The 72,089-nt window shown below is 46.1% G+C and overlaps 2 protein-coding genes, 1 non-coding gene and 2 pseudogenes across 3 annotated transcripts; 1 reads left to right on the forward strand and 4 right to left on the reverse strand.

The window, feature by feature from the left end:
- Nucleotides 1-8,813: 8,813 nt before the first annotated feature.
- Nucleotides 8,814-8,915, forward strand: LOC129640448 (U6 spliceosomal RNA). Its single transcript, XR_008708818.1, has one exon. It is a non-coding gene; the product is annotated as a U6 spliceosomal RNA (small nuclear RNA).
- Nucleotides 8,916-30,245: 21,330 nt separating this feature from the next.
- On the reverse strand, nucleotides 30,246-38,580 carry LOC129640223 (PI-PLC X domain-containing protein 1-like; annotated as a pseudogene).
- A 21,235-nt stretch (nucleotides 38,581-59,815) lies between these two features.
- LOC129640224 (testis-specific Y-encoded protein 1-like) lies at nucleotides 59,816-61,279 on the reverse strand. The gene is given in 3 exon segments (XM_055565433.1): nucleotides 59,816-59,914; nucleotides 60,831-61,150; nucleotides 61,153-61,279. Coding segments are annotated over 3 exon segments (546 nt in total).
- A 2,832-nt stretch (nucleotides 61,280-64,111) lies between these two features.
- On the reverse strand, nucleotides 64,112-66,970 carry LOC129640225 (testis-specific Y-encoded protein 1-like; annotated as a pseudogene).
- Nucleotides 66,971-69,717: 2,747 nt separating this feature from the next.
- LOC129639527 (regulation of nuclear pre-mRNA domain-containing protein 1B-like) lies at nucleotides 69,718-70,819 on the reverse strand. Its single transcript, XM_055564662.1, has one exon. The coding sequence runs from the start codon at nucleotides 70,817-70,819 to the stop codon at nucleotides 69,839-69,841; it is 981 nt and encodes a 326-aa protein (XP_055420637.1). The 3' UTR covers nucleotides 69,718-69,838.
- Nucleotides 70,820-72,089: the final 1,270 nt, after the last annotated feature.

Consider the following 72,089-nt stretch of genomic DNA (forward strand, 5'->3'; position numbering starts at 1 on the left):
AGAAACCTTCATTTCAATTTTCCTTCATTTATGCTTCTTCTAATTCATTTTTTCATTGAAGGATAATTCCAGAATTTTGTTGTTTTCTGACAAACTTCAGCATGACACTCTTTCTTAACTCATAGTTTCTCTTCAATATTATCTTATCCTGTGTAAATAACTTCTTGTAACATTTCTTACAGACCAGATATCTGCTGATTATAAATTCATTAATTTTTTTTTCCTATGATAATATCTACTTCTCCTTTATTTTTCAAGGGTAATATCCCAGGACATAGAAGTTAAGTTCAGCAGTTTTTTTAAAAGCACTTTTTATTTATTGACATGTTGTCCATGTACCATGAATTTACCAGTTAAACTATATAATTAATTGATTTGTTATTTATTCATAGGTTGCATAACCATAATCACTGCCTCATTCTAGAATATTTTCATCATTCCAATGGGAAACACTGTCCAGTTGGTAGACATTTTCCATTTCCCCCTTCATCTGGGCCCTGGCATCCACTCCTCTATTTCCTGTCTTCAGAGAATTATCTAATCTGGGACAAATGCATTCACATGAATGGAATAATGCAACAGGCAGCGTTTTGTTCCTGGCTTCTTTTAATTAATGTAATCTTTTTGGAGCTATAGTATGTTATAGCATGTATAAGAACTCCACTCATTTGATGAGTGAACACTATTGCATCGCATGTTTTATTTATTCGATCACCAGTTGATGGACATTTGAGTCATTTCAACTTTTTCTTTTTTTTAGTTTATTTTTTATTTGTGTTTAATTTAATAATTTTAAAATTTTAAATGGCTTTCTCTGCATCTATTTAGTTTATTATATGAATTTTGTCTTTCATTTGGTGAATATGGTCTATCACATTGATTGATTTGCATATATTGAAGAATACTTGCATCTCTGGAATAAACCCAACTTGATCATGGTGTATGAGCTTTTTGATATGTTGTTGAGTTGTTTGCTAAAATTTTGTTGAGGATTTTTTGCATCTATGTTCATCAGTGATATTGACCTGTAGTTTTCTTTTTTCATGTTGTCCTTGTCTGGTTTTGGTATCAGGGTGATGGTAGCCTCGTAGAATAAATGTGGAAGTGTTCCTTCCTCTGCAATTCTTTGAACAAGTTTTAGAGGATAGGCATTTGCTCATCTGTAAATGTTCGGTAGAATTTACCTGTAAAGCCATCTGCTCTTGGTCTTTTGTCTTTGGGGAAATTTTTGATCACAGCTTCGATTTGGAACTTCTAATTGGATTGTGCCTGTTTTTTTTCTTCCTGGTTCAGTGATGGAAGATTGAGCTTTTTAAAGAATCTGTTCATTTCTTCCATGTTATCCAATTTATTGCCATAGAGTTGTTCATAATAGTCTCTTATAATCCTTTGTATTTCAGCTTTGTCTGTTGTAACCTCTCTTTTTTTATTTCTAAATTTGTTGATTTGATTCTTTCTTTTTTTTAATTTATATTTATTTTAATTGGAGGCTAATTACTTTACAATATTGTATTGGTTTTGCCATATATCAACATGAATCTGCCACGGGTGTACACGTGTTCCCCATCCTGAACCCCCTTCCCACCTCTCCCCGCCCCCACCCCCATACCATCCCTCTGGGTCATCCCAGTGCACCAGCCCCAAGTATCCTGTATCCTGCATCGAACCTGGACTGGTGATTCATTTCATATATGATATTATACATGTTTCAATGCCATTCTCCCAAATCATCCCACCCTCTCCCTCTCCCACAGAGTCCAAAAGACTGTTCTATACATCTGTGTCTCTTTTGCTGTCTCACATACAGGGTTATCGTTACCATCTTTCTAAATTCCATATATATGTGTTAATATACTGTATTGGTGTTTTTCTGACTTACTTCTCTCCATATAATAGGCTTCAGTTTCATCCACATGATTAGTACTGATTCAAATCTGTTCTTTTTAATAGCTGAGTAATATTCCATTGTGTATATGTACCAGGGCTTTCTCATCCATTTGTCTTCTGAAGGACATCTAAGTTGCTTCCAGGTCCTAGCTATTGTAAACAATGCTGCCATGAACATTTGCGTACACATGCCTCTTTCAATTCTGGTTTCCTCAGTGTGTATGCCAAGCAGTGGGATTGCTGGGTCATATGCCAGTTCCATTTCCAGTTTTTTAAGGAATCTCCACACTGTTCTCCATAGTGGCTGTACTAGTTTGCATTCCCACCAACAGTGTAAGATGGTTCCGTTTTCTCTGCAGCCTCTCCATTTATTGATTGTCGAATTTTTGATAGCAGCCAATCTGACTGGCATGAGATGGTACCTAATTGTGGTTTCGATTTTAATTTCTCTGATAATGAGTGATGTTGAGCATCTTTTCATGTGTTTGATAGCCACTTGTACATCTTCTTGGAGAAATGTCTGTTTAGATCTTTGGCCCATTCTTTGATTGGGTCATTTATTTTTCTGGTAGTGAGCTTCTTGTATATTTTTTAGATTAATTCTTTGTCAGTTGCTTCGTTTGCTATTATTTTCTCCCATTTTGAAGACTGTCTTTTCACCCTGCTTATAGCTTCCTTCGTTGTGCAAAAGCTTTTACATTGAATTACGTCCTGTTTGTTTATTTTTGCTTTTATTTTCATTATTCTGGGAGGTGGGTCATAGAGGATCCTGCTGTGATTTATATCAAAGAGTGTTTTGCCTATGATTTCCTCTAGAAATTTTGTAGCTTCTAGTCCTACATTTGGATCTGTAATCAATTTTGAGTTAATTTTTTGTATGGTGTTAGAAAGTGTTCTAGTTTCATTCTTTTATAAGCGATTGACCAGTTTTCCCAGCACCACTTGTTAAAGGGATTGTCTTTTCTCCACTGTATATTCTTGCATCCTTTGTCAAAGATAAGGTGTCCATTGGTGGGTGGATTTATCCCTGGGCTTTGTATTTTGTTCCATTGATCTATATTTCTGTCTTTGTGCCAATATCATACTGTCTTGATGGCTGTAGCTTTGTAGTTTAGTCTGAAGTCAAGCAGGTTGATTCCTCCAGTTCCATCTTCTTTCTCCAGATTGCTTTGGCTAGTCGAGGTTTTTTGTATTTCCATACACATTGTGAAATTATTTGCTCTAGTTCTCTGAAAAATACCATTGGTAGCTTCATAGGGCTTGCATTGAATCTATAAATTGCTTTGGGTAGTACACCCATTTTCACTACATTGATTCTTCAGGTCCGTAAACATGGTATACTTCTCCATATATTTGTGTCATCTTTTATTTCTTTCATCAGTGTTTTAAAGTTTTCTATACATAGGTCTTTTGTTTCTTAAGGTAGATTTATTACTAAATATTTTATTTTTTTCATTGCAATGGTTAAAGAGATTGTTTCCTTGATTTCTCTTTCTGTTTTCTCTGTTAGTGTATAGGAATGCAAGGGATTTCTGTGTGTTAATTTTATATCCTGCAGATTTACTATATTCATAGATTCAGTTCAGTTCAGTCGCTCAGTCATGTCCGACTCTTTATAACCCCACGCATTGCAGCATGCCAAGCCTCCCTGTCTATCACCAACTCCTGGAGTTCACTTAAACTCACGTCCATCAAGTCGGTGATGCCATCCAGCCATCTCATCCTCTGTCGTCCCCTTTTCCTCCTGCCCCCAATCCCTCCCAGCATCAGAGTCTTTTCCAATGAGTCAACTCTTCGCATGAGGTGGCCAAAGTACTAGAGTTTCAGCTTTAGCATCATTCCTTCCAAAGAACACCAAGGGCTGATCTCCTTCAGAATGGACTTGTTGGATCTCCTTGCAGTCCATGGGACTCTCAAGAGTCTTCTCCAACACCACAGTTCAAAAGCATCAATTCTTCGGTGCTCAGCTTTCTTCACAGTCCAACTCTCACATCCATACATGACTACTGGAAAAACCATAGCCTTGACTAGACGGGCCTTTGTTGGCAAAGTAATGTCTCTGCTTTTAAATATGCTAAAGATTAGCTTTAGTTATTTTCTGGTGGTGTCTTTGGGTTTTCTATGTAGAGGATCATGTCATCTGCAAACAATGATAGTTTTACTTCTTCTTTTCCGATCTAGATTCCGTTTAATTTATTTTTCTTCTCTGATTGCTGTGGCTAAAACTTCAAAAATTATGTTGAGTAGTATTAGAGACAGTGGGCACCCTTGTCTTGTTCCTGACTTTAGGGGAAATGCTTTCAAATTTTCGCCATTGAGGATAATGTTTGCTGTGGGTTTATCATATATGGCTTTTATTATGTTGAGGTATGTTCCTTCTATGTCTTCTTTCTGGAGGGCTTTTAACATAAATGGATGTTGACTTTTGTCAAAGGCTTTCTCTGAATCTATGGAGATAATCATATGGGTTTTATTTTTCCATTTGTTAAGTGGTGTATTACATTCATTGATTTGTGAATATTGAAGAATCCTTGCATCCCTGGGATAAAGCCCACTTGGTCATGATGTCTGATCTTTTTAATATGTTGTTGGATTCTGTTTGCTAGAATTTTGTTGAGGATTTTTCATCTAGGTTCATCAGTGATATTGGACTATAGTTTTCTTTTTCTACAGCATCTTTGGTTTGGGGATTATGGTGACGGAGGCCTCATATTATGAGTTTGGACGTTTACCCTCCTCTGAAATTTTCTGAAAGAGTGTGAGTAGGAGAGGTGTTAGCTCTTCTCTCAATTTTTGGTAGAATTCACCTGTGAAGCCATCTGGTCCTGGGCTTTTGTTTGTTGGGAGATTTTTTATTACAGTTTTGATTTCTGTGCTTCTGATGGATCTGTTAAGATTTTCTGTTTCTTCCTGGTTCAGTTTTGGAAGGTTATACTTTTCTGAGTGTTTGTCCATTTCCTCCAAGTTGTCCGTTTTATTGTCATATAACTGCTGATAGTAGTCTCTTATGATCCTTTGTATTTCTGAGTTGTCTGATGTTATTTCTCCCTTTTCATTTCTAACTTTGTTGATATGATTCTTCTCCCTTTTTTTCTTGATGAATCTGGCTAATGGTTTGTCTGTTTTATTTATCTTCTGAAAGAACCAGCTTTTAGTTTTGTTGATTTTTGCTATAGTGCCCTTTGCTTCTTTTTTATTTGTTTCTGCACTAATTTTTATGATTTCTTTCCTTCTACTAACCCAGGGGTTCTTAATTTCTTCTTTTTCTAGTTACTTTAAGTATAAAGTTATGTCATTTATTTGATTTTTCTCTTATTTCTTGATGTAAGCTTGTATTGCTATAAGCCTTCCCCTAAGCACTGATTTTACTGAATGCCGTAGGTTTTGGGTTGTCATGTTTTCATTTTCATTCGTTTCTATGTATATTTTCGTTTCTTTTGATTTCTTTTGTGATTTATTGGTTATTCAGAAGCATATTGTTTAGACTCCATATGTTTCTATTTTTAATCTTTTTTTCCTATTCAGTTCAGTTCAGTTGCTCAGTCGTGTCCGACTCTTTGCAACCCCATGAATCGCAGCACGCCAGGCCTCCCTGTCCATTGCCAACACCCAGAATTCACCCAAACTCATGTGCATCGAGTCAGTGATGCCATCCAGCCACATCATCCTCTGTTGTCCCCTTCTCCTCCTGCCCCCAATCCCTCCCAGCATCAGGGTCTTTTCCAATAAGTCAACACTTCTCATGAGGTGGCCAAAGTATTGGAGTTTCACCCTCAGCATCAGTCCTTCCAATGAACACCCAGGACTGATCTCCTAAAGGATGTACTGGTTGGATCACCTTCCAGTCCAAGGGACTCTCAAGAGTCTTCTCCAACACCACAGTTCAAAACCGTCAATTCTTCAGCACTCAGCTTTCTTTATAATCCAACTCTTACATCCATACATGACTACTGGAAAAACCATAGCCTTGACTAGACAGAACTTGTTGGCAAAGTAATGTCTCTGCTTTTTAATATGCTATCTAGGTTGGTCATAACTTTCCTTCCAAGGAGTAAGCGTCTTAATTTCATGGCTGCAATCACCATCTGCAATGATGTTGGAGCTCCAAAAAATAAAGTCTGACACTGTTTCCACTGTTTCCCCATCTATTTCCCATGAAGAGATGGGACCAGATGCCATGATCTTAGTTTTCTGAAAGTTGAGCTTTAAGCCAACTTTTTCACTCTCCTCTTTCACTTTCATAAAGAGGCTTTCTAGTTCCTCTTCACTTTCTGCCGTAAGGGTGGCATCATCTGCATATCTGAGGTTACTGATATTTCTCCCGGCAATCTTGATTCCAGCTTGTGCTTCTTCCAGCCCAGCGTTTCTCATTTCTCATGATGTACTCTGCCTATAAATTAAGTAAGCAGGTTGACAATATACAGCCTTGACGTACTCCTTTTCCTATTTGGAACCAGTCTGTTGTTCCATGTCCAGTTCTAACTGTTGCTTCCTGACCTGCCCATAGGTTTCTCAAGAGGCAGGTCAGGTGGTCTGGTACCCCCATCTCTTGAAGAATTTTCCACAGTTTGTGATCCACACAGTCAAACACTTTGGCATAGTCAATAAAGCAGAAATAGATGTTTTTCTGGAACTCTCTTGCTTTTTCTATGATCCAGCGGATGTTGGCAATTTGATCTCTGGTTCCTCTGCCTTTTCTAAAACGAGCATGAATATCTGGAAATTCACGGTTCACATATTGCTGAAGCCTGGCTTGGAGAATTTTGAGCATTACTTTACTAGTGTGTGAGATGAGTGCAATTGTGTGTAGTTTGAGCATTCTTTAGCATTGCCTTTCTTTGGGATTGGAATGAAAACTAATCTTACTGCATTGTGATCAGAAAAGATGCTTTTAAAATTTCGATTTTTTTGAATTTACCAAGGCTAGATTTATCGCCCAGGATGTGATCCATCCTGGAGAATGTTCTCTGTGCTCTTGAGAAAAAGGTGAAATTGAAATGTCCTATAGATATCGATTAGGTCTAACTACCCCATTGTATCATTTAAAGTTTGTGTTTCCTGGCTAATTTTCTGTTTGGTTGATCTATCCATAGGTGTCAGTGAGGTATTAAAGTCTCCCACTATTATTGTGTTACTGTTAATTTCCCCTTTCATACTTGTTAGCATTTGCCTTATGTATTGAGGTGCTCCTATGTTGGGTGCATATATATTTATAAATATTATATCTTCTTCTTGGATTGATCCTTTGATCATTATGTAGTGTCCTTCTTCGTCTCTTTTCACAGCCTTTATTTCAAAGTCTGTTTTATCTCATATGAGTATTAATACTCCTGCTTTCTTCTTGTCTCTATTTGCATGAAATACCTTTTTCCAACCCTTCACTTTCAGTCTGTATGTGCCCCTTAGTTTGAGGTGGGTCTCTTGTAGACAGCATATATAGGGGTCTGCTTTTGTAACCATTTTACAATACTTCCTTTGTCATCTATCTATCCAATTTCCCATCCCTCTATCCAATCATCAATCAATCTTTTTCCTTGGTGCATTTTGTGGTAAATTGCAGACATCAGTATGCATCTCCTTAAGTATTTCTGCAAGCCTGCCATTAAGTAGTGAGCCATGTTTTTTATAGCAGTTTTCTTTGGATATAAACTTTACATACAATGAAACATACCAATCTTTTTTTTCCCAGTGATGACACTTTTTAAGTGAAGCACAGCTGCTTTCCAATGTTCTGTTAATTTCCGCTTTACAGCAAAGTGATTCTATTATACACATGTATGTGTACATATACATTGTGTGTGTGTGTGTATGTATTTACACATTAATCTTTTTTTTTTTTTTTGGCTACATTGTCCAGCATGTGGGATTTGTCTTCTGACCAGGGACTGAACCTGCATCCCCTGCAGTGAAAGTGTGGAGTCTTAACCAATGGACTGCCAGAGAAGTCCATATATATTTTTTCCATTATGATTTATATTAGGATACTGAATATAGTTCTCTGTGCTCTACAGCAGGAGCTTGTCCATCCATTCCATATACTTTAGTTTGTATCTCTTAACCCCAATCTCCTACTCCATTGCTCCCCCAATTCTCTCTGCCTTGGAAGCCACAAGTCTGTTCTCTATGTCCATGAGTATATTTCTGTTTCATATCCATGTTCATTTGTACCATATTTTAGATTCCACATTTAAGTGATATCGTTTGGTATTTGTCTTTCTCTGTGTGCCTCACTTCACTTAGTTATCATCATTTCTCGGTCCATGCATGTTGCCTCAAATGGCTTTATTGTTGTAGATGTACAGATTCTTGTATACTTTTAACTATATATAGAATTATTCATCTGTGGTTATTTTCCCAGTTATATTATTAAAACGTATGTTGTACACAACTCTTGGGATAGTATGTCCATTTTGAGTCTGTCTTAGGATTTTATATGCATATGCCAGTCAGTTCAGTTCAGTTAGTCAGTTGTGTCTGACTCTTTGCGACCCCATGGATTATAGCATGCCAGGCTTCTCTGTCCATCAGCAACTCCTGGCACCTACTCAAACTCATGTCCATCGAGTCCGTGATGCCATCTAACCATCTCATCCTCTGTTGTGCCCTTCTCCCCCCACCTTCAATCTTTCCCAGCATCAGAGACTTTTCCAATGAGTCAGTTCTTCACATCAGGTTGCCAAAAATGTGTGGGTATGAATTAATATTTACTGTACTTTTGCTGCCCTCTCGTGAAGAAATAGAAGAATGGTAATGAATGTAATTCATAAAATCCAAATGTAATCTGTATATGAATAAATATATACTGTGCTTATGCTGCCCTCTAGTGGAGAAATAGAAGAATTCTTATGAATGGAATTTATAAAAATCCAGATGTATTCTTTACATGTTGAAAAATATACGGTATAACTTTATTAAGAATTAATACAGTGCTCGTTTTGGCAGCACATATACTAAAATTGGAACGATAGAGATTAGCATGGCCCCTGCGCAAGGGTGACACACAAATTTGTGAAACTTTCCATATTTTTAACAAAAGAAACTATAAACAAGGTGAAAAGATAGCCTTCAGAATGGGAGAAAATAATAGCAAATGAAGCAACTGATAAACAACTAATCTCAAAAATATGCAAGCAACTCCTGCAGCTCAATTCCAGAAAAATAAACGACCCAATCAAAAAATGGGCCAAAGAACTAGACATTTCTCCAAAGAAGACATACAGGTGGCTAACAAACACATGAAAAGATGCTCAACATCACTCATTATCAGAGAAATGCAAATCAAAACCACAATGAGGTACCATTTCACGCCAGTCAGAATGGCTGCGATCCAAAAGTCTACAAGCAATAAATGCTGGAGAGGATGTGGAGAAAAGGGAACCTCCTTACACTGTTGGTGGGAATGCGAACTAGTACAGCCACTATGGATAAGAGTGTGGAGATTCCTTATAAAACTGGAAATACAACTGCCATACGACCCAACAATCCCACCGCTGGGCATACACACTGAGGAAACCAGAATTGAAAGAGACACGTGTACCCCAATGTTCATCGCAGCACTGTTTATAATAGCCAGGACATGGAAGCAACCTGGATATCCACCAGCAGATGAATGGATAAGAAAGCTGTGGTACATATACACAATGAAGTATTACTCAGCCATTAAAAAGAATACATTTGAATCAGTTCTAATAAGGTGGATGAAACTGGAGCCGATTATACAGAGTGAAGTAAGCCAGAAAGAAAAACATCAATACAGTGTACTAATGCATATATATGGAATTTAGAAAGATGGTAATGATAACCCTGTATGCGAGACAGCAAAAGAGACACAGATGTATAGATCAGTCTTATGGACTCTGTGGGAGAGGGAGGGGGAGGGATGATTCGGGAGAATGGCATTGAAACATGTATAATATCATATAAGAAACGAATCGCCAGTCCAGGTTCAATGCAGGATACAGGAAGCTTGGGGCTGGTGCACTGGGATGACCCAGAGGGATGGTACAGGGAGGAAGGTGGGAGGGGGGTTCAGGATGGGGAACACATGTACACCCGTGGCGGGTTCATGTTGATGTATGGCAAATATGGCAAAACCAATACAATACTGTAAAGTAAAAAAAAAAAGAAAAGAAAGAAAGAATTAATACATGCTCATAAGAGAAAACGTAAAGTTGATACACAAATACAAAGAAAGAAAAAAATCACCCATGATCTCATTTACCATTGACCCAGAATTCTGAGTTCCTGGGATGGGGAGAAAAAAAGTTGAGGGTGCCCTAATTCTTTCAGTATAAAATCATCTTTTCTGCTCTTTGAATGTTAACATAGAACATGGTTCTGATAGGTGCTTATTGATTTGTTTACTTATCTTTAAGCCTCTACTTTTACAAATACCTAGTAATTTGACCCCTTGTTTAGAGACTGTTTACTTCAAGGTTTTCGTTTTGTTTTGTTTGTTTTTTAACTTTTGCTATGATTAAATAATGTTGCATGTCGTGGCTACGGTAAATAGTGCTGCAATGAACATTGGGGTGCATGCATCTTTTTGAATTAATGTTTTCTCCAGGAAAATGCCCAGGGTTAGGTCATATGGTGATTATATTTTTAGTTTTTTAAGAAGGTGCCATACAGTTCAACATAGTGGTGGTACTAATTTACATGCCCACTGACAGTCCAAGAGGGTCCCCTTTTCTCCACACCCTCTCCAAATTATTGTTTGTAGAGTTTTTGATGATGGCTATTTGGACTGGTGTGAAGTAATACCTCATTGTAGTTTTGAATTGCATTTCTCTAATAACTTGTGATGTTGAGCATCTTTTCAAATGTTTGTTGACTATCTGTATGCCTTCTTTGGAAAAATGTCTATTTAGATCTGCCCATTTATTCAGTTGAGTTCAGTTCAGTCGATCAGTCGTGTCTGACTCTTTGCGACCCCATGAACCACAGCATGCCAGGCCTCACTGTCCATAACAAACTCCCGGAGTTCACTCAGACTCACATCCATTGAGTCAGTGATGCCATCAAACCATCTCATCCTCTGTCATCACCTTCTCCTCCTGCTCTCAATCTTTTCCAGCATCAGGGTCTTTTCTTTCTTTTTTTTTTTTTTTTAAACTGGGAAAATATTTTTAATTTTATTTTATTTTTAAACTTTACAATATTGTATTAGTTTTGCCAAATATCGAAATGAATCCGCCACAGGTATACCTGTGTTCCCCATCCTGAACCTTCCTCCCTCCTCCCTCCCCATACCCTCCCTCTGGGTCGTCCCAGTGCACCAGCCCCAAGCATCCTGTATCATGCATCAAACCTGGACCAGCGACTCGTTTCATACATGATATTATACGTTTCAATGCCATTCTCCCAAATCTCCCCACCCTCTCCCTCTCCCACAGAGTCCATAAGACTGATCTATACATCAGTGTCTCTTTTGCTGTCTCGTACTCAGGGTTATTGTTACCATCTTTCTAAATTCCATATATATGCGTTAGTATACTGTATTGGTGTTTTTCTTTCTGGCTTACTTCACTCTGTATAATAGGCTCCAGTTTCATCCACCTCATTAGAACTGATTCAGATGTGTTCTTTTTAATGGCTGAGTAATACTCCATTGTGTATATGTACCAAAGCTTTCTTATCCATTCATCTGCTGATGGACATCTAGGTTGCTTCCATGTCCTGGCTATTATAAACAGTGCTGCGATGAACATTGGGGTACACGTGTCTCTTTCCCTTCTGGTTTCCTCAGTGTGTATGCCCAGCAGTGGGATTGCTGGATCATAAGGCGGTTCTATTTCCAGTTTTTTAAAGAATCTCCACACTGTTCTCCATAGTGGCTGTACTAGTTTGCATTCCCACCAACAGTGTAAGAGGGTTCCCTTTTCTCCATACCCTCTCCAGCATTTATTACTTGTAGACTTTTGGATCGCAGCCATTCTGACTGATGTAAAACGGTACCTCATAGTGGTTTTGATTTGCATTTCTCTGATAATGAGTGATGTTGAGCATCTTTTCATGTGTTTGTTAGCCACCTGTATGTCTTCTTTGGAGAAATGTCTATTTAGTTCTTTGGCCCATGTTTTGATTGGGTCATTTATTTTTCTGGAGTTGAGCTGTAGGAGTTGCCTGTATATTTTTGAGATTAGTTGTTTGTCAGTTGCTTCATTTGCTATTATTTTTTCCCATTCTGAAGGCTGTCATTTTCATATCACTGACAAAAAAACAAATGAGGCACATTTCCAGACGCATCTTTCTTCATTGAATTGCAGTTACCTGTTGATGTTTCCTTCCTGATTGTGTGGTTTGTTCTCGTTTTTATTTCGGTGTGCGAACCCTGGCCATTTTGTAAGGGTAGGTGTCATTTACTGCCTGGCCACCTCGTGAATAGGCAACGTCCATCAGCCCAAGGTTTAAGGTTGCCGTTCCCGAATACGGCCACAAGGTAGCAGCATTTCTTTGGATTCTCCTCTTGTTATCATGGGAATTGCATCTTTAGAGGTATTCGCCATTTCTGATTGTAAATGAGAGTAGAATGAGTTAGAGGAAGCCCCCGAAAGCTTGTGTCTCCTTCCTTCTCAGTTTTACTGCAGTTGATATTTCTTGTTTGTCAAAGCTGATGTACAGAATTGCCTTTGTTGTAGCTATACTGATTCTTGCTTCCTTACACTGGTACACAGAGGCATTCAGGAGCAGTTTATTTCCTCTGACTTGCTCTCAGAAAGTGTGTAGTACATCAGTCTTGCTAAGTTGGTCCCTGTGGATTATGTATTTGACAGGTATTTCTGGGAATCCATGATTTTCAGACTTCCAATGTAAGCCTTCCTCTCACCCATCCCCTTTGTTAAGCATCAGTGTGTTCCCAGCACTGGGTGTCCATTTCACTTTGGATAGAGAAAAATTCAGAGATCATCACACTGAGTGAAGGAGGGTCGATTCAAGTTACATCATGGGATGTAACGGAGAGGTGAGATACAAAAATCCACAGCAGTGAGCACCCAGACAAAGGTTAAATGGATATCCACCCTGGCAAGAAACTTATGGGAAGCAGAGGACCCTGGTGGATGGAGGGGGTATGTATGGAGCCTGGAGTTAATTTCTTCCCAAAGATACGTATAAAATATGGAATCCCCGTTAAACCTACTTCAACAAGAGGAGCAGTTGAAATACTTTCTAATCTCATGTAGGTGAAAACAAGCACAGCTGAATAGATCTGGTACTCTCAGTGCCATGGAACAAGAATCTGTACACATAAAACAAAAGCATCCTTGCCAGTCAACTTAAATAGAATAGAAACTTTAAGTTAAAATAAAATCCAAGAGTGAGGAGATACCAGGTTTGGTGGCATTCTCTGGCTCATTCTATTTTAATGTATAACAAGGCTTGACAAAAGCTCCAAGGTGGCAGAGGCCAACCTAAAAGAGGACAGAATAAGGAAACTTTGCAGCATGGAGGCTGTTCTCTGTAACCACAGCCTGAAACTTATCACTGATGGACATCTGATATTCACAAGGATGCTGGACTGGACATGACACCTATCCTTGAACATGTCAGGAGTCACACATCCAAAAGTGAATAAGTAAATAAAAACAAACAAAAACAAAAACAAAAACCGGAAACTCTCAGAAGAAAACACCAACAGGTAAATACAACTCAAAATGCTTTCCAAAAGCCAAAAGCCCATCAACAGTGCTCCATAGGATTTCTTATCAGAGATACAAAAGATAAACGGCCATGAGCCATCAACTCTTAGCACTGGAAAAGGCCACCATGGACAACACTCCAGACCAGAAATGGTAGGTTGACATTAGTCAGGGGGATCATTTTATAGTAGTGGGGGGAATATCAGTGGGAGGAACCAGTATAAGAATCACTGTCCAAGTGCCTTTATAGATAAAAAGAGAAAGAAAGTATGACATGGCCTCTCCATTCCAAAGACATCTCAGAAATACACAGATTTTTAAAACCACATGCCCCAGAACATGCACTGCAGGGGCATTCCCATTGCTAAGAGATGAAAGTAAAGAAAATACGCAGGGACAGAGAGATCAGTGGATCAAGAAATGGGACACAGGCTCACGATGGAATATGACTCAGGTATTGAAACAAGGAAATAATATCATTGTCAGAGGTACAGACAAGTGTAGTGATAATCAGAGTCAGTGAAGAAGGGCAGATTAGAGCTATGTCATAGGATTTACCTTTCAAACGGGAAAGACAATACTGCTGGCAGTGAGTACCCCGACAGAGGTGAGATGGACACCCAGTGCTGGGAACGCCCTGATGCTTAGCAAAGGGGATGGGTGAGAGGAAGGCTTACATAGGAAGGCTGAAATTCACGGATTCCCACAAATAGCTATCAAATACATAATCCACAGGGACTGACATAGCAAGAATGATGTACTACACACTTTCTGAGAGCAGGCCGGAGGAAATAAACACTGCTGAATGCCTCTGTGTATCCATGTAAGGGAGCAAGAATCGGTAGAGCTACAACAAAGGCAACTCTGTACATCAGCTTCGTCAAACAAGAAATATGAACTACAAAAAAACTGAGAAGAAAGTAGACTCAAGCTTCCATGGGCTTCCTCTAGCTCATTCTACTCTCATTTTCAAGCGGAAATGTCACATGCCTCTAAAGATGCAGTTACCATAGTAACAGGAGGAGAACCCAAAGAAGTGCTGCCGCCTGTTGGTCGCTCTCGGGAACAGCAATATTAAACCTTGGACTGATGGACACTGAAGATTCACAAGGCGGGCAGGCTCTAAATGACACCTACCTTTATAAAATGGCCAGGGGTCGTACACTGAAATAAAAACGAGAACAAACTACACGATCAGGAAGGAAACTTCCACAGGTAAATGCAATTAATGCTTAGAAAGAAAGCTCTGGAAATGTGACTCATTTACTTTCTTATCAGTGATATGAAATTTTAAACAGCAAGGCGATATCAATACTGAAACCAAAAAGGCCACTATCCAAAACTATACAGACAAGAAGGAGTAGGGCAGTATTAGTAAATGGGACCCTTATATTCTACTGGTGGGAGGTAAGCAGTCAGAGCCTTTATGAGCATGACTGTCAAAGGGCCTGGGAATCAAAAATGAGACAGATGATGTCATATGTCAGTTCTATTCCTAGATTATTTGAGAAATCAACAGATCATGGAAAACACAGGCCCACCCCCACAAACATGCACTGAAGCAGCATTCACATCGCCTAAGAGATGAAAGGAAAGAGAATTGTTGAGTGCAGACAAAAAGAGAAAGAAATGAGACAGAGATACCCAATGAAATGTGACTCCAACCTTATGAAAATGCAAAAAACTTCCATTTTTTCCTAAATGAAATTTAGACCGAAGTCCAGTAAGCAAAGAAGTGTGGATTAAAGAGATATCACATCATGTACCTTCCAGGGGGGATTTAAAAAAAAAAAATTGATGGCGATGAATACCTAAACAAAAGTGAAATGTACTTACACTCCTGGTAGGAAAATTACGGTTAGCAAAGGGAGTCTGTGGGTGAGAAGCCTAAAGGTGAAAGCTGGAATAAAGCTATACCCACAAATACCTGTGCAATTCATAATCCAGAGGACCTCCTGTATCAAGAGGCATGTGCTCAACAGATTTTGGAATCATTGCTGTGACAGTAACAACAGCTGAATACCTCCAGTTATGTGTGGAACGGAAGGAGAAACTGTCTCCCTGCAAAAACTACAACAGTGTAAATAGTCTTAAATAAAAAACAAAATATCATTTGTAGACTTAAGGAAGCAACCTAGATGTCCATTGGCAGACAACTGGATAAGAAAGCTGTGGTACATACACACAATGGAATATTACTCAGCTATTAAAAAGAATGCATTTGAAGCAGTTCTAATGAGGTGGATGAAACTGGAGCCTATTATACAGAGCAAAGTAAGTCAGAAAGAAAAACACCAATACAGTATATTAACGCATATATATGGAATTTAGAAAGATGGTAACGATGACCCTATGTGCGAGACTGCAAAAGAGACACAGATGTACAGAACAGTCTTTTGGACTCTGTGGGAGAAGGCGAGGGTGGGATGATCTGAGAGAATAGCATTGAAACATGTATATTATCATATGCAAAACAGACCACCAGTCCAGGTTACATGCATGAGACAGGGTGCTCAGGGCTGGTGCAGTGGGATGACTCTGAGGGATGGGATGGGGAGGGAGATGGGAGGGAGGGTCAAGATGGGGACACATGTACACCCGTGGCTGATTCATGTCAATGGATGGCAAAACCACTACAATATTGTAAAGTAATTCGCCTCCAATTAAAATAAATTTTAAAAAATAAAAGAATATAACAAATGAAGCAACTGACAAACAACTAATCTCGAGAATATACAAGCAACTCCTACAGCTCAACTCCAGAAAAATAAATGTCCCAATCAAAACATGGGCCAAAGAACTAAATAGACATTTCTCCAAAGAAGACATACAGATGGCTAACACATGAAAAGATGCTCAACATCACTCATTATCAGAGAAATGCAAATCAAAACCACTATGAGGTACCATTTGACACCAGTCAGAATGGCTGCGATCCAAAAGTCTACAAGTAATAAATGCTGGAGAGGGTATGGAGAAAAGGGAACCCTCTTACACTGTTGGTGGGAATGCCAACTAGTACAGCCACTATGGAGAACAGTGTGGAGATTCCCTAAAAAACTGGAAATAGAACTGCCTTATGATCCAGCAATCCCACTGCTGGGCATGCACACTGAGGAAACCAGAAGGGAAAGAGACACGTGTACCCCAATGTTCATCACAGCACTGTTTATAATAGCCAGGACATGGAAGCAACCTAGATGTCCATCAGCAGATGAGTGGATAAGAAAGCTTTGGTACATATACACAATGGAGTATTACTCAGCCATTAAAAAGAACACATCTGAATCAGTTCTAATGAGGTGGATGAAACTGGAGCCTATTATACAGAGTGAAGTAAGCCAGAAAGAAAAACACCAATACAGTATACTAACGCATATATATGAAATTTAGAAAGATGGTAACAATAACCCTGTGTATGAGACAGCAAAAGAGACACTGATGTATAGAACAGTCTTATGGACTCTGTGGGAGAGGGAAAGGGTGGGAAGATTTGGGAGAATGGCATTGAAACATGTAAAATATCATGTATGAAACGAGTTGCCAGTCCAGGTTCGATGCACGATACTGGATGCTTGGGGCTGGTGCACTGGGACAACCCAGAGGGATGGTATGGGGAGGGAGGAGGGAGGAGGATGCAGGATGGGGAACACATGTATACCTGTGGCGGATTCATTTTGATATTTGGCAAAACTAATACAATTATGTAAAGTTTAAAAATAAAATAAAATTTAAAAAAAAGAAATATATATAAAAAAAGAAAAGAATATATATCACTTAAAAAAAAACTTCAAAGAATACAGAGACAAAAGTTTTTGGCGACTTCTTGTGTCTCCTATTACTCTCATTTACAACCAGGCCCTGGATAACCACCCAGGTTGCTTTTACCATAGCCACAAGAGGAGGGAATGAAGAAATGCTGCTGCCCTGTGGACATTTTCTCTAACAGCAACATTAAAATGCCTGCTGATGGACACACTATTCAGAGAGGTGCTGTGAATAGTGTGAACCCTTAACGAATTGCCAGGGTTCATATAGGGGGAAAAAACTCAAGTAAACACAGGGGAAGCTAACAGGAAGAGGATATGAACAGGTAAACACAATTACGTGTTTCTTTAAAAAAAACACATGACAATTTACACATAGGGTGAATTCGAAGATACAAACATGCAAGCTGCAAGGACATTATCACCTCTGCCTGAGCATGAAAAAGGCCACTGTTGAAAGCTGGACCTGGCATCAATGGTAGAGTAACGTTAGTACAGTGGACGCATTAGGGTACTGATGGGATGGACCTGGTAAGAGCCACTATGAGCATGACGAGAAAAGTGCACTCCCATGAGAGATAAATAAATAAATAATTGAAGAGGTAGAGACAGTATGATAAATCAGGCCCTCTCCTGGAATATTTCAGAAATGAACAGATTTCAAACACCACACACCCCAAACCAGGTCCCACAGCAACGTTCAGAACATCAAAGAGATCAAAGTAAAGACAGCATACCTAGACAGAGGAATGAATATATAAATGTGATACAGGTCTAGAATGAATTATGAATCAAGGGCTGAAATATGAAAGTGGCAGTCTTCAGAGATAGAGATAAATGTACTGGTCATCATACTGAGTGAAGGAGGGTCAACTCAAGAAATATCATGGGATGCAACCAAGAGGTGGGATACAAAAAGCCACAGCAGTGAGCACCCACACAAAGGTGAAGTGGACATCCAACCTGGCAAGAAACTTATGGGTCGAAGAAGACCCTGATGGATGGGATGGAAGTATTGTAAAATAGTTACAGTAGAATCTAGGTGGGAAGTCTTTGTGTATTAGGTAGAAAACATGTTCAACCTCGTTGTATGTTTGGAAAATTTTATAATAAAGTGTTGGGGAATGTACAGAGCAAAGAACAATGAAAACCAAAATTCACATGAAGCATAATTTCATATTTAAAAATATGAGCTGAAAAAAGATGCCAAGGAGATAGGGTAAAATATTGTGTGCTCACTCAGTCATGTCTGATTTTTTTGCAACCCCATAGACTGTAGTCCACCAGGTTCCTATGTCCATGGGATACTCCAGGCAAGAATACTGGAGTGGGTTACCAATCCCTTCTCCAGGGGATCTTTCTGACCCAGGTTTCTAATTCCTGACCCCTGCATTGGCAGGCGGGTTCTTTACCAGTGAGCCACCAAGGAAGCCCCAAAATATGAACCGTAGTGAGATTAAACATGGTTTTTATTTACTTTTTCACACTCCATGCCCTGACCAAGTTCTTTTCCCAATATCCACAGACTACATTTTCAATAATAAAAGTAGCATCACTTTGCCTCTGGCCCAATGGTGACAGGCCTCCTGGGCAGCATCATTGCTCTGCTTGTGCTCCCCTCCTGGTGATTTTGGCTTTGAGCACCTGTTGGGGATCACAGGGTCCTCCAATCCCAGCTCTAGAGACATGTCCCCACTGGCTTCACAGGTCTGACCAAACCTATGGCTGACTCCTATGTTTGGGACACCAAGGTGCGGCCCCACCCGTCCTGGCTTCATCTTGGCCCATCATGGCGCTACCCACCTCCACTTCATTTTTTCTCTTTATATATATATATATATATGTGTGTGTGTGTGTGTGTGTGTGTGTGTGTGTGTGCGTGTGTGTTTCAGGGTAAAGCAAAAAGTACATATGGAAAGGCATACAGATAAACCCAGAGAGAGTTGTCCCACCTCCCTACAATCTTTCAACATACACCCTCTGGTTCCCTGGAGTTTTTCTCAGTTATTTAAATTTCTTAATTCAACTGATCTTTGTCCAATAGCTAAAAAGGGAAAATTAACACTTTGCAGAAAAATTCCTGCATGGGTAAATAATTAATAAACAAGGAATTATAAAATGGCAATTGAGAAATATTTGGAAGAGAGCTGACAAAGGGCACATTTACCTAATTTATGCAGAGTTCAAAAGGTAAAATAAGAAAAGATGAAAAACCCAATAGAAGACAAACACGAAGTAAACAAAGGGAAGAAAGAAATGCAAATTACTCAGAAGAAAAATTAAGATTACCAGAAAACAGGAGGAAATGTTGAACCTAATTGGTAATGAAATGCAAACCAAAACAATAATGGAATATGACTTCTCACCATGAAAACTGACAAAAGTTCAATGAAAGCACTGAGTAATACTAAATGTTTCCTCTAAATTGAGGATGAGAGGTTGGAAAATGAGTGCTCATGTGTTGTTTTGAAAGCATAAAGTGATGCAACTTTCTGAAGGACAATTTGACAGTATCTAGTAAATTTATCCGGAGAAGGCAATGGCACCCCACTCCAGTACTTTTGCCTAGACAATCCCATGGACGGAGGAGCCTGGTAGGCTGCAGTTCATGGGGTCGCTAGAGTCAGACACGACTGAGCGACTTCACTTTCACTTTTCACTTGCATGCATTGGAGAAGGAAATGGCGACCCACTCCAGAGTTCTTGCCTGGAGAATCCCAGGGACGGGGAAGCCTGGTGGGCTGCCGTCTATGGGGTCGCACAGTCAGACACGACTGAAGCGACTTAGCAGCAGCAGCAGCAGAAGCAGTAAATTTATCAACGCATGGAGCCAATTAGCAAGACCTTGTTTGGAATTTACATTGCAGAAGTATTTATGCAATTTCACGAAGATTATATATATGATGTTCACTGCAATATTTTTTCCCACCATCCTAGACAAACTCTTGGGCCCCTTCCCCACACTCCCCTTCCCCGATGCAACCCCTGTTCTCAGTTCTATCAGTAAACATTAGCTTTGCCTTATCTAGAACTTCCTGTAAATGGAGCCTACAGTATGTACACATGTAGTTGCTTTACAGTGTTGTGTTACTTACTGCTGTACATCAAAGTAAACCAGTTGCATGTATGTGTGTATTTGTATATATATGTATGCATCGTCCTTTTTCAGTTTCCTTCCCATTTAGGTCACCACATGGCACTGAGGACAGTTACCTGTGCTATACAGACAGTTCTCATTAGTTATCATGGCATTACTCTCCAAAATATACAAACAGCACATGTAGCCCAGGATTTAAAAAAAAAAAACGCTCAATAAATGGGCAGATCTAAATAGACATTTTTCCAAAGAAGACATACAGATGGCCAACAAACACTTGAAAAGATGCTCAACATCACTAGTTACCAGAGAAACGCAAATCAAAACTACAATGAGGTATTACTTCACACCAGTCCAAATAGCCCTCATCAAAAACTCTACAAACAATAATTTGGAGAGAGCGTTGAGAAGAGGGAACCCTCTTGCATTGTCAGAGGGCATGTAAATTGGTACCACCCCTATGGTGAACTCTATGGCAGCTCCTTAGAAAACAAAAAATACGATCACCATATGGCCTACTCCTGGGCATTTTCCTGGAGAAAACCTTAATTCAAAAAGATGCATGCACCCCCATGTTCACTGCATCACTATTTACCATAGCCATGACATGCAACATTTTTTTAATTATAGCAAAAATGGGAAAAACAAAACAACCTTGAAGCAAACAGTCTCTAAACAGGGAGTCAAATTACTAGGTCTTTGTAAAAGCAGAGACTTAAAGATAATAAACAAAGAATCACGTATCAAAACCAAGTTCTATGTTAACATTCTAATAGCAGAAAAGATGATTTCATAATAAAAGAACTAGCACACCCTCATCTTTTTATCTCCCTGTCCCAGGAACTCAGAATTCTGAGCCAATGTTAAATGAGATCATGGGTGATTTCGTTCTTTCTTTGTACTTTTCTACCAACTTTATATTTTCTGTTATGAGCATATATTAATTTTTAACAAAGTTATACAGTATCATTTTCAACATGTAAAGAATACATCTGAATTTTATAAATTCACAATCATTCTTCCATTTCTCCATGAGATGGCAGCATAAGCACAATAAATATTTATTCATACACAGAGACGGCAATGGCAACTCATTCCAGTACTCTTGCCTGGAAAATCCCATGGATGGAGGAGCCTGGTGGGCTGCAGTCCATGGGGTTGCGAAGAGTCAGACATGGCTGAGCGACTTCACTTTCATGCATTGGAGAAGAAAATGGCAACCGAGTCACTCCAGTGTTCTTGCCTGGAGAATCCCAGGGACGGGGGAGCCTGGTGGGCTGCCGCCTATGGGGTCACACAGAGTCGGACACGACTGAAGTGACACAGCAGCAACGGCAGCATACACACATATACATACGAGTGAATACATTTGGATTTTATAAATTATATTCATTAGCATATTTCTGTTTCTCCTCAAGAGGTCATCATGTGCAGAGTAAATATTTATTCATACCCACATATACATATGAGCTACTTCAAATCCTGAAAGATGATGCCGCAAAAGTGCTGCACTCAATATGCCAGCAAATTTGGAAAACTCAGCAGTGGCCACAGGACTGGAAAAGGTCAGTTTTCATTCCAATCCCAAAGAAAGGCAATGCCAAAGAATGCTCAAACTACCGCACAATTGCACTCATCTCACATGCTAGTAAAGTTATGCTCAAAATTCTCCAAGCCAGATTTCAGCAATACAGGAACCATGAACTTCTTGATGTTCAAGCCGGTTTTAGAAAAGGCAGAGGAACCAGAGATCAAATTGCTAACATCCGCTGGATCATGGAAAAAACAAGAGAGTTCGAGAAAAACATCTATTTCTGCTTTATTGACTATGCCAAAGCCTTTGACTGTGTGGATCACAATAAACTGTGGAAAATTCTGAGAGATGGGAATACCAGACCACCTGACCTGCCTATTGAGAAACCTGTATGCAGGTCAGGAAGCAACAGTTAGAACTGGACATGGAACAACAGACTGGTTCCAAAGAGGAAAAGGAGTACGTCAAGGCTGTATACCGTCACCCTGCTTATTTAACTTATATGCAGAGTACATCATGAGAAATGCTGGACTGGAAGAAGCAGAAGCTGGAATCAAGATTGCAGGGAGAAATATCAATAACCTCAGATATGCAGATGACACAACCCTTATGGCAGAAAGTGAAGAGGAACTCAAAAGCCTCTTGATGAAAGTGAAAGTGGAGAGTGAAAAAGTTGGCTTAAAGCTCAACATTCAGAAAACGAAGATCATGCCATCCAGGCCCATCACTTCATGGGAAATAGATGGGGAAACAGTAGAAACAGTGTCAGACTTTACTTTTTTGGGCTCCAAAATCACTGCAGATGGTGACTGCAGCTATGAATTTAAAAGATGCTTACTCCTTGGAAGGAAAGTTATGACCAACCTAGATAGCGTATTCAAAAGCAGAGACATTACGTTGCCAACAAAGGTCCATCTAGTCAAGGCTATGATTTTTCCTGTAGTCATGTATGGATGTGAGAGTTGGACTGTGAAGAAGGCTGAGCACCGAAGAATTGATGCTTTTGAACTGTGGTGTTGGAGAAGACTCTTGAGAGTCCCTTGGACTGCAAGGAGATCCAACCAGTCCATTCTGAAGGAGATCAGCCCTGGGATTTCTTTGGAAGGAATGATGCTAAAGCTGAAACTCCAGTACATGGCCACCTCATGGGAAGAGTTGACTCATTGGAAAAGACTCTGATGCTGGGAGGAATTGGGGGCAGGAGGAGAAGGGGACGACAGAGGATGAGATGGCTGGATGGCATCACTGACTCAATGGACATGAGTCTGAGTGAACTCTGGGAGTTGGTGATGGACAGGGAGGCCTGGCGTGCTGCAATTCATGGGGTCGCAGAGTCAAACACAACTGAGCGACTGAACTGAACTGATACATATGGGAGAATACATTCAGATTTTATGAAGTAAATTCATAAGCATCCTTCTATTTCTCAATGAGAGGGCAGCTAAAGTACAGTAAATATTTATTCATACCCACACACTTTCGCCACCTGATGTGAAGAACTGACTCATTGGAAAAGTCCCTGATGCTGGGAAAGATTGAACACCGGAGGAGAAGGGGATGACAGATGATGAGGTGGTTGGATGCCATCATGGACTCGATGGACATGAGTTTGAGTAAGCTCCGGGAGTTGGTGATGGACAGGGAAGCCTGGTGTGCTGCAGTCCATGGGGTCACAAAGAGACAGACACGACTGAGCAACTAACATATACATATGAACTGACATATACATATGAGAGAACACATCTGGATTTTATAAATTATATTCATAAGCATTCTTCACAAAAGGGCAGCATAAACACCATAAATATTTATTCATACACACATATACATATGAGAGAATACATCTGGATTTTATAAGTTACATTCATTAGCATTCTTCTATTTCTCCATGAAAGGGCAGCATAAGCACAACAAATATTGATTCATACACATACATACTCTGCAGAGTCCCTTGATCCGCAAGGAAATCAAACCAGTCAATCCTAAGGGAAATCAGTCCTGAATATACATTGGAAGGATTGATGCTGAAGCTGAAAATCCAATGCCTTGGCCACCTGATGCAAAGAACTGACTAGTTCTTTGACTGAATGCAAACTAGTACAGCCACTCCAGAGAACAGTGTGGAGATTCCTAAAAAAAAAACTGGAAATAGAATTGCCATACGACATAAACACCGAGGAAACTAGAATTGAAACAGACATGTGTACCTCATTGTTAATCGAAGCACTGTTTACAATAGTCAGGACATGGAAGCAACCTAGATGTCCTTTGGCAAACAAATGGATAAGAAAGCTGAGGTAAATATACACAATAAAATATTACTCAGCAATTAAAAAGAATGCATTTGAATTAGTTCTAATGAGGTGGATGAAACTGGAGCCTATTTTACAGAGTGAAGTAAGTCAGAAAGAAAAACACCAATAGAGTATATTAACGCATATATAAGGGAAAGATGGTAACGATGACCATATATGCGAGACAACAAAACAGACACATAGAAACAGACTTTTGGACTCTGTGGGAGAAGGCCAGGGTGAGATGACTTGAGAGACTAGCACTGAAACATGTATATTACGATATGTGAAATAGATCACCCATCCAACTTTGATGCATGACATAGGGCACTCAAAGCCAGTGCACTGGGAAAACCCTGAGGGATGGGATGGGGAGAGAAGTAGCTGGGGTTTCAGGATGGGGAAGATATGAACACCCATGGCTGATTCAACTCAATATATGGCAAAACCCACCACAATGCTGCAAAGTAAATAGCCTCCAATTAAAATAAATACATTAATTTAAAAGAAAAAGACCCATGTACATGCTGTCTACAAGAAACCCACTTCAGACCTAAAGACACACACAGATTGAAAGTGACAGGATGGAAAAATATATGCCATGCAAATGGGAATCAAAAGAAAGATGGAATAGCAATCCTCATATCGTACCTTAAACTAAAGAAGATTACAATAGTTAAAGGACAGTACATCGTGATGAAGGGATCAATACAAGATGAAGACATAACAATTGGAAACATCTATGCCCCCGACACAGGAGCACCTCAATACATAAGACAAAAACTAACAGACATTAAAAGAGAAACTGACAGTAAAACAATCACAGTCGACTTTAACACCCCACTCACACCAATGGACAGGTTATCAAAACAGAAAATGAATACAGAAACACATCTCTTAAATGACACATGAGATGAGATGAATCTCATTGATATCTTGAGGACATGCTATCCAAATGGAGAAGAATACACCTTCTTCTCAAGTGCACATGGAACATTCTCCAGGATAGACCACATTTTGGGTCCCAAATCAAACCTCAGTAAAATTAACAAAATTGAACTTGTATCAAGCATCTTCTCTGACCACAACACTATGAGACTAGATATCAAGTAGAAGAAAAAAAAACTGTAAGACACACAAACACATGGAGATTAAACAACATGTTTCTAAATAACCAACAGTTTACTGAAGAAATAAAAATGGAAATCAAAAACTTTCTAGGAAGAAATGACAATGAAAACACAACAACTCAAAACCTATGGGATGCAGGAAAAGCAGTTCTAAGAGGGAAGTTTGTAGCAATACGACCCTAACTCAAGAAACAAGAAAAGCATCGAATAGACAACCTCAGTTGACTCCTAAAACAACCGATAAAGAAGAACAACAAAAAAATAGCCAAAATTAGTACATGGAAAGAAATCATAAAGATCTGAACAGAAATAAATGAAAAATAAATGAAAGAATAGCTAAGATTAATAAACTAAAAGCTGGTTCTTTGAGAAGATAAACAAAATTGATAAACCTTTAGCCAGACTCATCAAGAACAAGAGAGAGATGAATCAAATCAACAAACTTAGGAATGAAAAAGGAGAGGTTACAACAGAAAATGCAGAAATACAAAGGATTATAAGAGACTATTATGAACAACTCTACGGCAATAAAATGGATAACCTGGAAGAAATGGACAGATGTTTAGAAAAGCTCAATCTTCCAAGACTGAACCAGGAAGAAATAGAAATTATGAACCACCCAATTACAAGCTCCAAATCGAAGCTGTGATCGAAAAATTCCCCAAAGCCAAAAGCCCAGGACCAGGTGGCTTCACAGGTGAATTCTATCAAACATTCAGAGATGAGCAAATGCCTATCCTTCTAAAACTCTTTCAAAAAACTGCAGAGAAAGGAACACTTCCAAACTCATTCTGCAAGGCGACCATCACCCTGATATGAAAACCAGACAAAGACAAGACCAATTAAGAAAACTACAGACCAATATCCCTGATGAACATGGATGCAAAAATCCTCAGCAAAATTTTAGCAAATAGAATTCAACAACACATCAAAAACCACGATCAAGTTGGGTTTATTCCAGGGATGCAAGGATTCTTCAAAATTTGCAAATCAATCAATGTGACAGACCATATTAACCAGAGGAAAGCTAAAAATCATATGATAACTTAAATAGATGCAGAAAAAGCCATCAAATTTAAAATTTTTAAATTATTAAATTAAAAATAAAGTTTAAAAAGAAATAAACTAAAAAAAGTTTAAAAAGTTGAAATAACTCATATGTCCATCAACTGGTGATCGAATAAATAAAACATGCAATGCAAAATTATTTGGCCATCAAATGATTGGAGTTCTTATACAAGCTATTACATGCTAGCTCTCTGAAATGATTATGTTAATTAAAAGAAGCCAGGAACAAAAGGCTGTGTATTGCATTATACTGTTCATGTGAATGCATATGTCCCAGATTAGGTAATGCTCTAAAGACCGAAAACAGAGGAGTGAATGAAAGGGCCCAGATGAAGGGGCAAATGGAAAATGTCTGCCAACTGGAAAGTGTTTCCCATTGGAGTGATGAAAATATTCTAGAATGAGGCTGTGGTTATGGTTATTCAACTTATGAATAAGTTACAAATCAATGAATTACACAGCTTAACTAGTAAATCCATGGTACAGGTACAACATGTCAATAAATAAAATGCTTTTTTTAAAAAACTACTGAAATTAACTTCTATGTCCAGAAATATTATCCTTCACAAACAAAGGAGAAGGAGATATTCTCATATCAACAAAAAATTGGGGAATTCATTCTCAGCAGATACCTTGTCTGTAAGAAATGTTAAAAGAAGTTATTGACACAGGATAAGATGATATTAAAGAGAAACTATGAGTTAAGAAAGACTGTTATGCTGAAGTTTGACAGAAAACAACAAAATTCTGGAAAGCAATCATCCTTCAATGAAAAGTTAATTGAAAAAATAAAGGAAGGCAAATTGGAATGAAGGGGCTTTTTCTTATTATTAATTGGTAAAAGATGAATGCTTGTTTGGCCTTCTCCATCTTTGCTTTTCACCAATCATGAGTCTTCATAATTAAAGTGGGTTTCACGTATACATGATCTATTTTCACTTAGTGGTAAAGAATCCGCCTGCAATGCAGGAGCCATAGCAGGGGTGAATTCCATCTCTGGGTCAGGAAGATCCCCTGAAGGACAGCATGGCAACCCACTCCAGTATTCTTGCCTGGAGAATCCCCGTGAACAGAAGAGACTGGTGGGCTTACAGTCCATGGGGTGGCAAAGAGTTGGGACACGACTGTGCAAGGAAACAACAGCAGACGTATGCCTAACAGAGACTCTGAAGATACTAAAAATACATGAGAAAATTCTCAGCCTAAACAAAGCAAAACAAACAAACAAAAAAACCTAGATCGTAGAGCTGAATTATGAAAGGTTTTAGGCAATAAAATGTCTCCCAACAGTAGGGTAAACAGTGTGTTCCACACAGGAGGAGTAATTTTTAATACTCACTTAATAGAAAAACATTCTAGTTACATTCATAAATTAAAAGAAATGAAAATGTTCAGAAAACAAACATAGTATAAAATCTACTGATCATTTTATGTCTAATTAAGACTGTAAAACTGTAAGGGAGTTTTTAAGAAAAAAAATCTGTGAAAGTTTAAGCAGCCCCCAATGAAAAGAGTTGGACACAACTGAGCGACTGAACTGAACTGAAGCAGCCCCAATGAACGTAATTTTATTTTCTTTTTTCCCATAGTCTCAAAATAATTGACAATTAAAGAATTTCACTTTAAAACATATTTTTCAATTTCAGCAGGATATTTCATATTCAAACATAAGATTTTTCATGATAAAAAAGTTTGTACCTTGCAGTGAATATTTTGTTTCACTGATTTAGACATAAATAAAATCACATTGTGTGTCTTTGCCTTGACCATCTTTATGGCATCACTGTGCATTTAGAATCAACGGTTTGAATGTGTGTCTTGTATACAGGGTTTATTGTTACCATCTTTCTAAATTCCATATATACACATTAGTACACTGTATTGGTGTTTTTCTTTCTGGCTTACTTCACTCTGTATAATAGGCTCCAGTTTCATCCACCTCATTAGAACTGATTCAAATGTATTCTTTTTAATGGCTGAGTAATATTCCATTGTGTATATGTACCACAGCTTTCTTATCCATTCATCTGCTGATGGACATCTAGGTTGCTTATTTTGATATATGGCAAAAACCAATCCAATATTGTAAAGTTAAAAAATAAAATAAAATTTAAAAAAAAGAATGTGTGGACTGTGAAGTTCTCAGGTCATATACTATTGAAGCCTAGCTTGAAAGATTTTGAGCATTACCTTCCTAGCATGTGAAATGAGTGCAGTTGTGTGGTAGTTTGAATATTGTCTGGCATTGCCCTTCTTTGGGATTGAAATGAAAACTGACCTTTTCCAGTCCTGTGGCCACTGCCAAGTTTTCCAAACTGGCTGGCATATTGAGTGCAGCACTTTAACAGTACCACCGTTTAGGATTTGAAAGAGCTCAGCTACAATTTAATCACCTCCACTAGCTTTGCTTGTACTGCTGCTTCCTAAGGCCCACGTGTCTGCACTACAGGATGTCTGGCTCTAGGTGAGTGATCACACCATTGTGGTTATCCAGGTTATTAAGATTTTTTAACAGTTTTTCTGTGTATTCTTGCTACCTCTTCTTAATCTCTTCTGCTTTAGTTAGGCCCATAAGGTTTCTGTCCTTTATTGTGCCTGTCTTTGCATGAAATGTTCCCTTGGCATTTCTCATTTTCTTGAAGAGGTCTCTAGTCTTTCCCACTGTATTGTTTTCCTCTGTTTCTTTGCTTTATTCAAATCCCTTGTGAGTATACTTTGGAAGTGACAAATAGATTCAAGGGTTAGATCTGGCACACAGAGTACCAGAGGACCTATGGATGGAGGTTCCTAACATTGTACAGGAGGTGGTGATCAAAACCATCCACGAGAAAAAGAAATGCAAAAAGGCAAAGTGGGTGTCTGAGGAGGCCTTACAAATAGATGAGAAGAGAAAAGCAAAGGAGACACAGAAAGATACAGCCACCTGAATGCAGAGTCCCAAAGACTAGCAAGGAGAGATAAGAAGGCCTTCTTAAGTGAGCCACCAGGGAAGCCCCTTATCTAATAAAAGGGATTTGTCAGTGGGATCGCTATGCGCTCAGTCCCCTCCTATGGACACTATGTCATAGCGCCTCCTCCCCTCCCCAGCTGGGGGTCACCATCTTCTAGTCTCAGTGCCCGGGGAGAGGGGGCACCCCAGCCTCTCCCATGGGGAAGCCACAGACCCGAGAACCAACAAACCCGTGGGCCCAGATGAATTCGCCTGCGATGGTGTTGGTTCCGCCGGTGGCCGACCCCGGGCACTGGCCCCGCACCCATGCGCAAAGGTAGGGGAGCCCCCACTGGGTCAGCTTCTCCAGGGACCAGGCCGGGTGGACACGGACAAACTCCAGGTTCTCTGAGTGCACTCACCTTTAATCATCACCTCACACCCTGAAGTCACCGAGAGACACACGGAGGACCGAGGAGACCATGGACCCTGCCACCTGGCCCCACCTCGGCAGTTACCCACATTCAGTGGACGCACGGACGGATGACAAGCCCCACAGGACAGGGCTGAGAATAGCCTCCGCAACGCCCAGCTCCTCAACGTGCCAACCGGCAGTCCTGAGGCGGCTTCTGGTTCAGGCCGGTGACGTCACAGGACGTGACTGAGATGCAGCCTCCATGATACCCAGCTCCACCCATGCGCCGTCCCTCAGCCCCAAGCAGCTTCCGGTTCAGCCCAGTGACGTCACAGGATATGAACGAGGAGCTGCCTCCGCAAGGCCCAGCTCCTCAGTGCGCCGTCCCTCAGCCCCGAGGCGGCTTCCGGTTAAGGCCGGTAACATCGCAGGACGTGACTGAGACGCAGCCTCTGTGATGCCCAGCTCCACACACGCGCCGTCTGTCAGCCCTGAAGCAGCTTCCAGTTCAACCTGATGACGTCGCCAACAAACCCATCGGCCCAGATGAATTCGCCTGCAACGGTGTTGGTACGGCCAGTGGCCAACCCCGGGCACTGGCCCTGCACCCATGCGCAAAGGTAGGGGAGCCCCCACTGGGTCAGCTTCTCCAGCGACCAGGCCGGGTGGACGCAGACAAACTCCAGGTTCTCTGAGAGGTTGATGCCAGCCACCAACAGCCTGCCTGGGACAAGAGAGGGGCTGCTGTTCATGGTGCCGGCTGTGGGGTCAGCCGCCCACATGTGCGGCCACTAACCCACGGAGTCATGTGGCCAACCAAACCGTGTGGGCACCGACTCACGTGGTCACCCACCCACGGGGTCACTACCCCATGCAGTGATCCCTCCACTGGCCACCAACCCCCGTGGGCACCCACCCATGGGGTCACTAACCTGTGAGGTCATGCACTCATCTAACCACATGATGACCCACTCACACCGTCACCCGCCCATGTGGTCACCCACTCACCGGGTCAGCAACTCACATGGTAACCCACCCTGCACTCGGCAACTCAAACCGGTCACTCACCCACACAGTCACCCACCCAAGTGATCTCCAACCAACATGGTCTCCCACCCATGTGACCAGTGGGGTCACCCACCCACACAGTCACCCACCCATGCGACCCCTAACCCATGGGGTCACCTGCCCACGCAGTCACCAAGCTGTGCCATCACTCACCCAGACTCTGGCCTCCATAGAGGTCAGAGATTCAGATGTCTGACAGAGACCAAAGTTCAGACAGCAGGGGCTCACAGGGGTGTTGACTCATGAATATCTCCTGTTACAGAGGGCAGGCGGGCTGGACAGTGACCCCAAAGATGTCCATGTCCTGGCCCCGTGTGGTGGACACAATAATGTTCACACAGATGTCCACATCCTGTCTACATCCTGACCCCCTGTGGTGGATACAGTAACATCCCCAAGGATGTCCACGCCCTGGTCCCCATGTGCTGAACAGAATAATGTCCCCTAATACATCCTGTTCCATTTCTCCACTTGAACCCAAAGCCAGCCCCATGCACTAGGACATTCATGTGGCCAGGTGTCCTGGTTTGAAGGCAGCACTCCCCTGGGTGGCTGCAGCTCTTCATGAGCTCCAGGTAGTGAACAAGGTCTCGGGGCTTCACCTGGTTCCCCCACCAGTAGGGGATACCAGGCCACAGTTCTGCATGCTGACTCATGGATGCCTCGTCCTTGTACGACAGGATGACCTGCTGGCCGTGGGACCACAGCTGGTGCAGAGTCAGCACCTCCTAGGGGGAGAATTACCCGGGTGCCCATGAGACATGTGCACAGGGGTTATTAGGGTGCCTTGTGACACAATGTGTCAGTTATCGGGGGTGTCCGAGAAACTACAGTGATGTGTGGATTATTAGGGTGTCTATGAGCAGTGATGGGCTGATTATTGGGTTCTCTGTGAGAAGTACAGTCATGGGTGGGTTATTGGCATGTCTGAGTAGAGTCACTAGTGGGTCGATTACTAGGGTGTCTGAGTGGAGACGGTGATGGGTGGGTTATTGGGGTGTCTTGAGCAGTGATTGGTAGATTTTGGGGGTGTTTGAGTGGAGACAGTGGTGGGTGGATTACTGGGGTTCCATGAGCAGCATCACCTGGTGCCTGAATCAGCCTCACACAGCGAGCAAATAGTCTGATTACAGTGAGGCCTAGTACTCCCACCAACCCCGCTGCCAAGAGCATGGGGAGCCTGTGGCCCCTGCTCACACCCCATGGGGACACAGCATGTCCCCAAAGATGTTCTTGATGCAGCCCATCAGGTACTCGTGCAGGTCCTCTATCACGCCCTCGAAGTTCCTGCATGCCAGGATAACCACTTCCTGGGCGTGGTTCTCCAGCCACTCAGATCTCCGTGAGCATGTCCTGGGTGGGGGTGGGGTGAAGGGCCTTGTAGTGAGAAACAGAGGGTCATGGGTGGGGAATTCCCCCAGGAAAGCCACTCTACAGACAGGTTGGGGTGTCCTGACACACAAAGACATAAAGCATGGCGCCTGCTCCCAAGGGACCCAGCCTCTCTTGGGTGGCAGTGGGGAGCCGTGGCATTGCTCTGGTGTGCTGGTGTGTGTGTGTGTGTGTGTGTGTGTGTGTATGTACACACTCCAGTAGGTACAGGTGCACACACAGGTGTGCATGTGTTCAGGGTCTGTGTGTGCACAGATATGCATGTGTGTGTGCAGGCACAGCAGCAGAGAGCATTGCTTATAATATTGTGTGAAGTCTGTACTCCAGGGAGCATGCGAGGCCAGCAGGGTACATACACACTGAGGCCCAGGACAGAACCTCCAGACCCCAAGGGTCTTTAGGTTCTGTGGCGGGGGCACTGGGGTCCGAGGCCAGAGTGAGACATTAAGTGACTTGGCCAGCAGCCGAGAGAATGGACTGGACACCCCAAAACTAGACACAGGAAAAGACATGTCAGGGACCTGGTATAGCCAAATTCTGGGAGACACCCCAGAGGCCAGGGGTGCAGGTGTAAGTTTAGAAACGCACGTTGGTCGGGAATTCTGAGTGACTGATGCCAGAGGTCAGCCCTTTCATGCCTGGAGTGGACGTCTGTCTGTCCCATTAGAGGTCAGTGTCTTCTAATGGGAGTGGACCTGTGTTGTCCCCTTAGAGGTCAGCCTCTCCTGCCTGGAGTGACTGTGTGTCCATCTGAGTGGACGTGTGTCCGTCTGAGTGGATGTGTGTCCGTCCCCTTAGAGGTCAGCATCTTCTAACTGGAGTGGACCTGTGTTGTCCCCTTAGAGGTCAGTGTCTTCTTACTGGAGTAGACCTGTGTTGTCCCCTTAGAGGTCAGCCTCTCATGCCTGGAGTGACCATATGTCCACCTGAGTGGACGTGTGCCCATCCCCTCAGAGGCCCTCCCCCTCCTGCCTGGACCAGACATGGGTGTCCCTGGCTGGCAGACCACACCGTCCGTACCCCTGCCCCCACCCCCATCTCCATGAGGGCCATCATGTACACCATGTGGCCAGAGTGCAGGTTCCTCTTGGTGCCCTCTTCCATGTGCGCCATCTGCAGGTCCTCACACCAGCATCCAGGTGTTTTGTGATGCTCAGCACCTGCACACAGAGGTCAGTCATCTGTGCTGGGCACAGAAGGAAGCCCCCCACTGAGGGGCTGGGCATGCACTGAGGATGCCCAACTGAGGGCCACATTGGCCACTGTGAAATCAACCATGTTGGTGCTGCTGGGGTTGAGGCACTGCCTCTGGGAACAGGGTCCCCAGGGTCACTGGTCATGTGGAGCACAGAGCCCGGGTCGAGATTGTGGTCTTGGGAGGGTGTTCCTGCAGAGTCCAGCCTCAGGCTCCTTCAGGCAGTCCCTGGGTGGAAGCTCCCTGTGGGTTCAACACCAAGGTTCCATGACACCCAAGCTGGACCCTTGGACATGAGGACACACTAGACCCACAGAGGTCTGTGCCCACCCCCACAAACAGCACTAGGAAAGGCAAGAAGGAATCAAGGGAAGAGAACGAAAGGACGAAACATCTGTCCACCACACAAATAAGACAGGAAAAAGCAAAAAATAACTTTAACGTACATTGAAAAGTGAAAGTTGCTCAGTTGTTTCCAACTCATTTCGATCCAGTGGACTGTAGCCCACCAGACCCCTCTGTGCATGGAATTATCCAGGCAAGATTACTGGAGTGGGTTGCCTTTCCCTTCTCCAGATCTTCCCAACCCAGGATCGAACCCACATCACCCTCATTGCAAGCACATTTCTTTACCAACTAGCCACCAAGGAAGCCCTAATATAAATTCGTAACAGAAAATGTACTGTGTTCTCTACAAGGAGTCATAATGGAAAAAAACATAAGGATAAAAAAGTGGGGAAGAAAATAATGGATTCTCTCTATCCAAAATAAAAGAAAAAGCAAAAAACTAATATTAACATAAACTAGTAGCAGAAAATGGTACTGTGTTCTCTACACAGAGTCATAATGGAAAAAGAATAAGATATAAGGATAAAACAATGGGAAAGGATGTCACAGCCCCCCCTCTCCGCAATCCAAATTAAAAGAAAAAACAAAGACTCATATGAATATTGTCAGCTACTGTCAGGCACTTGCCATCCACCTCTACAAGGATTAAATGAAGTGCTGCTGCAGCCGCTGATCTTAAACACCCCCTGAAAGACCACCACCTGTGCCCCACCCCACCCCGCACACACCCAGGTCTCTTTGGCAGCCATACCACGAGACCACGGCACCGAGGTCCCCCAGTATGGAGGGGACCCTGCCCTGGAGGGATGCAGAACAGAGGGACCCCACACCAAGGGACCCCCTGAGCAGAGGGACCCCAGTCCTGCAGGACTCCCGGGCTCTGGTGGACCCCCTGCTGCTCACTCCCTCCTCTGGGTGTGAGCTCTTAAGGCCAGGCTGTAGGCACCTGATGCAAGCAAGAATGTAGTTGTTCCCATTCCAGCCCTGGCTCCCTGCCAATCAGACCCCCTGAGGAGGATTCCAGCAACCAGGGACCTCCCAGGAGGAAGCAATTACACAGGTAAGAGCTGTGCTTGACAGCCTCTTGTCCTCTTGGGAGGACCAGCCCAGGAGCAGAAAAACCAGGAATATGAGTGCCTCTCAAGCGCGGGTACAGGAAGGCAGGGGCCATCTGTCCCACCCAGGTGGGCCCCTGCTCCTGCGGGCACCTGGGCCCAGATGGGTTTTCTACCCCATCCTGCATCCACCCCCTGGGTAATGTGTGTGCCAGTGACAGGACCACTGTCAATTGGGTGCCCCCTCCCCACAGACAGGGCCCCCGCCATTGACTCCTCTCCATCCTCCACAATGACTGCATCCCACTCTGGCTTCTCTGTACCCCATAAAAACCCCGATCCACCCTGGAGAAGCACTACAGGGGAGGGGTGTGAGTGCGTGCCTGTGTTCTCAGTCGCTTCAGTCATCTCGACTCTCTGTGACCCCATGGAATCTAGCCTTCCAGGCTCCTCTGTCCATGGGACTTCCCATGTGAGAATACTACAGTGGGGTGCCATTTTCTCCTCCATGGGATCTTCCCGAACCATCTAGCCCAGGTCCCACACATTGCAGGCTGATTCTTTACCATCTGCACCACCAAGAAAGTCTCCCTGGAGGGGGTCCTGGGGTGCAAACGTAAACCCACCTCAGAGGACATGGGAACTCAGCTATTGCTTATCTGGGACCAGGAAGGAGCACTGGTGTCAGCTCAGCTACACAAAGGGCGGGACCCAGCCTCCCCCTTCCCCTCCCAGCTCCCCCGGCCTCTGTGACTTCAGACGGTGATGCTGTTAGTCCATGGGTCCCCGTTCTGGCTTCAGGCTGGTTCCACAGTAAAGCTGTGTCCTTTCCTACCTTTCTGGGAGGCTCTCTGGGTGGGGAAGATCTCCTGGAGGAGGGCATGGAAACCCACTCCAGTATTCTTGCCTGTAGAATCCCATGGACAGAGGAGCCTGGCAGACCACAGTCCATGGGGTCGCAATGAGTCAGACATGACTGAGTGACTAAACAGCAATTCTGCTTTACAGCAGGTTTGTTCTCAATCCCGTTTCCCCAAGAGGGATAAGGACACCGCCCCCTGTGGGTGACACTAGCGGCTGGAGCTGGGTCCAGGGCCCGGGCATGCCCGCAGACCCTCACCTGGTGGTGGACCTCTTGAGCACCATGGGCAGGGTGTCACATGGCAGCACTTTGCCCAGAAGCTGCAGCAGCCTCGACTCCTTGTGAGAGATGGGTGACTTCTTGTTCAGGCAGTAGGTCATCGTGCTGTGGCTCCCTGCAGGCACACCAGGCAGGGGACACGTCACTCCCTGAGCCTGTCCTCTGTGCCCCCAAGCCACCCTAAGGATGCACAGCTATAGCACAGTGGGATATGGGGGAGTCCCGAAAGTCATATCCACTGAGTCCTGGAAACTGAATCTTGTCTTGAAATGGGGTCTCTGCAGATGTGAGAAAGTGAAAGTCAATGTATTTAAGGAATCCCGTTTTGGACAGGGAACGCTTAAGATGGCTTTTTTTTTTATGGTTTGTTGTTTCCCAGGTGGTGCTCATGGGAAAGAGCCCGCTTGCCAAAGCAGGAGGCATAAAAGATGCAGGGGTGATCCCTGGGTTGGGAAGATCCCCTGAGAAGGGAATGACAACCTACTCCATTGTTCTTGCCTGGAGAATCCCATAGACAGAGGAGCCTGGTGGGTACAGTCCATGGGGCTGCAAAGAGTCAGACACAACTGAGCACAGACAGACCCTCTCTAGTTACAAGTACTTTGAAGTTATTCATAGTATTTTCAGGCTCTTTATGACACCAATGTTGTGGTCACTTAAGTGTGGTTTCACTTATTCTTTTCCCTTTTAAATCTGTGTGATCTGTTTCAGAGACAGTGTGGAGAGGTTCACACTTTAGCAGTCACCTGGGGACAATCCAGAAATCTTTCCCTTCTGTCTCTGAACATAGGTTTGGACTAGCTTTATTTCTTTCTCGTTTTTTCTTTTCTTATTTATTCTCAGGGTCAAGGGATGGGAAGGAGGATTTACAAGTTCATAATATAACTTGATTTGATGATGTTATGGAAGAGTGGATGGATGGGTGGATAGATAAGTGGATGGATGGATGAATGGATGGTGAGTGGGTGGATGGATCGATCGGTGGATGGATGGATGATGGATTGGTTGGTGGATGGATGGATGGATGGATGGATGATGGATGGGTGGATTTATGGATGGATGGGTGGGTGGATGGGTGGGTGGTTGGATGGATGAGTGGATGGATAGGTGAGTGGGTGGATGGACAGATAGATGAGTGGATGGGTGGGTGTGTGGGTGGATGGATGGATGGGTGGGTCAGCAGCATGTGGTCCATGCACACAGTGGTGTATGAGTCACCATGAAAAGGAGTGAAGGTCTGACACAGGCTACATCGTGGATGGACCTTGGACCATCGTGTGATGGTCAGTGAGAGAAGCAGACACAGAAGGACACATTTTACCTGTCCATTTATAAGAGATGTCCAGAACAGGCAAATTTACCAAGACAGAAGCAGATGAGTGGTGCCTGGGCTTGGGGGAGAGGCATCAGAAGTTATTTTGTAAGGGGTACAGGAAGGAGAGCGGCCAAGGGCCCCTCTGTGGTCCTGGAGACTCGGAAGCCTCCTCCTTGTGGGGCCCCCACAGCTTTCCCCACGGGGAAGCACCCGGAAGGGCTGAGAGACTGGGTCCACAGTTCCCTGTCTGCTCCACACTCTCAAGGGAAGAGCCGTGTGGGGGCCCCTCCTCCCAGGCAGGGTGGGGTGGCCGGCATAGAACCCCACAGCTGTCGAGAGGGTGAGAAAGAGTCTAAAGCTGCCTTCCATAGAAAACATCACTTCCTGTTTGTCCAACTGTTCATGTGGGCTCCCAGCGGGCAGTGCCCAGGGTCACAGAGCCAGGGCACAGCCCAGTGTCTGCACGGCCAGAGGAGTGCCGGTGGAGAATGGGGCACGTTTGCACCTTGAGGAGGTGAGCAGGGTGCTGTCTGGCAGGGATCCTCCCCTCCCAGGCCACGGTGTCTGGTGGCCACCCCTCAGATGGCCTAAGCACAGCAGTGTCACCCTGGAAGTGCCCGCCTGCCTGGTCACCACTGGCCATCCCCAAGTCCAGATGCCCGCCCATAGCTGAGCTTTGCAGCACTTTTTGCAACCAAACTGGCTGGAGTCAGAGGTTCCTCATTTTAATTAGATAGTTCTGGTACCACTTATCGAGTTGTTTTGGGGGCGGGTGGCCCCCTTAAACTTTGGGCCCTCCAGGCTCAAGTGCAGAAGGTGCTGCACAAGCTCTGATGGAAAACGTGGGTGGAAAGGTGAGGGGTCCCCAGGAGTAGGACAGAGTGGCTGAGAAAACACAACCCTGCCCCCCAGGGAGGCCGGCATGTGTCCTGAAGGCAGACTCTCGGGGGTTCTCGTACCTTCCGGGTTGAATGGGATAAAGTGGACAGACAAGGGAAGGTGCTGGTGTGTGTATGTATGTGTGTGCAGTATGTGTGCATGTGTGTTTGGTGTGTGTGTGTGCATGCGTGTGTGTGTTCAGTGTTCCTGTGTGTGCCTGCATGTGTGCATGTTTGGCTCTGAGGCTTCCCACACTTGGACCCGTCTCGCAGCCGCAGCCCCGCTGAGCCGAGCCTGCGGGGCCTCACCTGGGATGGAGAGGTGGTGCGGGGGCATGTCCCAGAGCTGAGAACTCAGCGCCGACATCCAGCTGGCGTTCACCTTGGTGGCTCAGGAAGGATCCGGGCAAGCTCACCTGCCAGCCCATCGGAGGCCAAGCCTGGGCGATCTGGGGGAGGAAATGGGGTGTTGCATAATGAAAACAGGACATACAGAAGACCTGGTGCTGACGGCATGGAGGCGTGGCTCTGAGAAACCGGTACCTGTGGACTTCTCTCCAAGAGAAAGGAGGATGGGGTGGTGGAGAGGGGAGAAGTGCTCTAGAGACAGAGAAACAGACACAGAGAGAAATGGACAGAGACAGGAAGAGAGACAGACAGGAGGGCGAGGGGGCAGAGAGACACAGGAGGTTAAGTGGGGGTTTGAGGAGGAGCAAGGGAGCAGGGAGACAGGGACCAACAGACAGACCCCAGCAGCTCAAGTCTGCTCTCCCTGAGGCTAGAGCTGGCGACCTCCTCCAGAGGGTCCCCCTTCCTCGCACTGTGCACCAGCCCCCTCCTCTTGGGGCTGAGAGGGACCCAGTCGAGCCTGTGGGCTCCAGGTATGGGGGCTTCCATCCTAGGGGCGGTGGAGCCCAGGCACAAGGTCACACGCCCTTCACTCCCCGGAGGCGGTCTCTCCATCTGGTGGGTGTTGCTGCAGTAAAAGTGACTGGACAGGCTCCCAGGATGAAGCACCCACCTGAGCAGCTAAGAAGCTGGGAATGCCTCCAGTCAGGGTCTGAGTGTCCCCTGTCTCCTGTTATGGGTGGGTGTCCTGGTGGTCTGCATGCCATCAGGACTCCTTTCATGGCAAACACATGCCTGGACCTTTATTTTTGTTTACTGCTCTCCATGGACAGGGGTTGTCTCTATTCTTAAGGCCCCCTCTCTATAGTAATAGTACCCTTCTGTTGTCATGGTCTCCCCTCTACAGTAATACTCCCCTTCTATTGTCATACTCTCCCCTGTACAGTGATAGTTCCCCTTCTATAGTAACAGCCCCCTCTAATATCATAGTTGGAGAAAGGCATGGCAACCCACTCCAGTATTCTTAGCTGGAGAATCCATGGACAGAGGAGCTTGGTGGGCTCCATGCGGTCAGTCCATGGAGTTGCAAAGAGTCAGACACGACTGAACGACCAACACTAATGTCATAGTGTTTAGAGTAATAGCCCTCTATTCTGAAAACTTCACTTGTACAGTAACTGTGCTCTGCTACTGTTGTAGTCGCCCCTCTGTAATAATAGTCCCCCTTCATCGTATTACTCCTCTTCTATTGTCATAGCCCCCCTACAGTAATGGTTCCTCTTCTACAGTGTTAGCTCCTCTCTATTGTCATAGTAACAGTTCCCCCTATAGGGTAACAGTTCTCTATTAGAGATCTAATAGAGTAATGAACGTGAAAGAGAAGTTGCTCAGTTGTGTCCGACTCTTTGCGACCCCATGGATTGTAACCTACCATGGGATTCTCCAGGCAAGAGTACTGGAGTGGGTTGCCACTTCCTTCTCCAGGGGATCTTCCCAACCCAGGGATCGAACCCGGGTCTCCCGCATTGTAGGCAGACGCTTCTTTGCCTGAGCCACCGAGGAAGGCAAGAGTAATAGGGTAGTAGTTCTCCTTTACTGTCATAGTCCTCCACCCCATACACTAATAGTCCTGTCTCCATTGTCATACTTCACTTTCTGTTGTAATAGTCCCCCCTCTGCAGTAAAAGTCTCTCCTCTACTGAAATAGCCCCCCCTCTAATGTCATAGTCCTACTATATAGTGATAGTCCCCCCTCTATTGTCAAAGTTCCCCTTCTAGTACTGTCATAGTCCCCTCTCTGGAATAATAGTCCTCCTTGATTGTGGTAGTCCCCTTAAATTATAATAGTCTGCCTCTAATATCCCCCTTCTAGAGTAAAAGTCCTCCGTTGCTATAATCTCCCTCTACAGTAAATGACCCCTCTACTGTCATAGTCCACTCCCTATTGCAATAATTCTGTCTCTGTGGTAATAGTCTCTCATCTAGTAATCTCCCTCTGTTTTCAGTATTCCCCTTCCACAGTCAAGTCCCCCTTCTACTGTAACAGTCCTGCCTCTATTGTCATAGTTTCCCCTCTCCACTAATAGTCCCTTTCTGCTATCCCTAGTCTATATTAATAGTTCCTTTTCTATGTTAGTAGTCCCCACTCTATAGTAATAGTCTTCCTCAATTTCAGTAGTCCCTTTCTATTGTAATAGTCCCTGTCTGCAGTAATAGACCACCATTTATTATAATAGTCCCCCCTAAGGTAATAGTCCTCTTTCTGTTATAATAGTCCCTCTCTCTTTGTCATAGTTCCCTCTGTTCAGTAATAGCCCCCCCTCTACAATGATAGACCACCCTCTACTGTAATAGTCTAATATATGCTATAATAGTCCTCTCTCAACAGTGAGAGTCCTCCTCTATTGTAATAGCCTCCCTCTATGGTAAGAGTCTTCCCTCCATAAATAGTTTTGCCTTTTCTGTAATACATCAAAGCAGAGACATTACTTTGTCAACAAAGGTCTGTCTAGTCAAGGCTATGGTTTTTCCAGTGGTCATGTATGGATGTGAGAGTTGGACTATAAAGAAAGCTGAGTGCCGAAGAACTGATGCTTTTGAACTGTGGTGTTGGAGAAGACTCTTGAGGGTCCTTTGGACTGCAAGGAGATCCAACCACTCCATCCTAAAGGAGATCAGTCCTGGGTGTTCATTGGAAGGACTGATGCTAAAGCTGAAACTCCAATACTTTGGCCAGCTGGTGCGAAGAGCTGATTCATTTGAAAAGACCCTGATGTAGGGAAAGATTGAGGGCAGGAGGAGAAGGGGACGACAGAGGATGAGATGGTTGGGTGGCATCACCAACTCAATGAACATGGGTTTGAGTGGGCTCCAGGAGTTGGTAATGGACAGGGAGGCCTGGCATGCTGCGGTTCATGGGATGGCAAAGAGTCAGACACGACTGAGCGACTGAACTGAACTTCTGTAATTGTCCCCCTCTACAGAATGGTCCCCCTCTATTGTAATAGTTCCCTTTATTATGATAGTTCTCTGTATTGTCATAGCCCCTCCCCTGTGTAACAGCCCCCACAGTATCAGAGTCCCTCTATTATAAATTTTCCCCCTCCACAGTAATAGTCTCCCACTACAGTAAGGGTCCTCCTTTATTATGAGTCCCCTCTCCACAGTAGGGCTTCCCTGGTGGCTCAGCTGGTAAAGAATCTGCCTGCATTGTGGGAGACCTGGGTTCATTCCCTGGGTTAGGAAGATCCCCTGGAGAAGGTAAAGGCTACCCACTCCAGTATTCTGGCCTGGAGAATTCCATGGCCTGTATAGAATCAGATACGAATGAGTGACTTTCACTTTCTCTACAGTAACATCCCCCCTACATGGTCATAGCCCCATTTATTGTTGTATCTCCCCTCTATCATATTAGTCACCTCTCTACAGTAATATTGCCCCTACCTCTATGGAAGCATGCCCTCTCTAGAGTAGTAGTCCTCCCTGAAGGACTCTTATCCTCCTGTAATAGTCCCCTTTCCTCTTCACAATAACCCTTCAGAATAAAAGTCTCTTTCTAATCCAAGTATTCAATGAGATGCAAGTAGAACACGCAGCAAAACAGTATGTCAGAACCCCGAGCACAGCACCGTGGGGAGAACCTGTGGGTGTGTGTGCCCCGTCACATAGGGCTCCTTTAGTGCGTCTGTGTCACCATCCTGGGGACACCTGTGGGTGTGTGTCTGTCTTCCCCTCACAGAGGAGACCTCCCCATAATACAGGTCACCTGCCCACTGGGTGTCCTGTCCACAACTCTCCCCACAACGCAGGTCACCTGCCCACTCCTGAGCCCTCTTGTCTCCACATCCCTGGACCTCTGTTCCATCAGAATCCAGGTCAGAGTGTCACAAGCCCTTCATCTTCCCATTTGCGCTGGCCTGAGATGGTGTTGGGTTCACTGTGATGGGAGGAATAATGTCCCATCGCCTGTGGACACCAGTCCTGTACTTGCAAGACACTCTCCCTTCCCCCAGGTACATAGGTGTGGGTCACCCACCCTCTTTTCCTTGTCTGTGAACCCAGCTGCCTGGTTTCCAAGTGCAGATTCAGGAGTGCTCGGCAGGAGTGCCACCCAGCCTTGGGGCCTCGGACAGCACCCCAGGGAGCAAGCCAGATGCACCTGAACACCCCGGTGGCTTCCGCTCCGCGGGGCACTTCCTCCTGTGGGTCTGCCGTGCCCTCTGTGTTCTCAGTCCACTCAGGTGAGCAAGTGGGGCGCATGCCAGCGAGGTCAGGTTCTGCCCCTGTGGGTCTGCAGTCAGACACTGGAGGAGGTTCCATGTGACCTCGCACACATCTGTGGGTGGGGATGGGCACAGAGGCGCTCAGGGAATTGTTCTCAGGTGAACGAATGGATGGAGCCATGCAGGGCCGCTTCACGAACACCAGGCTCATATACCTTTGCTCAGGCCCCCAAACTCACCAGCCCCCTGAAATGCTCACTGGGTCCCCCAAACTTGCTGGCCCCCTGAAATGCTCACTGGGCCCCCCCAAACTCGCTGGCCCCCTGAAATGCTCACTGGGTCCCCCAGATACTCACTAGCCCCTGAAACACTTACTGGGTTCCCCGGACACTCACCAGCCCCCTGAAGCACTCATTAGGTCCCCCAAACTCGCCAGCCCCCTGAAACACTGGGTCCCTCAATCTCGCCAGCCCCCTGAAAGGCTCACTGGGTTCCCCTAACTCACCAGCCCCCTGAAACGCTCACTGGGTCCCCCAAGCACTTCCCAGGCTCCCAAAATGTCCATCCACTCCAACCAGCCCATGGTCCTACCCCCTCAATGTAAGGGCAGGACACAAGGCCTGGGTCATCAGGTGTCGTCCCCCAGTGGCACTGGCCAGCACAGGGTCAGCACCAGCTCAGGACTCGTGAGGTGCTTGTCACTGTGCCCCACGAGCCACAGTCCAGGGGCTCCCTCGGGCTCTGTGCTCTGACCCAGAGGGACTCAACTTCCACGTGGAGATGCTGGGTGGCCGCCTCCCTTCCCGCAGGTGGTCCCGGCCCTCCAGCCCCTCCTGTGCACAAACACACACACACACACATATATATGATGCTGATAAAGATTGAGGTCAGGAGGACAGGAGGGGGTGACAGAGGATGAGATGGTTGGATTGCATCACCGACTCCATGGACATGAGTTTGAGTAAACTCCAGGAGTCAGTGATAGACAGGGAGGCCTGGACTGCTGCAGTCCATGGGGTCGTGAAGAGTCAGACACGACTGAGCAACTGGACTGAACTGAACACAGCTTTTAGAGTTGCTGTTACAAAAAATGGCCACAAGGAGTCAGCATTGCTTTTGCTTCACACTCCACTTCTAAATTTTTTTTTATAAAATTAATTAATTTATTTTAATGGGAGGCTGATTACTTTACAATATTGTAGTGTTTTTTTTTGCCATACATTGACATGAATCAACCATGGGTGTTCATGTGTTCCCCATTCTGAGCCCCCTCCCACCTCCCTCCCCATCCCATCCCACAGGGTCATCCCAGTGCACCAGCCCTGAGCACCCTGTCTCATGCATCAAACCTGGACTGGCGATCTATTTCACATATGATAATATACATGTTTCAATGCTATTCTCTCAAATCATCCCACCCTTCCCTCCTCCCACATAGTCCAAAAGTCTCTTCTTTACATTTGTGTCTCTTTTGCTGTCTCACGTACAAGGGTCATCATTACCATCTTTCTAAATTCCATATATATGTGTTAGTATACTGTATTGGTGTTTTTTTCTCTGACTTACTTCACTCTGTATAATAGGCTCCAGTTTCATCTACCTCATTAGAACTGATTCAAATGCATTCTTTTTAATAGCTGAGTAATATTCCATTGAGTATATGTACCAGAGCTTTCTTATCCATTCATCTGCCGATGGACATCTCGGTTGCTTCCATGTCCTGGCGATTGTAAGCAGTGCTGCGATGAACATTGGGGTGCTCATGTCTCTTTCAATTCTGGTTTCCTCGGTGTGTATGCCCAGTGGGATTGCTGGGTCGTATGGCAATTCTATTTCCAGTTTTTTAAGGAATCTCCACCCTGTTCTCCGTAGTGGCCTTACTAGTTTGCATTCTCACCAACAGTGTAGGAGGGTTCCCTTTTCTCCGCACCCTCTCCAGCATTGATTGCTTGTAAACTTTTTGATAGCAGCTATCCTGAGTGGAGTGAGATGGTACCTCATTGTGGTTTTGATTTGCATTTCTCTGATAATGAGTGATGTTGAGCATCTTTTCATGTGTTTGTTTGCCATCTGTATGTCTTCTTTGGAGAAATGTCTGTTTAGATCTTTGGCCCATTTTTTGATTGTGTCGTTTATTTTCTGGAATTGAGCTGTAGGAGCTGCTTGTATATTTTTGAGATTAATTCTTTGTCAGTTGCTTCATTTGCTGTTTTTTTCTCCCATTCTGAAGGCTGTCTTTTCACCTTGCTTATACTTTTCTTCATTGTGCAAAAGCTTTTAAGTTTAATTAGGTCCCATTTTTTATTTTTGCTTTTATTTCTATGACTCTGGGGGGTGGGTCATAGAGGATCCTGATGTAAATTTCTTCTTCTGTGCATTCATTTTTGTTTTCTTTTGAGGTTGGGTTGATTTCCGATACTGTGTTTGTTTCAGGTATACAGGAGCTGGATTCAGTGATACACAGACATTTATCAATTCTTTCTTGGGTTCATTTTCCCCAGAGAGAGGAGTACAGTGTCTCCAGTAGGCTGCCCTTTGCTATTCAACACTGTTTTTCCTGATTATCTGTTTGATGTGTATTAACGCCTGTTTGTTCCTTGCAAACTCTTCATTTGTCCCACATCCCTACACTGTTGGTGAGAATGCAAACTAGTAAGGCCACTACGGAGAACAGGGTGGAGATTCCTTAAAAAACTGGAAATAGAATTGCCATACGACCCAGCAATCCCACTGGGCATACTTTTTTTTAATAATCATAAGTTGGTTTTCTAAGTTTGTGAGTCTCTACTGTGTAATAGCCTACATTTGCATTAATTTCAAGAAGATACCTGTCAGTGGTACCTTCTGATATTTGTCTTTCTCTGTCCGCCTTCCTTTTCTTAGTATGGTATCCACTCTATCCATCCACACTGTTGTCACTGGCATTATTCCATTGTGATTCAGGGCTGGGTAGCATTCCAGTGCAGAGGTGCACCACTCTGACTTCATTTTTCTGTCGATGAATAACTTCATTGAATTTGTTGCAGGGAGGGTTTCCCTGGTGGCCCAGCCAGTAGAGAATCCACCTGCCAGTGCAGGAGACATGGGTTCAGTCCCTGAGTGGGGAAGATCCCCTGGAGAAGGGCATGACAACCCACTCCAGTATTCTTGCCTGGAGAATCCCATGGACAAAGGAGCCTGGCGGGCTACAGTGCATGGGGTCACAAAGTGTTGGACATGACTGAAGCGACTGATAATACGTGCAAAGGAAAAAAAAAGAAATGAGTTTTTTATTCTTTCCCTTTTGTGAGAGCAAAGGAGATCAAGAAAACAGTGAGTAGGCCTGAACATTCCTAGTTTTTTTACTTTAACTGCTCATAACTCTGAATGTCTGTGACTGTTTGCTTTTCAGCCCCCTAACTCTGCAGGAGCCATGAGTAACATTTTTTCCTTGGACTCTATGCTAAATACATCACCTATCTGGTGGTTACTCTTACAACACCCTTCCCCTTGTACTTACATATCAGAAAGAAGGCCGTGGAGCCACCCCAACTGCCAGAGTCAGTTACTGGGTTATTGACTTCAGTCTAAGACTGTCTTTGAAAAATTGCACAAGGAGGAGATATAGATCCTACCCACTTTGTTCCTCATCACTGACACCTGACTGTGAGCCATTCCCTTATATAAGCCCCTAGGCTCTTCATGGGCAGGGGGTGGGAGACACAGTCCTTGAGGCATGATCCTACTGTGTTCCCCTCTCTGCTGGCTTGAGAATAAAAGCCACCTTCGTATCTCCTTCAAACTCTGTCTCGGTATTTTTTATTTGGCTTCACTGGGCAGAGAAAGCCAAGATTTTGGCCAGCAACAATTCTAGTTCTTGGCCATTGCCAATCGAGCTGCCCTGAAAACAAGGTGCATGGGTCACTGTGAATTCTGATTTTCTCTGGGTCTGAGCCCGGACAAGGGATTGCTGGGCCACGTGGTTTCTGGGTGTTTAGTTGAAAAAGAACCTCCTTGGTGGTTTTGATAGTTCCTGCACCCATTTACACCCCCACTGAGAGTGTAGGAGAATTCCCTTTTGCCTCCATCCTCTCAGCCCGTGTTCTCTGTAGATTTTTAGACAGTGGCCACTCTGACCTGTGGGAGGGGATTTTTCATGGGAGTTGTGATTTGCATGGATTTAATACATAGTGGCATGCTGCAGTCCATGGGATTGCAAAGAGTAGGACACAACTGAGCAACTGAACTGAGTACATAGTGAGCTGGACGAACTTTCCAGGTGCTTTTTGATACTGTACAGAGTGACTACAGTTTACCTCTTGATGTTGTTTTCTTGAAAGGTGGCCCTGTTTTGAATTCCTGTCTGATGATCTACCCTGGGACATGACTGGAAGGGAGGGGTCATTTACAGTCCCACAGGCCTTGTGAATATGAAGAGCCAAGCAGCATTAGGTTTAAAGTTGTTTTTCTGGAAGACGGTTCTAAGGAAACAGCGTTGCTTCCTGCCCCACTCTGGTCCTCAGTCATTGAGTCTCATGGAAAACTCTGTTCATTGATTGTCAGCTAGAGTGGAATGTGCCAAGGCTTGAGCCTCATTTCTCCTTCCCCCTTACCCAGGGTGCCCAGGACACATCCCAGTTTGTGGACACCACTCTGCAGAGGGTGCTGTCATCTGTAGGTGGGGTGACCCTAAGGATGGAGGCTGGAGGTAGGAACCCCAGCCTAGGGGACATAGAGTGGCCAGGGGACCTTGCAAACCTGTTCCAGCCTGGAGGCTCCACCAATTCTTGGGTGATATAGGCTTAGTTTCTCTGCAGGAGGTTCCACCTGCATCTGGAGATTGGGTGCTCATGCAGAGGGAAGGAGGCACCCCAGGTCCATTGTGGAGTCACATTTCCTGGCACATGCTCCCAGCTCCATCTGCACTGAGGCCCTCCAGTCATGGGACCAAAACTAGCTCAGGCTTCAGGGATGTGACACCATCCAGGTCACCATGTCCTGAGGGCAGTAGAGTCAGCCTTTCTGATTCCTTTTTGTATACTTTTATTCCCTATTTTGAATTGGTGGATAGAGTTGAAAGACAAGGTTGTCGGTGTTTTTTGTTTTTATTTGGATCGACAGCAATTTGATTCACTTGTACGTAGACGTGTATATCTTCTCTTCCAGGTTCTTTTCCGATATAGGATGTTACAGTGTTGAATAGAATTCCTGTTTACACAATGGTTCCTGGTGGATTGTTGTTGTTGTTTTTTAATAATATAAGCCTCCCTGTGTTAGATTGAATCAGTTCATTACTCCCTGTCCCACAGTTTGTTTGTTTTTTTTCTTTCTGGGGACCATTTACTATTTTCTGAGTCTGTGAGACTGTTTCTCTTTGGTAAAGAAGTTCATCTGTATCCATTTTTAGATCCCAGCTACAAGTGATATCTTATGCTAATATTGCTCCCTGTCTCCCTCACTTCACTTGCTATGATCACCTCTGCTTTATTCCCTGGGACCTCCCATGGCATTCTTTCCTCCTTGTTATGGCTGAGTGACAGTTCATCCTCTATGTACCCCATCTTCTTTATTCCTTATGGGCGTCTTTGGTTGCAAATATTTTTTCCCATTCTGAGGACTGCCTTTCTCTTTCACTTAGGGTTCCTTTGCTGTGCAAATGCTTTTAAGGTTAATCAGTCCTGTTTTCTTAGTTTTGGTTCATTTTTCATTCTTCTGGGCACACTTGGTGGAATTGATGTTGCAGCATGTCGCCCCCATATTGTCCTCAAAATTGTATAGTATCCGTCCGATATTTAGATCTTTATCTTCTTTGAAGTTTATATTTGTGTATGGTTTGAGGGATATTCTAATCTCATTCTCATTTTCATTATTGATGCACGTCCACGCTCTCCTCCATAGTGGCTTTCTCCTATTTTCATTTTAGCAATGGAGGTGGATGGTTCCCTTTTCTTCATAGCATCTGGCAGATTTAACCTTTGTAGAATGCTTGACAATCACCATTCTGATTGGTGTGAGGTGATACCTAACACCCTTTCCTAATATTTAGCAATTTTGACACCTTTTCATGAGATATTTTTAAAGTGTGAGTTAAAGGTACCTGTTAAAATTGGCTTTGTGATGGTCTACCCAGTTATGAATTCTTTTTTGATGACCACCCCTAGGAGACTCCAGGAGATCAGTTGTTGTTTACTTAGAAACGCTTGGACCTTATGAATATTAAATGCCCATTCAACAGGGCTTTCTGTTGATGGATGGGACTGTGGCCCTCCCTGTTGTTTTACCTGAGACCAAACTATGGTGGAGGTAATGAAGACAATGGCGACCTCCTTCAAAAGGTCCCAGTGCCCCCAACACTGCAGGAGGCCACAACTGACCCACGCCATGTCCGGAAGCCCCTGGGCACTCACGGGTGAGTCTGGGTCAGTCTCTTGTGTGGTCACTGCCACTTTCTCCTGGGTCCTGGTGTGCACAGGCTTTTGTTTGTGCCCTCCATGAGTCTGTTTCCCTAGTCCTGTGGAAGTTCTATAATCGAATCCCAATGTCCTCCAAAGTCTAACTCCTCAGAATTCTCAGTCCCTTTGCCAAGTCCCCAGGTTACGAAATCTGGAGGTGGGGTGGTCTGTGTACCGACCTGGAATGGATGGACCTGGGGTGGTCTCTGCACTGACCTGGCCTGGATGGAGCTGGGGTGGTCTGAGTGCTGACCTGACAGGGATGGATCTGGGGTGTCTCTGCACTGACCTGGCATTGATGGATCTGGGGTGGTCTGTGTACCGACCTGGAGTGGATGGAGCTGGGGTGGTCTGTGTGCTGACCTGGCATGGATGGATCTGGGGTGGTCTGAGTGCTGACCTGGAGTGGATGGAGGTGGGGTGGTCTGTGTGCTGACCTGGCATGGATGGATCTGGGGTGGTCTGTGTGCTGACCTGGAGTGGATGGATCTGGGGTGGTCTCTGCACTGACCTGGCATGGATGGATCTGGGGTGTCTCTGCACTGACCTGGCATGGATGGAGCTGGGATGGTCTGAGTGGTGACCTGGTGTGGATGGAGGTGGGGTGTCTCTGCACTGACCTGGCATTGATGAATATGGGGTGGTCTGTGTGCTGACCTGGCATGGATGGAGGTGCGGTGGTCTGTGAGGTGACCTACCATGGATGGAGGTGGGGTGGTCTATGTGCTGACCTGGCATGGATGGAGCTGGGGTGTCTCTGCACTGACCTTGCATGGATGGATCTGGGGTGGTCTGAGTGGTGACCTGACGTGGATGGAGGTGGGGTGGTCTGTGTGCAGACCTGGCATGGATGGAGGTGGGGTGGTCTGTGTGCTGACCTGGCATGGATGGAGCTGCTGTGGTCTGTGGACTGACTGGCATGGATGGAGGTGGGTTGGTCTGTGTGCTGAACTGGCATTGATGGATCTGGGGTGGTCTCTGCACTGACCTGGCAAGGATGGATTTGGGGTGGGGCCAATCTATGTGTTCCTAAGTGACAAGAGTTAAGCTGTGGCTGACTGATGGGTGGGAGAGCTTGTTTATGATCAGGCAGGGAGGAGGCATATACCTGGAGCTTTTAAGTTACCTAGGTCTGCTTTGTTTATTTTTGTTGTTCAGTCCTTTGGGTTTTCGCCATGTTCCTTCATCTGCTGGATGTTTCTCTGTCATTTCGTTTTGTTTAATTTACTGTGTTTGTAATACCTTTCTTGGTTGAAAAGCTGTAGTTCCTCTTAACTATGGAGTCTAACTCTCCTGGGTGGGATTGAACCAATGCCTTGTGATGGTTTCCTGGTTGGGGGGATTTGTGTGTGTGTTCTGGTAGGTGGAGCTAGATCGTGTCTTTCTGAAAGGCAGTGGCTGTGTCCACTAGTGTGGTTTGGAATGTAGGGGTTCAGTATGGCTTTGAGCAGCTTGTCTGCCGATGTGCAAGGCTGAGCTCCTATCTGGCTGAAGGATAGGTGAGGGGTGTTTGGCACTACATCTTGCTGGCTTTGGGGTGTGGCTTAGGCTTAGCGTTGAGATGGAGGCTTTTGGGTGGGCACTCACCTATTAATGTTCTGTGGGGCCAGGAGTTCTCTAGTGATCAAAAGTCCTAATGTCGTTAGCCATCAGCCACTTCCTTCCCCAGGGGATTTTCCCCACCAAAGGATCAAAGCTAGGTCCTTTGCATTGTAGGCAGATTCCTTGCTGTCTGAGCCCCCAGGGAAGCCCTTAGAAAATGCCTGCTGGCACTTATTAAATATTAAACAAATATGTGTTGAAAATGCAGAGTATAGTGATGATTAGCAGAGACTGATTATCATGATAATTATTGTTATTTGACAAGTCTTTGCTGCCAGATTATAGCAGGGATGTGTATGGTAGCATATAGGAACACAGTACAGTTTCCAACTGTGTGTTCATCTGAAAGTTTCTTAGGGTGACGGCAGGTCCTCAATTACCTTCTAAAGACAGTGACAGGATTTCATTGCTTTGTGTTCTTTTTTTTTAACCTTCCTTAGCTTTTTCATCTGTTTGTTGTTGTTGTACTGGCTAAGTCATGTTAGACTCTTTGTGAACCTGTGGACCGTGGTCCACCAGGCTCCTCTGTCCATGGGATTTCCCAGGCCAAAAAAAAGAAAAGCCAGGTTTTGGGAAAGAGTACATGGGCAGAGACCTCTGAGGACACAGGGATGGAAAGGCCTGCCAGGAGGGGATGAGGGTCAGAAAACTTTGGGTTTACGCAAGGTCTGGGCAGGAACCATGGCTCCCAGGCCTGGCCGTGGACACTGCCCAACACCCGTATGCCTGCCCTCTGTCTGTCCTGCCCCACATTTGCCAGGAGCCCTGCGGTCTAGACTGTCATACTTGCTGAGCTCTAGACACAGCTGTCTGCTTGCACGTGTGTGGGAGGGATGGAGTGCTCTTAACGACTTGTTACGACTCTGGAAAGTGGGACCAAGAGGCTGGGGTTAATCTGGCTCCAAGGAGCTGAGGGCCCTATGTCAGTCCCAGAGCCAGAGGTCAGACCAGAGCTGCTGAAGAAGGAGCCCAGAGGATTTATTGAAAAACCAGTGAAATTGGTTGTTAGAAAGCAGCACTGAAAAGATTACAAACAAAAACCTGATATGAACTAAAGTGTGAAACAAATGTGAAGTGTTGTCACTGGTGTTTTGAAGAAAGCTGGATTAAATGTGTTCTATAATCAGCACGTTTATCCCAGAACTTTCAGTTTTATTTCCACCACACAGCATCAGCAGTGGGCGGTGGCTGTGCAGCGCTGGAGCAGCGAGCAGCTGAGAGGAGATACCCCACGCCAAAGATCAGGAGTGGCGCTTGTGAGGAGATAGATACCCCATGTTCAAGGTAAGGAGTGGTCTAATCACATGGGCCACAGCTTGCTTAACTCAATGAAACTATCAGCCGTGCCGTGTAGGGCTGCCCAAGAGGGATGGGTCATGGTGGAGAGTTCTGACAAAACGTGGGCCACAGGAGAAGGGAATGGCAAGCCACTTCAGTATTCTTGTCTTGAGAACCCCATGAACAGTATGAAAGGCAAAAAGATAGGACACTGAAAGATGAGCTCCTCAGGTCAGTAGGTGCCCAATATGCTACTGGAGATCAGTGGAGAAATAACTCCAGAAAGAATGAAGAGACAGAGCCAAAGCAAAAACAACACCCAGTTGTGGATGTGACTGGTGATGAAAGCATGGTCGAATACTGTAAAGAGCAATACTGCATAGGAACCTGGAACGTTAGGTGCATGAATCAAGGCATATTGGAAGTGGTGAAACAGGAGATAGCAAGAGTGAACGATGACATTTTAGCAATCAGCAACTAAAATGGACTGGAATGGGTGGATTTAACTCAGATGACCATTATATCTACTACTGTGGGCAAGATTCCCTTGGAAGAAATGGAATAGCCATCATAGTCAAAAAAGAAGTCCAAAATGCAGTGCTTGGATGCAATCTCAAAACGGAATGATTTCTGTTCGTTTCCAAGGCAAACCATTCAGTATCATGGTACTGAAAGTCTGTGCCCCGACCAGAAATAAATACTGAAGGAGCTGATGTTGAATTGTTCTGTGAAGACCTACAAGACCTTTTAGAGCTGACACACAAAAAAGATGTCCTTTTCATTATAGGGGACTGAAATGCAAAAGTAGGAAGTCAAGAAACATCTGGAATAACAGGCAACTTTGGCCTCAGAGTACAGAATGAAGCAGGGCATAGGCAAATAGAGTTTTGCCAAGAGAACACACTGGTCATAGCAAACACCCTCTTCCAACAACCCAAGAGAAGACTCTACACATGGACATCACCAGATGATCAACACCAAAATCAAATCGATTATATTCTTGTAACCAAAGATGGAGAAGGTCTACACAGTCAGCAAAACAAGACCAGGAGCTGACTGTGGCTCAGATCATGACCTCATTATTGCCAAATTCAGACGTAAATTGAAGAAAGTTGGGAAAACCACTAGATCATTCAGGTATGACCTAAATCAAATCCCTTATGATTATACAGTGGAAGTGAGAAATAGATTTAAGGGACTAGATCTGACAGAGTGCCTGATGAACTTTGGATGGAGGTTTGTGACACTGTACAGGAGGCAATGACCCAGACCATCCCCAGGAAGAAGAAATGCAGAAAGACAAAATGGTTGTCTGAGGAGGCCTTACAGATAGCTGTGAAAAGAAGAGAAGTGAAAAGTAAAGGGCAAAAGGAAAGATATACCCATTTGAATGCAGAGTTCCAAAGAATAGCAAGAAGAGATAAGAAAGCCTTCCTCAGTGATCAGTGCAAAGAAAGAGGAAAACAATAGAATGAGAAAGTGTAGAGATCTCTTCAAGAAAACCAGAGATATGAAGGGAACGTTTCATGCAACGAAGGGCTCAATAAAGGACAGAAATGGTATGGACCTAACAGAAGCAGAAGATATTAAGAATAGGTGGCAAGGATACACAGAAAAACTGTACAAAAAAGATCTTTACAACCCAGATAGTCATGATGGTGTGATCACTCACCTAGAGCCAGATATCCTGGAATGTGAAGCCAAGTGGGTCTTAGGAAGCATCACTATGAACAAAGCTAGTGGGGGTGATGGAATTCCAGCTGAGTTATTTCAAATCCTAAACAATGATGCTGTGAAAGTACTGCACTCAATATGCGAGCAAATTTGGAAAACTCAGCAGTGGCCACAGGACGGGAAAAGGTCAGTTTTCATTCCAATCTCAAAGAAAAGCACCGTCAAAGAATGCTCAAACTATTACACAATTACACTCATTGCACACGGTAGCAAAGTAATACTCAAAATTATCCAGGTCAAACTTCAACAATACTTGAACCGTGAACTTCAAGATGTTCAAGCTGATTTTACAAAAGAGAGGAACCAGCGATCAAATTGCCATCATCCACTGGATCATCAAAAAAGCAAGAATTTCACAAAAACTTCTATCTCTGCTTTATTGACTAGGGCAAAGGCTTAGACTGTGTGGATCACAATACACTGGAAAATTCTGAAAGAGATGGGAATACCAGACCACCTGACCTGCCTCTTGAGATATCTATATGCAGATCAAGAAGCAACAGATAGAACTCGTCATGAAACAATAGACTGGTTCCAAATAGGAAAAGGAGTACATCAAGGCTGTATATCGTCACCCAGCTTATTTAACTTTTATGCAGAGTACACTGTGAGAAACACTGGATTGGATGAAGCACAAGCTGGAATCAAGTTTGTGGGGAGAAATATCAATAACCTCAGATATACATATGACACCACCCTTATGGCAGAAAGTGAAACAGAACTAAAGAGCCTCTTGATGAAAGTGAAAGAGGAGAGTAAAAAAGTTGGCTGAAAGCTCAATGTTCAGAAAACTAGGATCATGGCATCTAGTCCCATCACTTCATGGCAAATTCATGGGGAAACAGTAGAAGACTTTATTATTTTTTTTCACGTGAGCTGTGTGTCCTTGTGTGACTGTGTGGAGAAGTGCCCCTGGTACCCCCAGTGGTTCCCGTAGCCCACCCCATCCCCTAGGGCAGCTCCTGTCGACCTTGCCTTGTGACTGTAGCCACCTTGCAGGCGCCAGCAGCAGCTTTATTGAAGCCTGAGTGACACCTGCCCCTGTGACATGTGGCCACAATGTCCCAGGGAAAGTGTGACCCTGGTGCCCATGAGGAACACACCCGCCCTGATGCTTGGGTTTGGCTCGGTCTGCCATAGCACCATGTCCAGGGTCACAGGCTGGCTGCCAGTCAGCCACTAGCTCCCTCCGTATGTGGTGTAAGACCAAGGGCTCAGCAGCGGTAGCCCATGGAACTTTTGGGTCTTGTCTGTGATGGTGAAAATGACCTGCAGGCAGACGGGGCACTGGGAGTGCTCACAGCCTGGCCCAGTGCTGCCCGGGGCCCAGCATCCCAGGGCTGGAGTCGGGGGACAGGAGCCCCAAGGCCAGCTGGGGCACTTTGGGTGGGTCTGGTGCCTCCCCAGAGGAAGCACTCGGTTTGAGGGGCCCCTGGGCCTGGAGGTTCCTAAGGGTTAAGACACACTGAACAGGTTATGCGAAGGGGACAGGGAGCTGCAGGGGTTTGGGTGAGCCTCTGTCCACAGGGGGTGAGTCAGCCTGACCTTGAGGTTGGGTGGCATGGGCATGGAGTGGTCAAAGCTGGGGGCTCAGAGCTGGTGCCCATTCGGATTGTGGGGGTAGGACTGGCCTGTGGGTCAAAGTGCATCTCAGGGCTCCACCCGTCTGGCCCTCATGCCCATGTATGGTAGAAGCTCTCCTGGCCCCTCTTCTTCCAGTAGCCCTAGGTGTCAAAGGACAGCTTGCCAATGAGCACCTTTATCTGGCCTGGTGGCAGGAGCCCAGGACAGCGGTCGTCCAGGTCTGTGCAACTGGGGAGGGGAGGGGGCGGTGCAGAGGGGCCCCTGCCTGGTCTCCGGGGTCTGTGTGCTCAGTGGCCTGACTTGGACCAGCGTGAGCAGGGCCTGGATGGCTGTGGAGCAGGGCAGCACCCAGGAACCGAGGCTACACTGCCTCACTGTCCCTAGGGAATCCCAGAGAAGGCAGAGAAGCTCCCCGTCCACCCACAGGCAGTTATCACTTCATGTCTGACATGAACAGATTTTCTCTATGAGTAAGTGTACTTATTTACAAACTTAAATAAACTGGGTTGTTCTAACCATACTACCCTGCCCTGGCAAGGGCCAGGAGCCATGTGTCCTGCCAATCCCCGGGAAGAATGGAAGGTGCCCACCCAGGGGGTCCCAGTGGGGTTCTGGGTGGTGGTTAGGGGGTCAGCAGAGGGATTGCAGTGTGCAGACCTGTAGGTCCATGGAGGCTCCTCAGGACAGTAGAGAGCATCAGGACTGGGACGGGTGAAAGAGGAGTGGCCCGGCAGCCTAGTGCTGAGAATTGGGGTGAGGTAGGAGGGTTTGGCCTCTGGTAGAATTTCTGCTCCAGAAGGACTGGGGTTATTGTCTTTCTCCTCACGTCTATCCCGTGCCTGGAACACAACCTGGCCAGAGGCAGGTGCTAAACAAATATCTGTCACTGAATGGACAGTCTGAGTGTGAAGGTGCACAGGAAAGGTGGCGTCAGGCGACAGACTGGGGTTAAGCAGATGAGGAGGCAGAGACGAGAGAGGCATACAGGGTTTCTGACTATGGACTCCGAGCCCCATGGGGCTCAGCTCCACCCAGCCTGTCTGTTCCCCAGATAATCTGTTTTTAACAGAAAACTCCCTCTGGCCTTCACTCACTTGCCTGTCCTGCCCTGCATGACTTAAAAAGAAGCTCCGAGGCTGTTCCCAGCACCTGAGCCTGAAGACTCTGAAGCCTTTTCCACATCTACTTGTGCAGTGGTGACGAGTGGCCAAGTTTTGGATGTAGCTTTGTGGTTTTCTGTTTGCAGAGCTCATCTCCACCTGAAGGGCCGCCAACAACTCCAGCGCCTCCAGTGGGGGCAGGTCACTGGGGACTCCTGTCCTTGGATGTTCCTGGCCCTGCTTCTCCGGCTTCCCCTCCCGCTCCTGTAAGGACAGCTTCCCCTACTTCTCCTCCACCACCACTTCAACCTCCTGAAAGATGTCTTCCTCTAGCAGCTGGAACACTTTCCAGACCGCAACACCTCTCCGTCCTCCAGGGACGCTGCTTCCTCCACTGCCTCCCCACTGAAGAAGGCATCCTCCTCGCCTGGTGGGCCGCCTGCTGCCAGTGACATCCCTGATGTCCCTGGAATGCAGGCAGGTCTCAGGGTCCCAGCACCCTGAATCGTCGGGCTCACACCGAAGAAGCCCTGGGGTCTCCGTGAGCAAAGGACCCAGGCAAGGATGATGCCGACAAAGGTGCTTAATTCAGCCTGCCTCCATGAGAATCACCCGGGTCTCGCATGCTGTAAGTAGAGCTGCTCTGAATGAGACTAGGACACCTGAAGCCCCCAAGCCTCCAGTCTCAGCCTGTCCCCTGCTACTCGCATGACCTGAATCCAGGCTGCATGAGCCTGAGCTTCCCCACAAGGGAAAGGAGAGGGTCCTGGCCTCTACACGCATCTGCCTTCAGGCCTTACCTACTGATCCCCTCACAACTTCTGTGTCTCGTCACTTAGCTCTCATGGCAGGACCTACTGATCTGCGGGCCACATGGGGGAGGTCAGCATGGGACTGACCAGGCCCCGAGCCCTTCCTGAACAGCAAGGAAACCCAAGCTCAATCGCGCATTCTGGGGAGGCCCAAATGGATCCCACCTTAGCAATCCTGGTCCATCCCGGAGAGTTGTGGTCCAACGACCAGTTGAGCAAGTTCAGGCTCATGGTGACCAGCCTGAGGCTGGGAGCACCGCATCCATCCTCACAGAAGCCGTGTACCGGAGAAGACGTCTCAGGCACAGCAAGGTCATTAAGGAGTACCACTCTGGCGTCGCTGGCCTCTGCATCTGGCTACTCCCGCTTGCCCAGCTGCCACACTCACATCCTCAGCCCCTGCCATACAAGACAATGTGCTCATCCCTCTGGGTCCCCCGTGGTCCTCTGGGATGCTTGTTCTCATCCCACAAGGGAAGATTTGTTCTTGACCGCTCTTGATGCATGGCTGTCACGTGTGTCCTGGGGAGTGGCATGTCAGTTGCCTCCAACTTCAGGATCTTCAGTCCGTGCAGCATGCATTCCCCGTGAAAAAGTGCCAGTGTCTGTGCATTGAGCAAGAGAGGCCTGGTTCTCTCCCTTGCGCCCTGTCTTCACAAGGGGTCGCATGGATGGACTGGAGTCATCTGGCACACTGTCCATGGTCACTGATGGCATTCCTTCCCTGCCAAAGTGTGTGGCTTCTACTCAGATGCGAGCCAAACTGAGCCTCCCATAGTCATTTGCTCAGATGTGTATAGGTAGAAAGATTCATAGGCTCTGCTGGCACTGTGGCTGTGGAAATCACAGCTCCCCTGGCACCCAATCCCCTTGTCCCCAAATTCCCTTGGCGTCCCACCCCCTCCTCGGCTGGTGGGTTCCCTGACACCCACTGCTCCTCCTGCTCCTGTTCCTTCTCATCCTCCTGAGCATCTGAGCCCTGAGAAGTGACACTAAGGATACAGCTTTGGCCCACAAGCCAGGGTTTCCGTGGATGATGGCACTTCTCTAACTCAAGGGATGCTTTCTCCTCTGATGGTCCTTCCTCTGGAGCCGAAGATAGGCTGTGGGGTCTTATTCGGGGAGCTCAGCTCTACCTGCAGGGCGGCCAACGCCTCCAGCACCTCCAGCAGGGGCTGGTCACTCGAGGCTCCTGTCCTTGGATGTTCCTGGCTCTGCTCTTCTGGCTTCTCTCGCTCCTGCGAGGACAGCTTCCCCTGCTCCTCCTCCACCACCACTTCAACCTCCTCACTGATGTCTTGCAGCAGCAGCTGAAACACTTTCCGAACTGCACCACCTCTCCATCCTACAGGGCCGCTGCTTCCTCCACTGTCTCCCCACTCAAGAAGGCAGCCTCCTCACCTGGTGGGCCATCTTCTCAGCCTGCGACATCCCCGATGGCCCCAGCTCGCAGGCAGGTCTCAGGGACCCGGCACGCTCAATTGTCAGGCTCACACTGAGGAAGCCCCTGGTCTCTGTGAGCAGCAGGACTCAGGGAAGGATGATGCCGACAAAGGTGCTTAATTCAGCCTGCCTTTGTGAGAATCACCTGGGTCTTGTGTGCTGTAAGCAGAGCTGCTTTGAATGAGACTAGGACAGGTGAAGCCCCCAAGCCTCCAGTCTCAGCCTGTCACCTGCTACCCGCATGACCTGAAACCAGGCTGTGCATCCAGGCTGCATGAGCCTGAGCTTCCCCACTGGGGAGAGGAGAGGGTTCTGGCCTCTACACAGATCTGCTTTCAGGCCTCACCTCCTGACCCCCCTCACAACCTCTGTGTCTTGTCACTTACCTCTCATGGCAGGACCTTCCTCCTGGGGCTAATACTGCAGGGAGTTGACTCACAGGCCCTCGCCAATGACCTGCTGGCCACACGGGGGAGGTCGTCATACGGATGAGCAGCCCCGAGCCCTCCCATGGGCAGCCAAGAACCCCAACACCAATCGTCCATTCTGGGGAGGCCCAGATGGACCCCACCTCAGCAATCCTGTTACATCCTGGAGAGTTGTGGTCCAACAACCAGTTGAGGAAGTTCACGCTGCGGGTGTCCGGCCTGAGGCTGGGAGCCCCCATCCATCTTCACAGAAGCAGTGGACCAGGGAGGACATCTATGCCCTATATCCTGATGGATGACCAGGGAGACAGGAAAGATTCAGGTAGGCGGCGCGTCTGACTCCCTCTCCCACCCACCCACACCACCCTGGGAGCCAGGTCGGACCAGCGATGCCAAAGGGGTACTCCTTAACGATCTCTCTGTTCCTGAAGGACGGGTTGTCCAGAGAGGAAAATACCAGCTTGCAGCGGGACTGGGGATGGACTCATTCCGGCACCCGTCGGGACCGGGAGGATGGAAAAGGTGAAGGTGCACAAGCTTCTAGGGTCCGCAGCTTGCCTGCCAGGCAGGCATCCGCATCTTTCGTTTTTCCTTTCCAAAGCCTCACGGTGAACGCATGCACCTGGGTCATGGGATCCCCTGACCCCACGTGCCTGCCCAGCTCTGCCCCCCACCTGTCTTCAGGCTCCCTCCCTGCCCTTCAGAGCCATCGTTGAGCTAAGCAAGTCTTCATCTTGGTCGCTGATGATGACGGGCATCTGGCGGTGGTTCATAATCTGCTCGAAGTCAAGGAGCCAGTCATGCCACATGCTGGGGAAGGAAGAGTCTCGAGGAACAGGGTCAGTCTCGGGCAGAGCAAGGGCACCGGAACAGGCATCTGTATGTACTCCCTTTCAGGAGTACTTGTTTCCTTTCTGGACCCCCATACTTCAGGCACAGAGAGGTCGGATGGGAGTGCCACTTTGGCATCACTGGTGCTCTGCATCTGGGTACTCCCGCTTGCCCAGCCGCCACACTGACATCCCTGGCCCCTGCGAAACCATGCAACTCGCTCATCTCTCTGGGTCCCCTGTGGTCTTCTGGGACCCTTGTCCGCATTCCCCAAGGGAGGATCTGTTTCTGACCACTCTTGATGTATGCCTGGCATGTGTGTCCTGGCAAGTGGCATGTCAGTTGGCTGAAACTTCAGGATCTGCAGTCTCTGCAGCATGCATTCTCCATGCGCAAGTGCGTGTGTCTGTGCGTTTAGCAAGAGAGGCCTGGGTCTCTTCCCTGCTCCCTGTCTTGACAAGAAGTGGCAGAGATGTACTGCAGTCATTTGCCAGACTGTCTCCAGTCACTGATGACATCCATTCCCTGCTAAAGTGTGCGGCTCCTACTGAGATGCGAGCCAAACTCAGCCTCCCATAGTCATTTGCTCAGACACATACAGGTAGAGAGGTTCCAAGGCTCTGCTGGCACTGTGCCTGTGGTGATCACAGCACCCCCGAACCACAATTCCCGTGCCCCCCAGTTCCCTTGGCCTCCCCTCAGCTGGTGGGTTCCCTCACCCCCACCCCTCCTCCTGCTCCTGTTCCTTCTCGTCCTCCTGAGCATCTGACCTCTGATTCCCTCACCCCCACCCCTCCTCCTGCTCCTGTTCCTTCTCGTCCTCCTGAGCATCTGACCTCTGAGAAGTGGCACTAAGGATTTGGCATTGGCCCACAAGCCAGGGTTGCCCTGGATGATGGCACTTCTCTGACTCAAGGGGCGCTTTCTCCTCTGATGGTCCTTCCTCTGGAGCCGAAGATAGGCTTTGGGGTCTGTCTCGTGTGTGGAGCTCAACTCCACCTGCAGGACCGCCAATGCCTCCAGCGCCTCCAGTGGGGGCTGGTCACTCGAGGCTCCTGTGCTTGGATGTTCCTGGCCCTGCTCCTCCGGCTTCTCCTCCCGTTCCTGCGAGGACAGCTTCCCCTGCTCCTCTACTGCCACCACTTCAACCTCCTCAATGATGTCTTCCACCAGCAACAGGAACACTTGCCGGACGGCACCACCTCTCCGTCCTGCTGGGCCGCTCCATCCTCCACTGCCTGCCTCCTGAAGAAGGCAGCCTCCTCGCCTGGTGGGCCACCTTCTGTCACGACATCGGGAGTCCTACAACCCATCCCAGTGAGTTTGAGCGCCTCCAGTTGTTTGCTCTAGTGAAGTGCAAAAGCAGGAAGTTGTCGACACGCCAGTTGGAGGTGGAAGGGGTGACGTCCTCCAACAAAGTCAGTGCTGGATGATTCCAGTACATCCATGCCACCCCTTGTGAAGACAGGGAGCAGTTCAGAGACTCAGGGCTCTCTTATGAAATGCACAGACACACGCACTTGCCCACGGAGAACGCATGCTACAGGGACTGCAGATCCCACAGTGCTGGCAGGTCTCAGGGCCCCTGCACCCTGAATACTCGGGCTCACACCGAAGAAGATCCAGGGTGGTCCTGGGGCACTCCTGCCTTCCTCTCGTCTCACTCTCCATGTGGCCCTTGCCATGGCCCACACCTGTGAAGGACCTGAACACCTGAGCACATTAGTTAACCGGCAAAATCGTTGCAAAGGCATAAGCAGTCCCCCCAAATTGGTTGCTGGCCCAAAGCCTATTAACAGGGAAGCTGAGACACACGTGCACTGGGAGCCTTGTGATGTCACACCAGTGTAGTATGCTGGCAGGTGGGGGCCGACTTCCACAGCCTGACCTCCAATCCCCAGCAGGAACCAATCAAATGGAAGCTAAAGACCTTTCCTTACAGGGACACACCACTTGGAATTCTGGGCACTCTGGCAACCGTGATCCAGTTGCCAGTCTTAGCTCAAGACTAAGTGGTGGGCGGTTCCACCAAATCTGTTTGCTTGAGCCACAGGGCGAATGTGCCAGACAAGCAAGTGGAACACTCCGGCCAGTTGGGAGGTAAAGGCAAGGAACCTGACCCTGATGCTGCAATCCTCCTCAAGCTTGAAACTGCCTCTGAGTCAGCGGGTGACTATGTGTGAGAAGGAAATGGCAACCCACTCCAGTGTTCTTGCCTGGAGAAACCCAGGGACAGGGGATCCTGGTGGGCTGCGGTCTGTGGGGTCGCACAGAGTTGGACACGACTGAAGTGACTTAGCAGCAGCAGTAGCTATATAAACTCCGGCTAAAGCCTAGCAAAGGGTCACTCTTTCTGGCCCCTTCTGATGTGTATGTTGATGAAGCATCCTCCCTGGCCACTGATTGAATTCCTGTCTTTTTTAAGCCAGGAATCCCAGAGCCTTTCACAGCTCATAAGCAACTTTTCAAATCACGGGTACCACTGAATTGGAGTGGAATGAGTTGCTCGGTATCCTGCAGGAAAAGGAGTATCAGAGATGGACCTAAATCACCTGCCATGTTCAACTCACGCCTTTCTGCGCCTACCTACCGGGGTCCAGCCCCGGTTGAATCCAGGGATATCCTCAGGGGGACGGCATTGGTGATTGAAAGGATACATAAAAGGAGAAAGAGACAGAGGCTTGATCTGACTGATCTACGTGGGAAACTAATAAAGTTCGTGACACTGAACTTGCTCTGACCACGGAGGCCGCAGGCGCCCTCTCGAATAGCTGAAGGTGCCCCACCTTAGGCACCTTCTCGAGTGGGTCTTAGAAGCCCAGGCAGGTAAGTGGCCTCAGAGGGCCCCCATGCTCCCTTCAGTCATACTGAAGGAAGAACAGAGAAGAAAAGGAGAGAAAAGGAAGCAAGAACAACACAGGGAGACCAAGCCTGATGAGCAGGGCCCGTAGCTTTATTTTCAAAGGTAGCTTATATACCTTAAGTTGTGCATAGAGGATAATAGGGGGTGTAAAGTCATGCAAAGTCAACAGTCTTTGATCCTTTTCGAGACCAGGCTTGCTTTTCTGCAAACTTATTGTATACAAATGCTTTAGGTGATTTACATCATCTTCTGGCCAGAAGGCCTATTAACATTTTATGACTCTTAGTTCCTATAAAGGTTAGTTAACCAGGAAACTTGTTTTTTTCTAAGAGTAATTTTTCTAAAGTTTGGCGCCACTGTCCAAAAGCACTAAAGTTCCATTCTTATAGGGCAAAGGTGCAGTGGGCTGTAGTAAGGAAAGAATTTATTACCTTAAGGGTCTAAAGTTGTTAACACCAAGGCCGCCGCTTATTTTTTCTATATACCAACTATATTAATTAATATACTCCCAAGAACACAATACAGGGGATGTGGAAACTTGGCAGCAAGCATTAGCTCAATAATGAAATCTTCTACTAGTTCTATTCTAATAATTTCTAACTCCCCGAGAGGCTCTATACTATTTGAATATCTTAAGCTTCCCGTGTCTCTCACAGTTGGGAGGCTGTAAACAACCGTATGCATAGCTGTAGGAGTCCGGATAAACCTGTCAGGCAAGTTAGAGAGCCATCTGAGGGGTTTGGCTTGCAACACTCCTATAATGCCCAGGAGGCTAATTAACTAGAGCTCTAAGTTGATTTTCTTCAAAGAAAGGTGGTCGGGGATAGCCCCCCGTTAATGTCAGAGGAGTTGGTGAAAGTCATAGAGTAGTAAAACAGACAGATTCTGGTTTTGGGGTAGACGTTCAGGCAGGTCCAGGGGGCCCCTCGAGTCCTGACTTGCCTTTGCATATCAGGCCTCTCCGCATGACCTTTGTCATGGGTGGAAACTCCCATGCTGGGGTTTCCCGGAAACACCCCTGAAATCCAGGGAGCTTCCTCTTACCAGTGATGCTAATGATTTACTCCTTGACAGTCACTTCATTCTGGAATTGCTGGTTGTTCCAAAATAACAATATGATCTTGTAGCACTCAGTGGATACCTGAGTTCCTCCACTTGCCAGGACAAAGTGGAGGGGTGGTAAGGTGTGAAATCGCTTTACAGGAGAGCTGTCCTTTCCTCTTTGCAGGGATAAATCATGTTCTCTCCCCTTCACAGTGACCTCTCTTTCACATTGTGGTGTCTACAGCCTGACCTTCAAGTGTTTCCTGTAGCTAAGCATGTCTTCTTGGTCACTCATCCTGACCATCACCTGGGGGTGGTTCACAAACTGCTTTAAGTCAAGGAGCCTCTAGATGCCAGAGGGGACAGGCCTATGCCGAGGTCCAGCCCCGGCTGATCCAGGGAGTTCGAAGTGGGTATGGCGTCGGCGAGGATCAGGATACAATAGCTTCAATTAGATATTAATTAGAGATATAAAGAGTAATAGAATGAGGATAGCTCAGCAGGAAAATTCAGTGGAGAAAAGAGGCTGAGTAGCTTGGTTTACGCGGGAAACCAATAAAACTTCAAGACAAGAAGCTTGCACCACTTACGTAGGCCTCAGGCGTCCTTCCGTTCTCCCAAAGGAGAGGAGACACTGAGGCCTCCCTGGTCGGATCTTAGAAGCCCAGGCAAAGTTAGTAAGCATGGCGGGCTCCGCACTCCAGATGGAGACTCAGCCAGAGTTTGAGAGAGAGAGAGACATGGGGAGACCAGTATTTCAAGGAACTGATCCCCATTCTTTATTTTCCATGGTCTACTTTTATACACTGGGATGTTATTCAAAAGTCATGAGGGGTCAGCAGTCCTGACTTTTATCAGAGTCAGGTGCTTCATACAAATGTATACAGAGGTCTTAGGGGTGTTACATCATCTTCTGGCGAGGGGGCCTGCTGATAATTTATGACCCTCTCCTTGTGACAGTGGTCAGTCAAGCAGGACACTTATTTCTCCAGGGGTGATTATTCTTTAAAAAGACTCCACCTTCCGAAGGTACCAGATAAAGTTACATTCCTATAGGGTGAGGGTGTAGTGGGTTTTAATTAAGGAAAGAATTTACTTAGCCTAAGGTCTAACATGATTAATATCAAAGGTTCATACTTATTTCTTCTATATATCCATTAATGTGTGTAAGGGCAGGGGATGTGAAGACTTAGCAACAAACATTGGCTCAACAAATGAAAAACCCTTCACCAATACAATTTCTAATCAGCCCACTATACTTACACTAATGGTTTTCTAACTTTTCTAAAGAACCTGTTTTTAGGAGGTTTAAAGCATCTCGTGCCTCTCACGGTTGGTAGGCTGTGAGCAATCACATGTGGCCAGACAAGCCTGTCAGGCAGGCTAGAGAACCTTCAGAGGAGTTTGTAGGTTAAAACACTCTTGTCACACCCAGGAGTTTTTATTAACTGGAGCTCTAAGTTAACTCCTTCTCCGAAAGAGGTGGTGGGGGACAGCCCCCTGTAAAGTCAGAGGTGTAGGTGAGAGCACAAAGTAGTAGAGTAGGCAGACTCTGGTTTTTGGGGTAGATGCTTGAGAATTTCCAGGGGGACTCCTGAGGCTCGATCCCGCCTTTGCATATGTCGAGCCTCCTTCCTCATGACCTTTGCCATGGGTGGAGGTCCTCATGCCAGCTCCTGGCAGGCCTACATGACAAAAGCTCGAGCGGTCAGAAACAAACCCTCCCTTGGTGGATGCAGAGAGGGGACCCAGAGTGCCACAGGGGACCTAGAACTTTTAGCATGTCTGATTGATTATGGGAACTGACTACTGTCATGCAGTTCCTGATCTTATGGGTGATGCCCTTGCTGTTCTGATTAGCACAAATTGATATTTGGTCGTTCCTTGCAGCAGTCCCTAATCAGAATTGTCATTAGCACCAGAGATGGACTCTTCAGAGAAAAGGGTTGTCTACTACACAGATCTTCTCCAAAAAGCTGAATGAATTTGGGTGTGAGGTTGGGATACCTAAGTGCTCATGCTACTTGTAGCTAGGAGTGTTTGTTTCCAGAAATAAGCTAATTTTTAGAAGGTCGAGATGGTGTTTAGGGCCTTCCTGCTAGAAACAGCACCTCCTTGTGATAGTGCCTTGATATGCACAACCTTGGGGCTTGTTGGGCCTTCATACAGTCTGGGCTGGCGGAACTGACTAGTGCTAGTAGAAAATTGAAGTCAGACAATGCCGGACTACCCTTTAGGCTGAGTTGGCACAACCACAAGGGCTCAGACTGACCGGGATGGGTTGTGGAACTGCCAGTGTTTCTGCTACTTTATCAGATAACCCACAATTTCAAGAATAAGTCTGGAAATGCTCCTCTGGCACACTGTCTCTGGTCACTGATGACATACCTTCCCCGCTAAAGTGTATGGCTTCTATTCAGATGCGAGCCATAAGGAGCCTCCCATAGTCAATTGCTCAGACACAGGTGTAGAGATTCCCAGGGTCTGCTGGCACTGTGTCTTTGGAGATTGCAACACCCACAGCCCCCAACTTCCTGGCCCCCCTTGCCTGGCCAGTGCCCCCACCCTGACCCCTCCTCCTGTTCCTGTTCCTTCTCCTCCTCCTAAGCAGCTGACCCCTAAGAAATGGCAGTAAGGATATGGCTTTGGCCCCAAAGCCAGGGATGCCCTGGATGATGGCACTTCTCTAATCAAGGGACACTTTCTCCTCTGATGGTCCTTCCTCTGGAGCCAAAGATAGGCTTTGGGGTCTTTCTCATTCACGGAGCTCAGCTCCTCCTGCAGGGCTGCCAACGCCTCCATTGCCTCCAGTGGGGCCTGGCCACTTGAGGCTCCTGTCCTTGGATGTTCCTGACCCTGCTCCTCTGGCTTTTCCTCCCACTCCTGCGAGAACACCTTCTCCTGCTCCTCCTCCACCACCACTTCAACCTTCTCAATGATGTCTTCCACCAGCAACTGGAACTCTTGTCCAGTTCCTGACACCTCTCCCTCCTCCAGGGCCTCACCTTCCTCCACCACCTCCCTGCCTCCTGATAAGGGCAGCCTCCTCGCCTGGTGTGCCACCTGGTCCGTGAACATTCCCAGATGGCTGCATCATGCCAGCGGGTCCAGAGCCCCTGACAGCGTTCCTGGGTACCTCAGGGACAGAGGTGCTCACCTTGGATCCAAACTGCAAGCCCTGGGCAGGACGTGGGGGTGGGGAGGTCAGGTGCTGCAGAGTCCATCCCAAAACTTGTGCATTAGGCTAGAGCAGTGTCGGGAATGCAGCCAATCTCTGAGGAAGGAGTACACCATTTGCCTTGGTTCCCTGCCTGGCCCCCACATGGCACCCCCTAACCAAACCTTCCTGGAACACCTGGCCCAACATCTGTCAGCTCCAGGCATAGGGACACAAATGGAAACAGGAAACACAGGTGTTTCAGTAGATGAAGTACCAGTGGCTCACATAAATACAGAGATTTCCTTATTTCTTAGGAAAATAGGAAAATCTCCATTCTGATCTTCAGATGTGAAATATAGAGAATTCCAACTTCCATGAAGGAGGATTAGTGCCTAGATTTTGATACAGAACATACAGAGAATTTCATAGGGGAAAATTGTTGTCTAGATATATATGAGAAATACAAAGAATTCCATATTTCATGGAGACTTTCTGAGGAACATGACCTAAAGGAAAGGTCTTGGAGGCCGATGGATGTCCTAAGTGTAGGAAAACACAAAACAAACCCCCCACCCCACCCCACCTGGTCACCTCATACATACAAGGAGAAAGGGTCATTTAAATTAAATAAATGAAGTAAAAAGTACACTTGGGGAGGATGTGGGAGAATTGAGAGTTAAAAAACAAAAGCATTTCATTGGGGAAAAAAAACCAAACAGGACTAACCTCCTTATAGGAAGTCTACTAGTAACAGGTGTTAAGAGGCCAACACATTCATTTACCTAATTGCTACAGTTTCATTTCTTGCTCTTGCTGTAATAATTATGCACCAATCTCTAGTCAAAGACTCAATCAGATAAAACACAGCAGTGGGCAAAATCCATTATGTTATATAACATTTTCATCTAGCTGATGAGACCAAATGCCTTCTCCACCTTTCTGGTTGGTTTGTGGCTGCTGAGATTCTGCTTCCTTTGAAAGCACAGAGTGCGTCCACGGCGATCTGTTTAGAAGCAGCTCGCCTGCAAGACCACAGCAGCACACCACACGGGGAGGGGCTTATATGCAGATACAGCAAAGGCTGGAATTCATTTTGCAATTGTGGTAAAGTCATTTACTGCCCTATGGCCTCTGGGAGAAACACTTTACAGACAGACCCATTAATTTAATAATGACAGGACGACAGGCAGTGTCGATATGTAACCAACACACAATCTGTATTCAATCTGAAAAATAGCTTAAATGCTACGAGGTTCTACAGAGTTAAACTGCATACCTGCTGTGACTTTTCCTTGTTTTCTCTTCATGGCAGGCAGGAGAGCTTCCTGAAGGGAAGCCTGTTACACTTCTAAAAACAGACATCATCATGCTCTAACACGTTGAACATGTAGAATCACACGTAATTGGCTTTTTTGGTAATCCTGAAAAGAGCAACTCAAAATGATGGAAATTCTGAAGCCCCCTCCAAGGAATTCCTTTTATAGCTTTTGGATTTCAGCCTCCGGGCTCTAATTCCTATTACACTATTAGGGCAAATTGTTTTCTGCCCTTTCCAATGTCAAAAATCAGCCCGCCAAATGCGAATGATTTACAGACAGCAGGCCTAGCCTTTACTAAAAGTAAGATAAAAATCCTAACTACATCATACAGTCATAACGTCAGCTGGCATGATAATGGAATTAAGACCCCCCCCAGTTAATATCCCTCACTCTCCCCCTTCCAGAGATGGGTTAGTCAGCGGCACCTGACACAAAGCACTCCTCCTCCCCGGGGCACAAGGACACGCATAGTGGCGTGAACTGAAGGACAGGCAAGCATGCAGCGTGTCAGGTCTGCAGGGGAGAGTTTCAAGTTTAGTCACCATGCTGTGGACAAGCACCCACGCAATGAATTAATTGGTAGTGTGTGCCCTATTCCCCCAAAGAAGGGGTCAAAGCAACAGCAGAACCCGGACTCCCAGAAAGCCTTCAGTTTCAGGGGCCCACTGTGCCATTTCTAATAACTGCCTTCAAGCTTTCACAATGTGGGGCAAGGATGTTTCTAGAAACGTGCTCCTGACCAGAGGTTGGGACCCTTGATCAGAGCAGCCTGGGAAGGTTGATAGGAACCTTGAGGAAATACTTTAGTTTTGATTCATGCTTGTGATCCCCGTGAGTCTGTCTCAGAACTGTGGCTTGATGTCCCAGATCAGCTTTGAATCTTTACTGCTAGATTTTCTAGTATGCTCACAGAACACATGCTCCTAACCTCTGGCAACACATTGCCAGAAGCCACAAGGGAGATTCTGAGATTTGGCAAACTCTTTATGGCAAAGACGCTCAAAACAGTTGTGCCTCCAACCTCTGGGGTGGATGGCAGCCAGGAAAGCCAACGATTCCAGACCTGAGTCCCTTGGCGGAAGCCTGCCCTGAACTTGAACAAGCCCAGCTCGAAAAGGAGCAACTGCTTTCATGACACAACGTCGTCATGAGGGACAAGATTCTTCTACACATGATTTTCATAACTTCTTAGGTGTACAGAGGGCTAAAAAGGGAAAACCAACAGGGGCATGGAAACATGATGTGACTTTGTATTCTTTCCAGGTATACACTGAAACTGGATTCCATTTGCCACTGCCACTGTTCTCAATTGTGCTCGACAGAGGAGAGGCCGGAGAGGGAGGAGAATCAGAGCCTGTGGTTCTTTCTTGAGGATGGGGGCCGACTGAACGAGGGACAGAACCAGGGGCTTCCAGGTTATTTCCAACCATGACATGCCCTCTTCTTTCTGCTGGTACAGATGGGAATCTGGGGCATGACACCTGCCCTAGTCAGTGGAAAACAGGTCACCAGCAGAGGGCAGGGGGGCCAAGCCCCCTGTGACGTTGGGCAGCAACAAGAGGTCTGGCAAGCTCTGAATGTGGGACTTGAGTTCCTTGCGGACCTGGGTTACCCAAGCAAGCTTCTGTTTATATTCTTCCAGTTTTTTCTCCTTTTCTGACAAAACGTCTTTCTGGTTCTGGGTGTACTCCACCAACATCCGAGCCAGCTGGCGTCGGTCTTCCAGCTCCACCGCCAGGCACCCGTTATATTCGGCTAGTAACAGACATGCTTCATCTACTGTTTTTGAAAGACGTTCAGCTGCCTCTTTGTCTGTTATTTTTTCCAAAAGAGAAACATCTTGCACTTCCTGGGGTAAAGAAGCAATTTTCTGTCGGACAGTAGCATCCCCTGATGCAGCATTTTCTAGGTCCTGCAAAGCTTTGATCAGCTCCTCAGTCAGGAGGGGCCCTGCAGAAGGATCCTGGGGAGAGTAGCTGCCAGGATAGTCGTCATCCTCCTCCTCTTGTATTTGCTGAAAAGTCCGCTTCAGAGATTTCTTCTCCTCTGTTGCTTTGGGGGGAGGGCTCTTGGAGTCCTCCATAGACAGCTTCAGCTGCTGGATGAACTCGCCGCCATACACACTTCTTTCTTGCCAGATGTTCAGCAATCTTTCTAAAGGTTTTTTACAGCCTTCATCTGCCTCTCTGGCAACGTGAGAAAAAGCATCCACAAGGACAGATTCAAATTCCCTCGTGAATTCGGGTCCTTTCCTTTTACTGTTTTGAATGACATCGTTGGCTAAGTATAGAAAAGTAAGCTTTCTATTTGATTTGGCTTTGCGGAGCTCGCGATGCCACACCGAGACGATGGGGCCCGCGTGCTTGCGGTGGTGGATGAGCCACAGGGAGAGGGTCTGCACGCTGTGCTGAGAGTTGCTCAGCTCTGAGAGCTTCTTCTCCAGTGCCAACTCGGAGAAGGAGGACATGGTGGCGGCGGTGAGGCCCGGCAGGGAGTGGCCTAGGCCGCCCAGTGCAGAGGGAAGAGTGACAGCATGAGGCCGGGGCCTCACTCCACCCGCCTGCGGGACTCTTTATGGACTGACAGACGGCCGGGGGTGCCCGGCGGGGGAGGGGATGGGTCTCTGCAGTAACAGCCACCCGCACCACCACCACAAGATGGCCACCGACCTCTCACCCCGCCGCGAGCGCAGGGTCAAAGGGCAAGTGCAGAAGTGGTGGGACACCGGGGGGCGGGAGTCAGAGTGTAGAAAACACCCTAGTGTTGAAGGCCTCTTTGAATCTCGCTCTTGAGTACTCCAAGAGCGGCAGACCGGGAAAAAAGCGCAATTCGACGGCCTCTGGAAGGCGCTTTGACCGCTCGCGCCCGCACGCCGACGCAGTGAGTCTCATCAGAACCCTTTCTCCTGCTCCCGCAGAACCTTTCTGGCGCTGGGCGGTGCGTGAATTATGTGTCACTTCAGAAATGTTTAAAAATATGACAAATCAACTATACTTCCAACAGTGAATAAATAAATGGTTCCCCTGTTGGCAATATATATGTCCTTGAGGACATTATGCTAGGTAAAATACTAGGTTAGCAGAAGACAAAAATTTTATAATCACATGACATTGTTAAAATACCTGAGTTATAGAAACAGAGTGGAACGTGGTTTCTGAGCTAGTGGAAATGGACCATGATGATCCAGGTTACCAACTTTTAGTCATAGGTTAAATAATCTCTTCAAGGAAGACTGGAATAGAAGCAGGATGGACATGGAATGGCAGACCTTAGGACAAGAACACAACTGAAGTTTGAAGTCCATCTCCATCAACAGTCAGCCTTTCAGCAGAGTGTAGTGAAAGTCTCTGGCCTTGGGCTGGGTAGCGAGCAGCAGAGTTTCTGAACCGGCGGGGTCTTGCAGAGGCTTAGAGTCCTTGCGTGAGCCACTCACTGACATGACATGTTTCAAAGCACTAGCCAATGTATCCCATCCCCACATTCATGACCTAATGGTTGTGGCAATTTGCATGGGTCACTGTCTGTGGGACCCAGTGCCCTATTTGGCTAAACTGAGGAGACTGAATGCCAGCTGCATACCAGGCACCTGTACCCTCATTGAAGATGGCGGGGTTTAGTATGGGGATCTTGGTAAGTGGAGGGCACAGAACTGAGAGTTGCCTCCTCAGCTGGGACTGGGCGCTGGTGGGAAGACCAAGAATGGGTGCTAGATGAATGCACCCAGACAGGGTAGCCAG

This window comes from Bubalus kerabau, chromosome X (genome assembly GCF_029407905.1).
Source record: "Bubalus kerabau isolate K-KA32 ecotype Philippines breed swamp buffalo chromosome X, PCC_UOA_SB_1v2, whole genome shotgun sequence".
NCBI lineage: Eukaryota > Metazoa > Chordata > Mammalia > Artiodactyla > Bovidae > Bubalus > Bubalus kerabau.

Coding starts and splice junctions, on each gene's coding strand:
- LOC129639527 (XM_055564662.1), bottom strand. CDS start 70,819: ATGTCCTCCTTCTCCGAGTTGGCACTGGAGAAGAAGCTCTCAGAGCTG.